We start from the raw sequence: 71,367 nt of genomic DNA on the forward strand, positions 1-71,367 counted from the left end.
AAAGAGAGAAAGAGAGACAGACCAGTACAAAGAAGATGGCAGTGGGCATGAGAAGCAGAGAAACACACAGTAACATATTGAGAGACAGTGGAGAGACAGAAACAGAATCAGTGAGAGATAGCAAGTGGCAGAGACCAGGACTGAGGGGCAGATTCAGGGGGACAGATAGAGATGGACATGGGGGTCACAAGAGAGACAGGGATGGAGAGACAGGGCCAGCATAGGGGTAGGGAGTCCAAGCAGGACAATAGGAAGCCAGGCAGGGTGGGCATTTCATTGTCTTCCAAAAATGAATTGGCTTTTGATGCCCCTTGGGGATTTCTGTATGTCGGTCTCTCCTTCATCCTATGCCCTCCTGTCACTTATGGGAGAAGTGGGTGGCTGACGCTGGGGAATGAGAATGAGACCAATCCAGTTGAACAGAGAAGGGAATCCCAGGCTGTGGAGGAACTAAGCCTGGGCAAGGAAGTGTGGCAGGGTGGATTTTAAGTTGGGCTTTAAAGGATGAATAAAAGTTTGTCAGGTGAGGAGGGTTTGAGAAGGAGAGCACATTCCAGGTTGAGGGGACTGCATGAGCAAGAGCCTGGAGGCTGACAGGCTGTGGTGTGTCCAGGAGGGAGATGTGACTGTGGGTGCTGACTCTGCCTGAAGGGCCTCCGGCTGTCCCCCAGGTGGGTGCCTGAGTCTGCACGCTGGCTTCTGACCCAGGGCCGTGTGGAGGAGGCCCACAGGTACCTACTCCGCTGTGCCAGGATCAATGGGCGGCCTGTGGGTGAGGACAGCCTGAGCCGGGAGGTGAGAGTGAATGTGTGTGTGTGAGCACATGCAAGTCCATGTGTGTGGGGACGTGCACGTGTGTGTGTGTGTGTGTGTGTGTGTGTGGCCGTCCTGTGTCAAACGTCCCCTTCCTGGGGCCCACTGTATGTGCAGGAAAAGCTCCTGACCCCCAGTGGAGAGTTTCCAAACTCATTGGGATGTCCTACCTGGCTCTGGTGGGCCACACCCTTGACTCGGAGCCCACCCGACTCAGCCTGCCCGTGCATCCCCACCCCCACTATTGGAGAAGGGAGAAGGAACAGAGACCCAGAGAGATCAGTGTGCCTAGCTAAGGCCCACAGCCAACTCTGATGTCACAAACTCTCCTCCTCTCCCACCAGGCCCTGAGTAAAGTGGCCGCCAGAGAGCAAGTGGTCCGCAGACCCTCGTACCTAGACCTATTCCGGACCCCAAGGCTCCGACATATCTCGCTATGCTGCATGGTGATGTGGTGAGGAGCAGGGGATGGGTGGACAGAGAGGCAGACTCCAGAATGATGCTGTGTGTGAGTTGGAAGGACTGTAACCGTGCAGGGCAGGAGGACCAGCCTCTGGGGAGATAGGACACTGGAAGATCACAAGATGGAGCAGGCATCAGAAGCAGGGCTCAAATTCAGGTGCTGCCACTTCCTGTGAGATCTTGGAGAGGTCACTTAACCCCAAGCCTCAGAGCCCTTCTGCAAAACAGGACGCTGTTAGTTCCTACCTCACAAGGTTGCTGTGAAGATTAGGTAAAGACGCTTTGGCCACTGGCACGTGCTGCATACTCCGTGGGGATTATGAGGACAGGGATGGTGGTGGGCAGTAGGCTCTGGAGGCGGGGGAGGTGGTCCCTCTAAAAGGCCAAGGCTCCCTAGGAAGACAGGACAAGGGGGATGAAGAGGAGGGCCCCTGAGTGCATTGCGACCCCTTTCAGGTTTGGAGTAAACTTCTCCTATTATGGCCTGAGCCTGGACGTGTCGGGGCTGGGGCTGAACGTGTACCAAACGCAGCTGCTGTTCGGGGCCGTGGAGGTGCCCTCCAAGCTGCTGGTCTACCTGTCGGTGCGCCACGCAGGACGCCGTCTCACGCAAGCAGGAACGCTGCTGGGTGCCGCCCTTGCTTTTGGTGCCAGACTGCTGGTGACCTCGGGTGAGCCTCACCCGGAGGCCCCGCCCACTCATCGGAGGCCCCGCCTCCTGGCCCAGAGCTCCTGCCCTTTCCCGGAGGCCCCCACTCAAAGCCCTCCATTTGGGCAACCTCCCACCCTGGGAGTTCTCGGTCTCGCACAAGACCCGCTCACTGCCTGAACCCCTTTTCCTCTAGAGATGGGGTCTTGGAGCACCGCCTTAGCAGTGATGGGAAAAGGTTTTTGTGAAGCTGCCTTCACCACAGCCTATCTGTTCACATCGGAGTTGTACCCTACCGTGCTCAGGTGAGGGGAGCCTGACAACCCATGCGGGGGGGGGGAGAGGGCTTGTAATCAGGTCTCTTTACCAACCCCCCCCCTTCCCCGCCACGCGCGCGCACACACACACACACACACACACACACACACACACACACACACTGCAGCCCAGTTCCTCCCACCCATTCCTTATACCACACCCAGAATACAGAGCTAATCAGAGCCGTCTGCGTTTGCTTAAGTCTGGGAGAAGGCAGAACATTTTATCTTTACTAAGTGACCCTGAGTGAGGTCACACTTCTCTGGGGCTCCTTTAAAATAAAACAGTCACAAAAGGCGCCATCTGTACCTCCCTCCCATTTACCACAGCCCAGGCAGAGCTGCCCTGTGGGGTTGTCTCTGAAAGTAATTTCTGGGGCCCTTTCAGCTAGCTATTGGCAGGTGGGGAGACTTGTTGGTATCTGGGTATGCTTAGAAAGCCTTGCTCCTCCTCTACCAACATGACAGGGTCTGTAGGAGCTGCTGTCCCTCTTCCTTCCACATCACCCTACTCTCAGAATGAGGGTCCCTGGCCTGGGGACAGGTGGGAAGACCACCTGAAAGAAGCCTTAGCTTTCTTAGCCGTCTGGGGAGAAGGGGACACCAGGGCTTGCCAGCCCAGGATGGGGGAGCCCTGTGAGGCATGACCCTAAGTAGGTGTGAACACCTACCTTCCCCTATCCTCTTTCTGAACAGACAGACAGGAATGGGGCTGACTGCACTGGTGGGCCGGCTGGGGGGCTCTTTGGCTCCACTGGCAGCCTTGCTGGATGGAGTATGGCTGTCACTACCCATGCTCACTTATGGGGGGATCGCCTTGCTGGCTGCCTGCACTGCCCTCCTGCTACCAGAGACGAAGCAAGCACAGCTGCCAGAGACCATCCAGGATGTGGAGAGGAGGTGTGTGCACAGAACTATTTGTGTCTGTGTGAGCACATGCATGTGGGAATGGGTGCCCAGGTACCTGACACCTTAGGTAGGATTCAGAGAAGACCTGTGTGCACATTGTGTACCTGGTGCATATGTGCAAGCGTGCATGGGTGTATGGCCTGAGGTATGCAAACTGCATGTGTAAAAGTACACAAGTCCATATATGTGTGTGTACACAGATGTCCAAGATTGTCCAGGAAGAGGTGGATGTGTGCACCCCTTCACGTATGCCTGCACATCAGAGATGCATACAAGCATGTGTGTGAGTCACTGGCAGAAGTATACATGTTTGTTTACCAGCAGCTGGGGAGAGGCATAGGCCAGCCATGACGAGGCAGGCTTGGGTGGTAGGCCCAGGGGCTAAATCCCACCATTGCTCATGACTCCTTCTTCCCCAGTGCCCTGTCTAGGCTTCAGGAGGAAGAGATGCCCATGAAGCAGATCCAGAACTGAGTGGTATCAGGGGCAAGCTCTCTACAGAAGTTCTGCAGCAGGGGCTGGAAGATTAGAAGGGCAAGCCCTGTGGCTGGGGCTACAGGAATCAAGTCCCCTGCCCAGGGCTGGAGTTGCCACCAGTTCCCCCTTCTCTGTGCTCATCCAGCCTTGACTGTTTGGCCTCCAGCAACTGGGCAACTTCCTAGAATGCAGTGGGCTGCTGGACAATTCTGGTACCCCTCTTATTCTGTAAATAAAGGTGTCCTGTGGGTTTGGGGCAGCAGTGAGAAGCTGTGGGATGAGCCCTGGATGGGAAGCCAGAGTCTGGCCCTGGGTTCTAATCCCAACTTTGCCACTAATTTGCTGTGTGACCTTGGGCATGTGGGTTTCCCTCTCTGGGCTTCAGTCTGTTCATCTCTCAAACGGATAATGAAGCCTCTTAGCAGACCTCACCACAGGATCTGTCTGTTGTCATGCTCAAATGAGATGTTGAATAATGTGTTTCTCCTAGAGATGGTGCTAAAGAAGGAATTGCCCTATGATAACTTCTGGCACCAACCGAGCTGGTGGGCATGCTGTCCACTCACTGCGTGGTGCTGGGAACTGTCCAGGACCAGGGTTCCAGGAGAACAGAGCTCTTTGTTCCCATGGCCGGCCCTATACCTCCCAGGTAGTTTGCAGGGTAATGCATCCCCCCCTCCCTACACTTCCCATCCTCCAACCCATTGATTAGGCCTCATGCCCAAAGAAGCGTTGAAGGCATGGGAGCCAACATTTTATTGGAGAAGCCAAAATAAACACATTTTATAAGTACCTTGAAGTTATCGAATTTGCTAGGGAAAGGGATTGGGAAGGCCAGGAGGCTACCCTTTAAAATGTGGTAGCCTAGTTCCTCTGACCAGATAGAAATGGGAAAGGCAGGAATTGGCAGAGAATGTCTAGACCCCCTGGTCTACCATAGAGCCTAGGCCCAGGCCACCTGAAGCCCACCTTCCCCCTGAGGGACTGAAGAATTCTGTAGCTTCCAGTAGGACCATGGAGGGAATGGGTGAGGTCCGAGTTAGAGTGACCTCTCCTGTGAGCATCTCATTTGGATTTTATCTCCACAGGGTCATAGATGTAGCAGCCCACATCACCAATGTTCACACCTGAGAGAGAGAGCCCCATTACCAAGGGCCCTGGTGCTGGGGGGTGTTGGGCTGAGGGATGAAAGGAATTGGGAGGGGTCTGGGGTGTGTTTGACCACAGGGAAATTTGCCCACACATCCCCACAGACCCACATGCCATACTTTAGGCCCACTGTCTGGGGTGTGGCTGCCCACCTTTGGGGCCAAACAGGTAGCCGTAGCAGGGGATGTGGCAGTAGGGGACGCCGTCATGCTGGGACATAAAGAGAAAGAGAGCCATCTCAGCTTGGCTCTCTTCCCATCTCCAGCCTCCCTCCTCCCGACACAACCACCCATCCCTACCCTGTTCACCTCAGCATGACTCCCAGCAGTAAGGGTCTTCCGGCAGCGCTGGCACCTCAGACAGGGTCGGTGCCAATTTCTGCCCAAAGACATCACCTTCTCAGCTGGTGGTGGAGACATTTGGTAGTTCTAGGGGCAGGGCAGGGAGACCTGCCTACTTTGCACCACCTCCCTACACTTTGATGCCCATCCTCTGCCCCCCTCCCCAAGCTTTCCATTATCGCTTACCAAAATAGACAGGTTCTTCGCAGCCAGGGCACAGTGAAGTCTCTCCAGTAAATGTCTTCATGTGGGGATGGCCTTTAAGGGGAAGAGGCCCTGGCTAGGGCTGAGGTGGGGGCCATGCCTAAGCAGGGCCCACCAGCACTGGCCCGTGCACATGGCTTCTTCCAAAAGCCATGCTTATCCCAGAGCCCCCCACCCAGGTGGCCATGAGTCTGCTTTCTTGGACAGAGCTCAGTTTCCTGTGGCCCCTCGTCCTGCCCCATCCCTATCTGTAGGAGGGACCACCCACTTCCTTCTCCTCCCAGGGGCTCAGGTGCCCACCATCCCAACCCTGTCAGCAACTCAATCCTCAGGAAACCTGAGCTGATACAGGAGCTGGCCAGGGCATGGGTGTCAGGTGTTGGGGAGCATGGTGTCATTGCCCACTCTAGGGGATGGGAGGGAGGAACAGGGAGAGGGGAGAAGTGGAAGAATATGAGGGGCTGGCCCTGTCTCAATGACCTCTCGCTCCTAGGTCATCCTTTCCATGGCCTTGGCCTGAGAGAGGCCCAAATTCCAGGTCAGGTTTGCCTCTGACTAGCTGTGTGACTGCACAAGCCACACACTTTGCTGTCTACACACTTTGTTTTCCTCACCTGTAAAATGGGGATGATAATGCCATCTACCCAATTTACCTCTTAACTCAGCAGCTGACATAAGGGAACCCCCCTCTCCCCCGCCAAAGTGCCATGGACAAAGGAAGACTTTGCCACAAAGTTGTAGGAATGTGAAGCAGAGGACTAGGTGGGAGACTGCCACCTGGTCCTACCCTTTGTTCCAGCCTAAGGATGAGGAGTAGCTGGGGCCCAACTTCACTTACTTTTCTTGCCCTGGGGGAGGCCAGTCCTGGGCCTGGGGGGGCTAAAGCTGCTGGGGCTGAGGGGAGTGGTGCTGGCAGGGGTGGGAGTGGGGGAGTTGTAGAGGTAGGAGCCCACACCACCAATGTTCACCCCTGCAGAGAAAACAGGGGCAGTCAGCCTTGAGTCTCCAGCTCCCAGCCACAAGGAAGGTCCTGCTGTCCCCTGGCCTCTTCTAGGCTGGTACTTACCCCTGGGTCCGAAGAGAGCCCCATAGCATGGCTTGTGGCAATACGGCCTCCCGTTGTGCTAGGCACAAGCAGAGGAAAGAGGGTTGCTCAGGGCTAAAGGGGGGGTGGGGGTTCTCCTGTGTCCTACAGGCCTTCCCTCTAGTCCGGTTGCCAGGTGTATCTGTCCACTTGCCTGGTGGGGCTGGTGAGGCTGGGAGGGTGGAGGGTAAGCTGGCATGCTAGAATTGCCACTGTGGACAGGACAAAGGGCAAGAGCAGGCCAGAAAACAGCATTGCTTCTCTCCCCTCCCCACCAAAAGGCACCGGGTCCACCAGCACAACTCAGGCGTCCCAAGTCCTGGTTGGTGTGGGGCCCTCCGGGTAGCTGGTCTTGGTAGCTGACTGCTGAGGTTGCCTTCGGTGAGCTTCCTGAGCGGAAACTGGGGACTGGTGCTTGGAGAACAGGGACAGACAGAGGGCTGTGCGCCCTGGCCAGGCCTCACCTCTGCATGCCCTCCTGGGGACAGGACGCTGTGGCAGCGCTCACATTTCAGGCAGAAGCGATGCCAGTTCTTGCCCAGGGAGCTCACCTTCTCCGCTGTGGGGGACAAGGTGGAACCGGGCTGTGGGGGAGCCAGGCCTAGCAGTGGGCGCCCCCATTCCCCTCCTCAGCCCCGCCCGCCCTGCTTCCTAGAGACTACGAGGAGTGTCCCCGGGAGGCCAGTTCCAACCCGCCCGAGTGCCCTGCTCCCGAGAGGTGGAAAGGGGGTCTGAGAACACACGGTCGCCAGTTCCTCGCGTTCTCAGAGGACGTCCCATCTCCCCCTCCCTCCTCAGCCCGGGCCTCACCGAAGAAAACGGGTTGCTGGCAACGCGGGCAGGTCCAGCTCATGGCTCCGCGCAGGGAAGCTGGCGCCGCACACAGTAGGCACCACCTAGGGGGGCTCCGTTCCCGCCCCCTTCGCTGGCCCCTCCCATGGCTCAGCTTTGAGCCTCATTGGGCTGGATCCGAGGCGCCTCGGCGCCTATTGGCCGTCAGAAATTTAGAACAACTCCACCTGGGAGACGGTTACTTGCAAAACTAAAGCCTCCGGCGGGGCGGTGGAGAAAATAGAGGGACTTGAAGCCAGACTGGAAAGGAAGATAGAAATGAAGACGCCTGGAAGGGTGGCACTAGTTTTTGGCTTGGTACAAGAGGAAAACTATCCAGAGTGTAGACGCCATGAAAACACTATTATTTCCTTAAAGTGAGGGGTCAGGCATTCTTTGAAATGTTTTAATTCAGCCTTGACAGTCTCGCAGGTGGTTGGTTAAGAGCAATGGAATCTGGGGAGCATCTCTGCTATTTACTCTCTGGCTTCAGGCAAATTACTTAAGCTCCTTCTGCATCCGTTTTATTTGTACAATGAGTATAATGACAAATCTCTACCTCATAGGATTGTTGGGGAAACTTAAGTAGGTTAATACATGGAAAGTGCCCAAACAGTGCTTAGCACATAACTGCTATAAAAGTGATAGCTATCATTATGATGGATCTCATAATGAACTCAAGATTCTTTGTTTGGAAGCCTCAAAACCGGTATGGATACAATAGCTTGCTTGTGAGGGGCGCCTGGGTGGCTAAGTCGGTTAAACGACTGACTCTTGATTTCAGCTCAGGTCATTATCCCAGGGTGGTGAGACGGAGCCCTGCATTGGGCTCTGCACTGACAGTGAGGAACCTCCTTGGGATTCTCTCTCTCCCTTTCTCTCTGCCCCTCCCCTGCTCACACTCTCTAAATAAACTTAAAAACAACAACTTTTGCTTATGACATTATAATGCTTATTTTTAAGATTTTAAAGTAATCTCTACAGCTAATGTGGGGCTCTAACTCACAATCCCAAGATCAAAAGTTGCATGCTCTTCCTACTGAGCCAGTTGGGCTTTATAATGCTTATAAATTTAAAGCTATAATTCAGACACTAATTACATATTCCTAATTTTATTTTGAGGTGTTTTAGTATTTGTTAAAAGTAGCCCAGCAGCACCTCAAAGGACACTTCAAGAAAATCCACAGAGAATGGGAGTAAATATTTGCAAACATGTATCTGATAATGATCTAATAATCAGAATATATAAAGGACTCCCACAACTCAGCAATAAAAAGACAACCTGATTTGGGGTGCCTGGGTGCCTCAGTCAGTTGAGTGTCTGACTCTTGGTTTTGGCTCAGGTCATGATCTTGTGATTTGAGTTCGAGCCCTGCATAGGGCTCTGTGCTGACAGCATGGAGCCTGCTTGGGATTTTCTCTTTCCCTCTCTCTGTGCCCCTCCCCTGCTCATACTCTCCCTCTAAATAAATTAAAAAAAAAAAAAAGAGAGAGAGAGAGAGACAGGGGCGCCTGGGTGGCTTGGTCGGTTAAGCGTCTGACTTCCGCTCAGGTCATGGTCTCGTAGTCTGTGAGTTCGAGCCCCGCGTCGGTCTCTGTGCTGACAGCTCAGAGCCTTGGAGCCTGTTTCGGATTCTGTGTCTCCCTCTCTCTCTGCCCCTCCCCTGTTCATGCTCTGTCTCTCTCTGTCTCAAAAATAAATAAACGTTTAAATAAATAAATAAATAAAAAGAGACAACCCAATTTTAAAACGGGCAAAGAATTTGAACAGATATTTTTCTAAAGAAGATACACAAATGGCCAACAAGCACACGAAAAGATGCTCAACATCATTAGTCATTAGAGAAATGAAAATCAGGATCACAATGAAATATCATTTTAGACCTATTAGAATGGCTATAATAAAAAAGAGGAGTAATAACAAGTGTTAGGGAGGATGTGTCAGAATTGGATTCCTCATATGCTGTTGATGAGAATGTAAAATAGTGCAGCCTTATGAGAAACATTCTGGCAATTCCTCAAAAGGTTAGACAATTACCATATGACTCAGCAACTGCAATCCTAGGTATATGCCCAAGAGAAATGAAAGCAAAGCACGTGTCCGCACAAAAACTTGTACATGAATGTTCATCGTACTGCTATTCACAATAGCCAAAAGTCCATCAGTTGATAAATGGATAAACAATGTGGTATATCTGTGATAGAATATGATTCAGCCATAAAAAGGAATGAAGTACTGATGCATGCTACAACATGGATGAACCATAAAAACATGCTAAAGAAGCCAGACACATAACACCACATGTTGTATGATTCTATTTGTATAAAATGTCCAGAATAGGAAAATCCATAAAGACGGAAAGTGGATTAGTGGTTGCTAGTGGTTTGGGGTGGAACAGTTGGGCATATCTGCTAATGAGATCTTCTTATGGGGAGATAAAACTGATCTGGAATTGGTGGAGGTAGGTGCACAACCTCATGAATATACTAAAAAATCAATGAATTGTATACATTAGAAGGGTGAACTTTATGGTGTGTGAGCAATTTCTCAATAACAATGCTTGAAGAGAACTTATTTTTTTAAAAAGGTAGCTCAAAGGGTCACCTGGGTGGCTCGGTTAAATGCCCGACTTCGGCTCAGGTCATGATTTCACGGTTCTTAAGTTTGAGCTCTGCATCGGGTTTTGTACTGACAGCTCGGAGCCTGGAGCCTGCTTCAGATTCTGTGTCTCCCTGTCTCTCTGCCTCTCCCCTGCTGTGCTCTCTCTCAAAAATAAATGAACATAAAATATTAAAAAAAAAAATAAAAAGGTAGCTCAGCAAGTGAGGGGCAGGAAAGAGAGCTGATTACTGTGTGCCAGTGCCCCAGCAGTGAAAAGAATACCTCGATGAAGTATTAGGTGGTAAAATTAAGACTTTTCTGGAGTAAGCGTCTTTGTTTTGTCAAGTCAGCTCAGAAACAGCTGAAGGGGACTTTGTGCTAAAGTTATCCTTCAGCTGCAGTGCTCTGCTCTGCTGGGTAAGAGGAGTCTGTTTGTGTCTCAGGAGTCAGAGAACCCTCTCTGGACTTGAGTTCCCTCAACTGGGCAATGGAATGGGACTGGTGTCTATGAACTTCCACTTAACACTCCTGTTTCTTCACTTGTCTCCATCAGTACTTTTTGCTTATAACACTTGTTTTATCCTCCTTGTTGAATTATAAAGGTGCAAGTCTGCACACCGTGAAACAAACTTTTCTATACATTTTCATTGTTTCTTGTTTTGGGAACTATTTCAAGATCCTTAGTTTTTTGTTTTTTGTGTTTTTTTTAATGTTTATTTTTAAGAGAAAGACCGAGTACACATGGGGGGAAGGGCAGAGAGAGAGGGAGAGACAGAATCCAAAGTAGACTCCAGGCTGTCAGCACAGAGCCTGATGTGGGGCTCAAAACTCACGAACCGGGAGACCATGACCTGAGCTGAAGTTGGATGGGTAGGGGAGCCACCCAGGCGCCCCTAGAGTTTTGTAACTTTCTTGATGGGCTTCCTTTTACAAATTTGCAAAATATTAGTTTTAGTCTCCACCAATGTTTACTCTTGTGTTTCTGCCTCTCTCATTCATTTCTTCTTAAAGAAGGCAGCTTGGGGCGCCTGGGTGGCGCAGTCGGTTAGGCGTCCGACTTCAGCCAGGTCACGATCTCGCGGTCCGGGAGTTCGAGCCCCGCGTCGGGCTCTGGGCTGATGGCTCAGAGCCTGGAGACTGTTTCCGATTCTGTGTCTCCCTCTCCCTCTGCCCCTCGCCTGTTCATGCTCTGTCTCTCTCTCTGTCCCAGAAATAAATAATCGTTGAAAAAAAAAATTTACAGAAAAAAAAAAAAAGGCAGCTTAAGATTCATTGCTTTTTGTTCTCTATGGTTCTCATGGAGGTCCCACTTCAGGAGGCTGGGAGGACTTCGTTGTAGTTATTCTTAGACATTGTATGTATTCTCCTTTAGGAAGGTTAGCTTCATTTGTCCAAGGATCTATCCTTTGAATTTCCAGAGCAATCCTTTCCCAAGGCCCTGTAGCTCTTTGTGCTGGATCACCTTGGACACATGCCTCAGCCTCCTAGAGAGGTCATCTTTACCCTTGCATCCAGCACAGTGTCGCAGTGTGAGCACCATGCCGCTTTCACACAACTTGCACTGAGTTGGGGGGCAAGTGCTTTGCTGCTCCTCTCTTCTGTGGCCTTCCTGTACTGTATGGCTGTAACAAACACAGTATGCCTTGTCTTTTCTATGTCAGTGCTTAGGAAAGACCAGTTGAAACTCTTCCTTTCTAAATATTGGCCATCCATTTGTACATACAGTAAATCACAGTATTCCACTCTTCTTCCTTGCCTGGCTGCTATTATTCTGTCTCTTTTAAAAGAGGCTTTATAAAGAATGTTAACAGGGAAAATGGACACTTCTTGTAGAAATGCACTTGTTTTACTGACAGTGGCTGTTTTGAATACTTTGTGTGACTAAAGCCTCTAAAGTGATATTTTAACAAATACCACGCGTGGCTAAGTCCAGTTGAGTGTAGGTATTACCCATTCAGTTGTCAGGGTAGAGTTTGTGTCATCTAAGAGGCAGGTTCCTCTTTCATAAAGATGATTGTTCCCTTGGTGCTCCACCATTACACCCTACTTTTTTTCCTGCACAGACCGGTCACAGTATCTGTATACTTGTGTTACACTTATTTACTTGTGACTGAGACTCATCTGTTTATCTATAGCACCAAGTATAGTGTGGGTGCTCAGTAAATGATAGCTACTATTATTATTTTTTAAGATTTTTAAGTAATGTCTACACACAACCTTGAGATCAAGAACTGCATGCTCCACTGACTGAGCCAGCCAGATGCCCTTTTTATTTTTATTAAAATCTATCGCTAACACTTTTTACTTCATGTTTTCAAGGTCTATTGTTAGGTACATGTATGCTTTAGGATTGCTGTCTTTCTTGATAAATTGACCCTTTAAAATTTTTTTAGTGTTTATTTATTTTTGAGAGAGAGAGAGACAGAGTGTGAGCAGGGTAGAGTCAGAGAGAGAGGGAGACACAGAACCTGAAGCAGGCTCCAGACTCTGAGCTGTCAGCACAGCAGGGCTCGAACTCACGAACCATGAGATCATGACCTGAGCCAAAGTCGGATGCTTAAATGACTGAGTCACCCAGGTGCCCCTGAATTGACCCTTTTATTGTTGTTGTGAAGCTGAAGAAATAAGCTCTTCAACTCTAGGTGGTGGCGAAGATAATGGCCTCAAACACCTGAGGGCTGTCACATGGACAAGGCATTAGGGGCACTACTGAGACCCCTGGAGAGAGGTCACAGGGAAGCAGATTTGGATTCTGTCCAAGAAAAGAACCCTTTTGCAGAACCCAAACATGAGTGGATGTTTCAGACAGTAGTAAGCTTCCTGTCCCTGGATGTTATAAATAATGCTGGACAACAAACCAACTGATTGCCAGCGTTGCAGAAGGGATGCAAGCATCATACACAGGCAGACCTTCGGGGTTTCTTCACAATTTGACAGTACAGTATATGATTTTGTGATTCTATTCCCAAAGAAGAGTGTAAAATTTGTGTTAGCAAGAGAACACTGTTAAAATAGAGACAGCTACCACCTATGGAGTACCAGTCATAGGCACTGTACCTGTTATTCCTGACCCTACAACAGCCTGATGAGGGGTTTAAATGCTACATTATCAATTGTACATAAAAGGAAAGTGTCCTGGAGAGGTTAAAAGATTTGTTCAAATCATACAGACCCAAGACTCTCAAGCTCTCAAGCTCTTTCCACCCCCTGCTTCTAAGCATGGTTTCTGCTATGCTGCCGGTGCGTTTCAGTCTGAAAAGATACTACACCTGTCTGCACACCACCTCTGTAAAGATAAGAGGACCTATCCAGGTAAATAATGGGTTACAAGAGACAGGGAAATGTCACTGAAACTTTTCCATGGCTTCTCAGTACCCTCAAGGTAAAGTTTTTAACTTGGCTCTAAGGCCTACACCTTTCCAATTCTAGCCATTTCTCCTGTTTCTCCCTCTAACCATACTAAATGAGCTTCTTAAACCTGCCAAATTGCTTCCTGCCTCACGACCTTTGCAAATGCTATTTCTTTTCTGAGAACTTGCCTCCTTAAGATCACTAATTCCTCACTAATTCCTGCCTAACTTTAGGTTCCCCTCACCTACTCAATACCAGGCTACTGGCCCCCGGCACTCTCTCCTACAATATCCTATGCTGGAGGACCCAGGGGGTACAACTGATGATAACTGTGTTTTCCTTGCTTGAGAGTTCAACCACACAAGGAAAAAAAGACAAATGGAGACTCATGATAAAGTCTACATTGGTAGCTTAGTGGGAGAGTAAAACAGGTCTGACAACTTCCTGCCCACCTTCCCCACTCCAGTCTAGGCTTTGTCTACCCATTAGTCTGTGAGCTCCATAAGGGCATGGACCAGGAATGCTTTGTCAACCACTGTGTATGTTTCCAACACCTCGCTCAATCTCTGATACACAGTGCTCAATAAATATTTATTGGTGAAAGAATGTTAAATGTTATATACAAGTCTCCCTCAAAAAATGGGTAGATGAAGGCTAGTGAAGAGATGTGGAGTTAGGAGGGGACTGGTAGGAGTTGAAAGTTTTGGTACAACAAAAGCCCTGGAGCAAGGGAAGCTTAAGTGCCGAGGAGTAAGAACTCAGGAGTTTCTCTCTTAATATTCAAGAGGATCAGCATGTATGATACAAACCAGAATATGATTTAAGCTGATCCTGATTATAAATACTAGGTAACTAATAAAATGAGAACTGAAAATTTGCTTTGGCAGCAAACCAGTTCCACTAATTACAGTCATTCACAAGAACTTACTAATTAAACTTAATTAGTATGTAGCACAATTATGTCTATCATTAAATATATGGCAAATGAGAGAATGAGGCAAAGTGTTATGTAAACTGTAAAGCACCATACAAACTTGGCTGCCATACTGCAGTGGGTTTTGATTACAACTATAAAGTCCACTTATTTTATATCTTTGTAGATTTGTTCAAGTATATGAGCACATGCTTGACTTTTAAGGCATTACCAAAAACTTTGTTCCTAGATGACTCTTGAAAGGTTTCATTCAGTTCTGGCATGTTAATGAAAAATTAGTCTTACCTCTTGATCATTGTGTTTCTTAACCTTTATTTCCCATAACCTGTGTTCTCACTCCATCTTCTGAATATCCCCTCCAACCAGTAAACTTTGTCATTTATATTACTTTAAAAAAATAGAAACATATACACAAAACAAAAACAGACTGAAATGCTTTCTTAAAAACACACCAGCAAGTGTGACCTTTTCCTTCGTTTTCCACTTGTCATTACACGAACCTGGAGAGCCCCCTGTATACAGCTACTTGTGGTTAGCTGCTTAGGGTTATTAAGTGGGCTAGATTTTGTGATTCAGTGGCATCAGCTGTGTGCTAATTCAGACTGAAGATTGTAGGAAAGGACCCTCTGATCCTTTACCACAGTTGCCTTCAATTTATGCTCATGAAGAAATCAACAACAGCTTGAAATGGTGGTTTTCCATAAAAAGATGAATTTGGTTTCTCAAATATCACTTCGAAATGTATATTTCATCTCAAAGTATATAAAAATAACTATATCCAAATAATTTGCAGCATGAAAAATGTATTTATATGCTGGAAACTGAGAAGAAAACAAAGAGTGAAACTTGGTGGTCAGCCTGCTATAGACCTGATATTCATCGGCAACTTCCTCATCTAAGGTGTGGTGGGTAATTTTTTACTATAAGAACAGTCCTTCCAGGTCATGAGACCATGTTAATGGAACTAAAATAGTTTAATCTTATGAATTCAGAAAAATGCAAATGCTTACCTTTTTATAGAGGAGTTTCTCAGTTCCTCTATGAAACTCAAAATCAGAGAATCAGGAGTCAAGTTCCAGGCTCTTCCCACTCCAAAATGATTGGCTTTTCCCCTTCTTCTCTGGGACTTTTGGAAGAGGCAGAGCTAGAACATCTTTATTCATAATCTCTTACCACCACCACCCTCCACCAAGGACAGGGCAATAATTATCATATCTTGTGGGGACAAGAACTTGAGCATCTGTATTGTGATAAAAAGCCACTAAAAGAAAGGTTACAAACGTAAAGGCAGCACTGAATCTTTGCAGCTCTACTGAGGACATTTTATTTTCTATTTAGAAGCATTTCCTTTGGGGGTGCCTAGGTGGCTCAGTCAGTTAAGCATCCAACTGTTGATTTTCACGTCAGGTCATGATCTCACGATTTGTGGGTTCGAGCCTCATATTGGGCTCTGCACTGACAGCGCGGAGCCTGCTTGGGATTCTCTCTCTCCCTCTGTCTCTGCACCCCCCCCTCAAAAATAAATGGGTAAACATTTAAAAAAAAGAAAGCTTAAAAAAAAAGAGAAGCATCTCCTTTGAGGAATCTCACCTTCCCCCATTCCACATGAATTCAACTTAGTCTAGATTGTTCTATAGGGTAGAGCCTGCCTTTCCATGGTGAGCTTATGAGCAGGGCCTGGTGTGAGTACTTCATCCACCTGGCCATAGTAACTGTTCAGGGATAGGAATGTGGACCAAGTCACACTTGTCTTCATCCCAGAGATTTTTAGTGTTATTAGGAAAAATACATTTTTCATTTTCTAGATAGAAACCTATAAGGACCATGGCAGCTTGAGACTGTAGGGACTATCCTGCCCCTGAGTGAAGAGAGAATGAGGCTAAGCAAAGCTGAGGGAAAGGGGAAGAGAGGGTCCTAATGACATCTCTGATCTCCTGGATATAACGCTGCCCCAGTTTTCCAGTTACCAAATAAATTATCCCCTATCCATTTTTTTCTTAAGCTTGTTTGAGTTAGGTTTCTGTTATAACCAAGAGTCCTAATTAATACAACATGCATCTTTACACAGGTAGAAGTGCCTCTTCTTGTACTTAAAAATTACGTCATGTTGTATAAAGTTCTGACACTGTAGATACCTTTATATACATGTTTTCTTAATACATGATTTTTAGGATAACCATGTAAGAAAAAAGACTAGATAATGATATATTAAAAAATGGATCTTAGACAAGTTATCCAATTAAAAAATGGGCAAAGGATTTGGAAAGTTTTCCAAAGAATATATACAAATGGCCAATAAGCACATGAAAAGATGCTTGACATCTTTAGTTATTAAAGAAATGCAAATAAAACCCATAAGGATATATCCTTTTACATCCACTGGGATGGCTGTAATCAAAGAACAATAACAGAAAATAACAAGCGTTGGGAAAGATGTGGAAAAAATAAAACCCTCCCACTTCTGGTGGGAGTGCAAAGTGGTGCAGCTGCTATGGAAAGCAGTTCAACAGTTCCTCAAAAAGTTAAATATATTGAGATGTCACAGAAATGGCATGGTAGAGAGTTACAAGAATCAGTCCTCCACTGAAGCTATCATTAAGCTGGCAAAAACTGAAAGAAGCAACTTTTTCAGAACTTGGGAGTCTAATAAAACTTACAATGGCGTCTAACCAGTGGGGTGCTTAATGAAGGAAGCAGCTATTAAATATCAGTAACAAAATGTGGCATTTTTGTTTACCTGTCTACCATCCCCTCTTCTCCAGTTTGGTGGTGGCTGTGGGACAGTGGCCCACATTCCTAGTGTGGCTTGTTAGTGCCAGGGGAGGATATATGCATCCTTGTTCTCAAAAGATTGTGGCTGTAAATTCTGCCCTGTCTAGTGGTTCCCCAGGGGACCCATGCTGAGTCTGACCTCTTGTTTTGCCCGCTCAGGTTGAAGCAGATTTCCAAGTAGCATCTGTTGAAAGTATTTAAAGACATATATACTACTGGTGGTTACCTAAAGCAAGAGATGGAGAATGGAATAAGCAGCAGATGGATTTAAAAGCCTGACAAGTAGGAGCATGAGGAGAAAGCTACATGGGAAAATAAGGACTCTGAAAGGTTATCATGTGATTGGGGAAACCCAGCATGAAAGTGCATGTTCAGAAAAGAACTGAGAGGACCCTAGACTTGCACCTTTGGATGATCTTTGGGCTCCATGCAATCAGGAGGTGAAGGCTGAGGCAGAGTTTCAGACAAGTTGGTTTAGCACTGAACTAGTGCCCCAGCTCAGAGCCAAACTACAAAAAGCTGGTGGTGGTGGTATTTTCACTCCAGGCATTTAAGGAAACTTCTGTCAGGTCACTGACTGACTACTGAGATAATGAAACAGTTTCAGTAGTCACACACAACAAGAAATACAGTCTTAGCAAAAAGAGTTTGGAAAAGTTAATAAACAAATGGATGACAACAGTCTTCAATAATCAACAGCAGCAAACCCTGGGAGGGCGATCTGATTCCCAGACTGACACACTGTAATATTCAAAATGTTGTTTTAAACAAAAAAATCACAAGGTATAAAAAGAATAAAGAAAGTATGATTCATTCACAGAAAAAAAGTTTATAGAAGCCATCTTACCAAGGAAGTTCAGATGTTGGACTTAACTAGGCAAATATTTTAAATCAAGGTTTTCAATATGCTCAAAGAGCTAAAGAAAAAAATAGGCAGGGCCACCGGGGTGGCTCAGTTGTTAAGCATCTGACTTCGGTTCAGGTCATATTCTTCCAGTTCAGGAGTTGGGAGTCCCACATTGGGTGATCTCGAGCCCCACATCTGGTGAACACAAGCCCCATTTCAGGTAAAACATAAGCCCTGCTTCAGGTGAGCCCTGCTTCTCTCTCTCTCTCTCCCTCTCTCTCTCTCCCCCCACCTCCCTCTACCCTTCCTGGGATTTTTCTCTCTCTCTCTCTCTGCCCCTTGCTCACACTTTCACTCTCCCCCCCAAAACAAAACAAAACAAATAACAATAGACAAAAACACTAAAGGAAACTAGGAGAATGAACAAATGAATAAAGAATATTAATAAAGAGAAATTATTTAAATTTATATTATTTTAATATACATTTATTATCATAATATTATATAAGAACTAAATAAAATTCTAGAGCTAAAATGTATAGTAGCTGAAATGGAAAACTCACTACAGGGATTCAACAGCAGATTCAAGCTAGCAGAAGAAAAAAATGAGTGAACTTGAAGATGGACTATTGAAATTATTCTGAGTAGAAGAATAAAAGACTCTCAACCAATATTCTATATCCAATAAAATTATCCTTCAAAACAAAGGGGAAATTAAGACCTTTACAGAGAAACAAAAGCTGAAGGAGTTCATCACTAGTAGACCTGCCTTACATGAAATGCTAAAGGGAGTCCTTTAGGCTGAAATGAAAGGGCACTAGGACAATAACTCAAAACCATACAAAGAAATCCAGTCAAAGAAAACACATAGGTAAATATGAAGTCCAGTATTATTCTATATGTGGTTTGTAACTCCCCTTTAGTTTCTCATATGATTTAAAAGGCCAATGCCCAGGGGTGTCTCAGTGGCTCACTTGGTTAAGTGACCAACTCTTGGTTTGAGCTCAGGTCATGATCTCACTGTTTGTGAGCTCGAGCCCCGCATCAGACTCTGTGCTGACAGTTGTGGAGCCTGCTTGGGATTCTCTGTCTCCCTTTCTCTCTGCCCCTTCCCCCCCCCCCCCCCCCCCCGCCATCTAAAATAAATAAACATTAAAAAATTTTTTAAATAAAAGGCAAATGCATAAACATTTGAACAACACTGAACTAAGTAGTCCTAACATACAGAATACTTTATCCAAAAACAGAATATACATTCTTCTCAAGTACACATGAAACACTCTCCAGAATAGATATGTTAGTCCACAACATATCTAAAAAATAAAACTCGATACATTTAAAAATACTGAAATCATACAAAGTATCTTCTCCAATCATAATACAATGAAGCTAAAAATAACTGAAGGAAAACTGGAAAATTCACAAAAAAGGAAATTAAACAACACACTCTATACAGTAACCAATAGGTCAAAGAAGAACTCACAAGAAAATAATAAAATACTTTGATGAATTCATCAAAATGCTTTGATGAATGAAAATAAAAATACAACATACCAAAACTCATGGGATGCAGTGAAAACAGTGCCAAGAGGGAAATTATAGCTGTGAAATGTTTTAAAAAAGATCTTAAATCAATAACCTAACTTTACAGCTTGGGGAAACAGGAAAAAAAAAAGAGACAACTAAAACTAAAAGACAGTAGGAAGAAAGAAATAATAACGATTAGAGCAGAGATAAATGATATAGGGAACAGAAAAACAATAGAGAATCAATGCAATCAATCAAGAGTTGGTATTTTGAAAAGACTGACAAAATTGGCAAAACTTTAGCTAAATTTACTTAGAAAAAAAGAGAGAAGATGCAGATAACTAAAATCAGAAATGAGGGACCTGGGTGGCTCAATAGGTTAAGCATCTGACTCTTGATGTTGGGTCAGGTCATGATCTCATGGTTGTGAGATCGAGCCCCACGTTGGGCTCCATGCTGGGCATAGAGCCTGCTTAAGATTCTCTCTCTCTCTCCCTCTGTTCCTCTCCCACCCCCAAAAAGAATAATGGCTTTACTAAAACTGATATGTAGTTGGACAAAAAATTAAAAAAATATAAAATCAGAAATGAAAGTGGGACATTACTGCTGACCTCCCAGAAATAAGAAGGTATTATAAGATAACCCTATGAACAACTGTGTAATTAAGTAGGATTTATCCCAGGAATGTAAGGGTGGTAAAACAAGAAAATCAATCAATGCAATACACAACATTAATATAATGAAAGAAGAAACCCCACTCATAATCATCTCAATTAAAACATAAAAAGTATTTAACACAATTCAACACCTTGTCATGATAAAAACTCTCAGAACATTAGACACAAAAAGGAATTCCTTCAATATGATAAAGGTCATTTATGAAAAACCTAGAGCTAACATCACAATGGTAAAAAGCTGAAACTTTTCCCCCTAAAATTAGGAAACAGACAAGGATGTCATTTTTACCATTGCTTTTAAACATTGTACTAGAAGTTCTAGCTAGAGTGATTAGGCAAGAAAAAGAAATAAAAGATATCCAAATTGGAAAGGAAACAGTAAAACTATCTCTATTCTCAGATAACATGATCTTATGTATATATAATATATATTATACTATATTAATAATATGTATTTATTTTTTAATATTAATACTATAAAGAGTCCACACACACATTCAGCCAAGTTTCAGGGTATAAGATCAACACATAAAAGTCATTTGTGTTTCTATACCTGCAATAAATAGTCCAAAAGGAAATTAAGAAACAATTCCACTTACAACAGCATACAAAAGAATAAAACACAGAGGAACAGGGGCGCCTTGGTGGCTAAGTTGGTTGAGCATCTGACTTCGGCTTAAGTCATGCTCTTGTGGTTTGTGGGTTCCAGCCCCACGTTGGGCTCTGTGCTGACAGCTCAGAGCCTGGAGCCTGCTTCAGATTCTGTGTGTCTCTCTCTGCCCCTCCCCCACTCACACTCTGTCTCTCTCTCTTTCTCTCTCAAAAATAAACATTAAAAAAATTTAAAAATATATATTAAATAAAAAAATACAGAGAATCAAATTTAGCCAAGGACGTGAAAGACAAACACAAAAAACTATAAAATATTGCTGAAAGATATTAAAAAAGACCTCAATAAACAAAAAGGCATCCTATCTATGTTCATGGATTGGAAAATTTAATATTGTCAAAATAGCAATGCTATCCAAAGTGATCTACAGATTTAAAACAATTCCTATCAAAATTCCAATGACCCTTTTTGCAGAAACGAAAAGCCAATCTTCAAATTCATATGAAACTGCAAGAGGGCCCGAACAGCAAAACAATCTTGAAGAACAAAGTTGGAAGACTCATACTTCTCAATTTCAAAACTTACTACAAAGCTACAGCGATCAAAATAGAGTAGCACTGGCATCAGGACAGACATGTAAACCACTGGAATAGAACTGAGAGTCCAGAAATAACCATATATCTACAGCCAATCAATTTCAACAAGAATGCCAAGACCATTCAATGTAGAAAAAAGTTTCTTCAATAAATGGTGCTGGAACAACTGTATATTCACATACAAAAGAATGCAGCTGGACCCCTACCCCACACTATATATAAAAATTAACTTAAAGTAGATCAACAACCTAAACGTAAGAGTTAAAACTAAAAAATTCATAGAAAAAATTGATGGGTAAATCTTCATGGTCTTGGATTTGGCAATGATTCTTAAATATTACACCAAACCAACAATAAAAAAAAAAATGGATATATTGGACTTAAAAAAAATTAAAATCTTTTGTGCATCAAAAGAACAAAGTGAAAAGACAGCATACAGCATGGGAGAAAATATCTGCAAATCATGTATCTGATAAAGGTCTAGTATCCAGAACATATAAAGAATCCTTAAAATTCTACAACAAAAGGGCGCCTGGGTGGCTCAGTCAGTTGAGCATCCAACTTTTGATTTCGGCTCAGGTCATGATCACAAAGTTGTGAGATGAAGCCCCGTGTTGGGCTCTGCACTGAGTGTGGAGCCTGTTTAAGATTCCCCCCCACCTCTCTCTCTCCCTTTCTCCCTCTCCCTCTCTCTCTCTCTCTCTCCCCCCTCCCCCCCCTCCCCCACTTGCGCTCCCTCTCTAAAATACATACACACATACATACATACCATTCTACAACAGAGAGACAAACAACCCAATTAAAAAATGAGCAAAGGGCTTGAGTAGACATTTCTCTAAAGAAGATATATAAATGGCCAAATAGTATATGCAAAGATGTTAAATATCATTAGTTATCAAGGAAAGGTAAATCAAAACCACAATGAAACACTAGGATGGCTATAATATATATAAAAAAGGAAATTAACAAGTGTTATGAATATGGAGAAATTGGAACCATTTTATATTGCTGAAAGGGATGTAAAATGATTCAGGTGCTGTGGAAAAGTTTGGCAGTTCCTCAAAAAGTTAAACATAAAAATAATCACCCAGCAATTCCATTTCTAGTTATATACTGAAAAATAGTGAAAACAGGTACTCAAACACATACTTATTCATGAATGTTCATAGCAGTACAATTCACAATAGCTAAAAGGTGGAAATAACTCAAATACCCATCAATGAATGAATGGACAAACTGTGGTATACACATACAATGGAATATTATTCAGCTATACAAAGTAATGAGTGACTGATACGTGCTACAAAATGGATGAACCTCAAAAACATTATGCTAAGTGAAAGAAACCAGACAGAAAAGGTCACATATCCTATGACTCCATCTATGTGAAATAACCAGAATATGCAAATCCATAGGGACAGAAAGCAGATTGGTAATTGCCAGGAGCTGAAGGGAGGTAGGAATGAGAACTAACTGCTTAATAGACACAAGGTTTTATTTTGGGGTGATGAGAATGTATTGGAACTAGACAGAGGTGATGGTTTACAACATTGTGAATGTGCTAAATGTCACTTGTTTATCTCACCTCCATAAAACAAAAACAAAACCAAACAATACCTCAGATAGCAGTCAAGAAAAGTGGTTACATTTCTAAAATGTGTGTGTGTGTGTATAATGTTTATTTATTTATTTATTTTGAGAGAGAGTGCAAGCAAGGGAGGGAGAGAATCCCAAGCAGGCTCCACATTGTCAATGCAGAGCCCAATGCGGGCTTGAATGAACAGTGGTTATACTTTTGAAAGTGTAGTAACTGGATGAGGACATGAGAGGGGCTTCAGGGGTGTTGGTTATATTCTATCTTTTGATTTGGTTGTTGGTTACCTAGGTGCGTTCATTCCATAAAAATTTTTGAGCTTAACACTTGTGATGTGTGTGCTTCTGTTTTCTATATGCACCTTATACTTTAATATAAAACTTCATTTTTAAAATGTTAGAGAGTTGGCCATAGGACCCAGGATATACTCAAGAGAACTGAAAAACTTGTGTCTACAAACACATGCATACAAATGTTCATGGTAGCATTAATCATATTAGCCAAAAAACAGAAATAACCCCAAATCCCGTCAGTTGGTGGATAAACAAAATGTGGTATATTGACGAAGTAGTGTATTTTTCGACCACAAAATACAATGAAGTACTGACACACGGGACAACGTGAATGAAGTTTGAAAACATGTTAAATGAAAGAAGCCAGACACAAAAGACCACACATTGTATGACTCCATTTATACAAACTACCCAGAATAGGTAAAGCCACTGAGATGGAAAGCAAATTGGTGACTGCCAGCAGCTTTGGGGTAGGGAATAATTGGGAGCGTCTGCTAATGGGTATTTTTTTTTGGGGGGGTGGTACAAATGTTCTGGAATTAGATAGTGGTGATAGTTGCACAACCCTGAATATATTAAAAACTACTGGACTGTATACTTTAAAATGGTGAATCTTACGTTACAAAAAATTTAACGTTATATGAAATATATTTCAACAAAAAGGCCTTAAGTATCTTATCATTATAATATGTGTGAACTCTAGCATATCAAATAAAAGTTCAGAGGGAAAATATTACTCTAAAAATGTTCCCTTTCTAGGGGTGCCTGGGTGGCTCAGTCGGTTAAGTGTCCAACTTTGGCTCAGGTCACGATCTTGTGGTCTGTGGGTTTGAGCCCCGCGTCAGGCTCTGTGCTGACAGCTCGGAGCCTGGAGCCTGCTTCGATTCTGTGTCTCCCTTTCACTCGGCCCCTCCCCTGCTCACATCTGTGTCTGTGTCTGTGTCTGTCTCTGTCTCTCTCTCTCTCTCAAACATTAACAAATTAAAAATTAAAAAAATAGTAAAATAAAATAAATAAAAATGTTCCCTTTCCCCCTGCCCATCCCCCAGATCAGCACATCTTAAAGGTGGACCTCAGATACCACTGGAGAATGCAAGCAGGAACAGTTAGGAATGAAAGCTGTGACCAAACACCTGATTGTCCCTGAACAGAGGAATGTGGTAGCTGATGAGAAACAGATTTTGGGTTGAAGCAAGGGAGAGAAAGTAGAAAGTGGTGGTGACAAAGTGTTGGCAGCCCTGGCACCAGAATGCTTTCCATTGCTTCATCCACAGGGTCATACCTTAGGAATGAGTAGTCCTTAACTGACAGAAGCTCAACAGCCAGAGGCCCTGAGATACTTATCCCCTTACTTCTTATTCCTTTGGTGGCTTTGGTTGTATATTATGCAGTTCTTTGTACTTGTAGTGTTACAAGTATTCCCAAAACTTACCCAAACCACAGATTTATTTGGGTAGTAAATTAGACCTCTGGGACTCTAAAAATGCCTGGATTTACAAATCATGAACAAAAGTAGGCTAAGAGTTTTAAGGGCAAATCTGGATCAGGGGGAGCTCAGATTTAAATGAATCTCAGAGTTTAAAGGACTTAAAGGTCAGCTAAAATTTTATTTGATTTTGGTTTTCTTCCTCCACAGTCCCAAAGTGCAAAAAGGAGTAAATAAAGTACCTACTAGCACTTTAGATAGAGAGTAAGGGGTTTCCCTGGTAGTTTGAAATGATGCTTGCCCGCTTCTGTGTACTGGATGTTTCAGTGAGTGTAGGAGAGGTAGTAAGTCTGAATGAAAAGTGGTAGACAGTGGTCCTGAAGTCAGAAATCCTGAAGTCAGGATTTTTCAAACACTACCTTTTGTGATTGTCTCCCCATCCCTCTGCCTCGTTTGTCCATTCATACCCCACTCCTCTAAGGACATGCCAAATTTTTACCTTGATTCTTAAATGGACAAGAATGAAACTGAGACAGTAGATGTTCTACTTGCTGGGAACACTGGGGCCCCTGGATCCAGGACGGATGAGAAGATCTGAACTCCACAGCTTTAACGTAAGTGTGGCACAAAATGAGAGATGGAAGTTAGGAGATAATTGGAGATGAGGAGTGGCAAGTTTAAAATATACATCTATATGCCTATCCTTATCTCGTCCCTATTCTACTGCTACAAAAATACAGACATACATACTTGCTCACCCAATTCACCACTTCCTGGCAGTTAAAAACACAGGGTCTTCACAACCCATTCCTGCCCCAGCAGTCATACCCACCTTCTGAAAGTCAGACCTTAGAGGTGACTACCTACTGGCCCCAAGGGCGCTCATCATTTCTTTGGTCTCTGTGGCTTCTATCCCTGCCTCCCTGAGGCAGAGATGTCTTCTGCAGTCCTTCCTTCTGGAAATCTGAAGACTTCTGCAATTGCTCCTGAAAAGAAAGGAAGAGAGGTGGGCAAAAGTCAGTAAACATCTTCATAATCATCCTTATGTAGGTAGGCTGTTGGAGAGCTGGGTGAAACTTTAGCAGGGGCAGAGAGTATCAGAGGAGATGAAAGAAAATACCTCAATATGCTTGACTTTACCTCTTTGCCATCTTTCTCCATATCCTCTATCATGTAACTCTGCCTCTACTTTCACCCTGCTTATTCACTTCCCTTAAACATTCTCATTTCCATTGTTTTCTACAAAACACCTTTCTCTCCTGATCTTCCACCAGTGGAATGGGCAAAAGCCTATAAAGCTTTTAATCAATACATCTAGATATGAATTAACTTTTATCCTCTTGAATGCAGCAAAGACTTTGTGGTATCTTTTGTGTATCTGCATTAAAGTAAGCTTTGTGAAGACAAGTAGCTCAATTTATAGTATTTTATGGCCAAATGCTTGTATACTTGGAAATACATAAACAGCTAAACAGAGGCGGGGGCAAGAGAAAGGGAAGAGGAAAAGAGAAACAAGAAAAGAATAATATTCTTCAAGAATGGAGGCTGAAGAATGTACATTGCCCAGCCTTGATGGGAATACAGGAATTTAGGGAGTCTTGAAGGAAAAGCAGCAGGACCTATTTATAATGATAGAGAACTGGTAAGAAGAATGAAGACAGGGATCCACTGAGTGAAAGAGACACATATTTAAAAATACACACACAAAGGAAAAAAAAAAAACCTGGTCTACAATTCCACAGCACCAGATAACCCTTACTGACATAAAGTTACATATTTTACGTGTGTGTGTGTGTGTGTACTTATTTTATATGTGCGTGAAATATTTATATTTTATATAAAATGGTCAGGATGTTGAAACAAAAATAGAGAGTAAGAAGTGAAAGCATCCCTCCTCCTTCTACCAACAGCAAACTTTTTGCTTTTTTTTTTGTTTCCTTCCGGAAATCAAATGGCAGGTTGGCTTAGTTTTTATGAGGTGACAAAGAGGATGTTGCGCCAAATCAGAGATGTGGGTTTGACTGACTGACTTCAACGCGCCTATAAAATCTGGCTGGAAGGAGAAAGGTAGCCATCTGAAAATTAGAGTCCAAAAGTCTTTTATTGGTAACTCTAAGGTCAGTTTATCCCCATTCCTACCCTCAATTTTTCTTCTAGGAGCTTCAGGGGCAGTGTGTCCCCCTCCTGGCCAGAATGCTGTTCAAATGAAGAGGCCACTGGCAGCCTTGATATGCATTTGCTGTTATAGACAGTGCTTTGTATACAAAGATCCAGGACAGAAGCAGTCTTTTGGAGTGCTAAGTACCCAACAAATACAATCAGCAGTTTGCAGCTTTTACCCACTTATAAATTGCCGAGTATTCAAAATCAGTTAACAAAAAATAGCTACTATTACCACATTGATTCTTTTAACGAATTTTTATTGAGCACTCTTATGTGGGTCAGGCAACTGTGCACTGGGAATACAATCATGAAAAAACTGTAAGCAAAGACAAACTTCTTGCTTTGGAGAGTTTATAATCTGTGTTGTGGGGGAAGGCATATATTGATCAAATAAACACATAAATGTAAAATTAAAACATTAATTGCTACAATGAAAACATACAGAGTCCTCTGAAAGTGTATAAGCATTGAGGGCAAACCAGGATGGGAGTGATTTTTTTTTAAATGATAGATTTTCATTATCAGTTCCAGTGCTTGGCTTATCAATGAACAGTTACCATATACAGAACTTTTTTGGTTAAAAATTCCATAAACGTTATTACAAAATTAAACTCTAAAGAAATGTGTTCACAATCCCAAACTATTTTCATTTGTCCATGTTCTCACAAAATTATTAATAAATGAAGACCTTGCTTAGGTTCTCTCTTATCCCAAGCTTGGCAGGTATGTTTTGTTAAGGTGAAAACCAAGGTTTAGGGATATTTATTTTTTTATTTTTTTTTATTTGTTTTAATGTTTATTTATATTTGAGACAGAGAGAGACAGAGCATGAACGGGGGAGGGTCAGAGAGAGAGGGAGACACAGAATCTGAAGCAGGCTCCGGGCTCTGAGCTGTCAGCACAGAGCCCAATGCGGGGCTCGAACTCACGAACCATGAGATCATGACCTGAGCTGAAGTCGGACGCCCAACCGACCGAGCAACCCAGGCGCCCCGGGATATTTATTTTCTACATAAGCTCTAGATCCAACATAGGGCTTGAACTCATGGCCCCAATATCAAGAGATGCATACTCTACTGACTGAGCCAGCCAGGTGCCTCGGGTATATTTTTTAAAAACCCATCTCACAGGGTGCTTCGATGGCTCAGTTGGTTGAGCATCCAATTTTGGTTTAGGTCATGATCTCATGAGTTCAAGTACCATATCAGGCTTGCTGCTGTCAGCACAGAGCCTGCTTCAGATCCTCTGTCCCTCTCTCTTTGCCCCTCTCCTGCTTATGCTCTCTCTCTTAAAACTAATCATTAAAAAAAAAAAATACCTATCTCACTTCTTTATAGGCTGTCTCCTCTCTGAACATGCCTCTGACTTTTTATTTTTTAAACACATACTTAATGTCCCTATAGGATGCCTGTTTTTGTATGTCCAACCATCCCTGTTGCCCAACGCCTCACCATTCTTCCGCAGTCCCTGAATCTGGCAGTTGATAAATGGACATATGTCCTGGCATGCTTTGGTACCAAAGCATTAGCTAGCTTTTTGATTTTAATTTTTTTAGAGATGAAGCTGTATTAGGTAAAATGGGAATACTTACCACAAAGATTAAGAGTATTATTTGCCCTGTGAATAGGAGGAAGATGGCTTACGAAGCAAAAGGTCTCCATTCACAAAGCCAAGTGGAATTTGGGGGGGTTATTTACACAAATTAGGTAAAATTAGGTTTGCCCAAATTTAAACCTAACTACTGATAATTTGTTTTCACAGTTGAGAGATTCCAATGAAAACTTTCTGATGTTTGCAGAATATTAAAATAGTTATCTCTGACACCATAAGCGACATATAAAGATTAGGGCCCACTCCTTGCATGTGCCTGTCTCCTAAGGTGAACATTTATTCAGTGCTGTGATAGTGCTGAATAAAAATAGGCCCTACTTTTAGATGCTGGCAACTGGGTTAGAGTTCTGCCTTTCCTATCACAAGGCTTCTGTGGATGGGCTCAAAGCTAGATCCTACTGATCAAAGAGAAAGCCAGCAACACTTCCTGCCCAGACTACAGAATCCTAAAGGCTCTCCTTCTGCTAGTTCAAGGCAGATATGAAGAATACTATTGTTTCTTACAAGTAGGAATCCACTCACTATTCTAGAAAAAGCCTGAAGTTATCAAGTACAAGAAAATAATTCAAAGTACTCCAGCCACAGCTACTTGAATTAGTTCTGTACTGCCTAGATTTTGCCTCTTTTCTCTTCCCTACCGTTCTCCAGTGTCCCTCTCCTAACCTAAAGAGGAAGATTCTGACTCCCTCAGATATAGAATAAGGGTAGGAGATCTGGACAAGATTAACCCCTCTCCACTCTAAACACAACCATCTGTCCCCAAAGGGAGATGAACTCATTAAGTAATATCTGGCATTTTAAACTCTTAGGTTCTCTGATTCCTGTAGATAGGCTGCCAGAATAGGGAAGGAGTAGTTCTCCAGAAAAACAAATACATCTCCGAAGCTCACCTGGGTTTACGTTCATCTAAAGGGCACCTTCTGAGTCAGTCTATTGTTTCTGGGCCAGAAAAGTGCATTAAACTCAAGCTTCAGCCTAAAAAGCAGGCCTAGGAAGACTACTAGGGATGGCATGACCCTGGATACATTTGGTGCTGCAATGGAGATAATGATCCTCATCTTAAAGGAGGGAAAAAAAAATCCCTGTGGCACAGTGAGGTGTGGTAACTTGTCCAATATCACAGCAAGGCAAATGGCTGAGGAACATTCAAGGACTTAACTCTCCCAAATATGTGCCCTTTCCACAACATGAACAACAACAAAGGCCAGGACATCTTCTAAGTAGACATTAGTCAAGGCTTTAGAAAAAGTAAATAGCCTCCCCAAACTCAACCTAGGATTCTGCAGCTCTGCACACAAGTTAACAGGGAAAAAAATTCCTAGGAAAAAAGATCAGCAACTTTGCATTATTTTTGAGGGAGTGGGTAGAAAACAAGACTCTGAAGCCTCTGTTGAGCCAGGTTATAAATTTCTGACAACAAGAAAGTAAAGAGGAAACTGGGACAGAGATCAGAAAATCTGAGGACTGGGGGGATGGTTAAGCACCCGACTTTGGCTCAGGTCATGATCTCACGGCTCGTGAGTTCGAGCCCTGTGTTGGACTCTGTGCTGACAGCTCGGAGCCTGGAGCCTGCTTCAGATTCTGTGTCTCCCTCTCTCTCTCTCTGCCCCTCCCTTGCTCATGCGCTGTCTCTCTCAAAAATAAACATTAAAAAAAAGAAAAGAAAAGAAAAAAATCTGAGGACTAAGCTTTCTGGTCCCCAAGAGCACCTTCAGCAAGAACATGAATGTTCTATGGGGAGCTCAGCTTCCAGAGCACAGGGAGAGCCAATATAAGAGTTTATGAAAAGCTTCACAATAGGAATATACCAAAACCAGACCACTATTGCCTACTCACTACCCACCCAGGCAGCACTGGGCACAGACTACATAATTTAACAATCTGACATGATGGAAGCAGCCCTAACAAATGGGGGGAAAAAACGACTGGGAGGGAGGAGATAGACAACAGGACGGCAGGAGTTCATTGTTCTAGTTTTCCTGTGGAGTTCAAATGTGTGTGGTTTTCAAAACAAAATCCAGAAAGAAACATGAGGTTAATGCATTTATTCCAAGTAATTAACACATTAAAAATAAAATTAAACTTGTCCAAGCCAACTTATAAATTCTTTAATCTTTTGAACAAAATGTACAACCCCAAACATCACACTATGGTGGAAATAACTTGGGAAAGGGAGAGGTAGAGGAAAGAACACATATGGATTGTGGAACAGAGAATGAGTCCAATCCCAAAACAAGTTTCAGCTCTTCTACCTCTTCAGAACAGAAATGGCTGCTACACAATTTAACACAAAATATTACTGGATCACAATACAATGAACACAAAGGCTGTTTCAAAAATAAAAGTGACCCAAAAAGCATATCTGCTCCTGGCATTGAGCCATGAATAAGCCTTACCGATTTGTCGTCTTCCAAAAGTGAACCTGCTAGATTTTCTTCATTTATTGAGGCTATTTCCAAACAGGTTTGTGGGTTAGCAGGACCATTTCAAGCAAAGGCAACAGGATAAAGGAAGTGTGGGGTTGACATGGCACAAGGAAGTAAACAGTAAACAAAAGAGCTACTCACGCTGCATTTCAAACAATGTTAAGGCAGGCCCATCCAAATGGAAGCCTAAGAGATGAACAATCCTTCCTTCATTAGTAGTTTTCCATTTCAGCAGGCTTTCTGGTGTCTCTCCCAGAGATCCATCAGCTGCCCAGGAAATTGGGTAGGAATACAACATAGCAATCGAAGTCAGCTCTCTGTCTCCCTCCTCCCCCACATTCCAGAAATGGCAAAGTCAAAGCCAAAATACAATCAATCAAAGCACACTATGTGGTGAGCCAGACAGACATTTGATTTTAATGACAAAGTAGGAGAAAGCAAATTGGCAAAAAATAAAAATAATAATAACAGAAAAATACTTTTTTACAGATATGTATAGAAGTTATGACTGATTTGTCTGGTATCTTAAGAAAAAAGGAAAAAAAAGGAAAGAGGTAAACTTTTGGCTTCCATGAACATTTACTGTAAGATGCTTACTGCATCTCTTGGTGTAGGTTCCAGATGAGATAGCCAACTAGTCCTGGATCATCTGGGCACCTGATTTCTAGAAGCCAATTTGATTCATCCACAAGTAGCTCTGGATGTGTACTTTTAGTCATGAACACTGGATTCTGTGTGGTCCTGGGTGGCAGCAACTGAAGCTTCTTGTGCAGTTATTTCCTGAGGGACCATATTGCCTCCAACTATTTGCTCCCTTGTAGGAGACCCCGAAGCCAGAGATTTTGCCAAATTCAAAGGGTGGTCAGTGTCCTCATCTACTTGAGGAATTGCTAGATGTGTGATGGATACTTTCGGTATTTCTAGCTGTAGTGGTCCCGTCTCCGGGGAACTACACTTAGGAGGGTCACCTGGCTCAGAAAGAGGAGAACATATCTTCTCTTTTTGAACTCCAGATGTCCGTGTGACAAATTCAACAAGGTCTGGAAGGCAAGGAGATGGCCCAAGGCCTGCAGGATTAATTGTTTCCGATTCCAATCTGAGTGAATCTTGTTTCTCTAATTGAGAAGTTTCTTCCACTTCTTCAGGCATCATTCCTCCTGCTAATAGGTCAAGTGCTTGGTGTGTTCCCTCTAAGCTCCCCAAACCAAGGTTAACATTTTCTATAGGAAGTCCAGTTTTCAAAATGTTAGGGGTGATCCTTCCACTTCTGGGATTAGATGAGTTTTGTTCACCTTCTGCTCCAAAGTTAAGCACCAGGGTTTTGGGAGAATCTAATGGAAACTCAGAAAAGGATGGGATTGGTTCCAAGTCAGGGAGAGTGGAGGGATTACATCCTATAGGTGACATAGAATTTTCTTCACACGCTTTCTGAGACAGGGCATTTGGGGATCTATGTGCTTGGTCTACCCGAGTATTGCAGAAATCAACACCCATATCCCCCAGGTTCCCCAGGGCAGCAAGCTCTTCTACTTTTAAGTCTGTAACTGCAAAGTCTTCTAAGGCCTTGCTTTCTATTGTCACTGTTAATTCTGGATGGACATCTTGTAGCTCCAGGGTTTCTGTTTCTGGTTTCTCTGGGCTCTTCCAGGTCTCTGACTTATTATTTTCATCCCAAACAGTCAGTTCATAAATCATTTTACCCTGCAAGTCTTTTGATCTTTCTCTCTGGAGTTTGAGGCTTCTGTAACTTGTCCTGGAAGAAGATTCTGGAGCTGAATTTTCTAGCCACTCTTCATTACCAGTTGAACCTCCTTGTTCCTGTGCACTATCTGTTAAACACATATCTGATCTGGCTGGGGACTGGAGAAGCAATTCCGGAGCAGAAACTTTCACAGGTATATCTTGTGGGTTCTGGAGTAAAGACCTTGCTTCTGGTGGAAATGAGTCTATTTTTGCCTTTGTGGAAGAGAGAGCCTGTGCACTCAAGTCACTCACTACTTTACTTTGAGTTTCACTTACTGTCATCAATTTCCTGGACTGTTCAGCCTTTTTGTCAGTCATCTGCAACTCAGACTGTTCTATTTCTCCCTCCCATGTACATCTGTCCCCACGGTTCAAATTAGAATCCTCTATGCTATTGGGCCCAGCACTGATACCTGTTTCCTCTCCTACCATCCCTTCAGAAAGCTTTGGTCTCTTTTCTCTTAGTTTATTGTTTACCTCTACCTCACTTTCCTCACAATCCTTAGATTTGTGGAGCTCTTGAATTTCCTCATCCTGGTTACCAGAGTCTATAAGGTGGGTTTCTACCAACTTCTGAGATTCCATGATATGACAGTGCATATCTGACAGCTGAGGGGCTGGCTCTACACCTGGTGGTCCTGGTTCTCTGAGATCAAGCTCGATTTTTCCTCCTGGAGATATATCCCTATTAGTATCGCTCTGGAAGGAGCTAGAAGTCCACATGGCCAAAGTATCCGTCTTTGGGGTAATAGTTTCGTAAGGCCTGCTTTGGCACAACCTTGTCAGAGGCTGTAGGAATCCATAGCCACTGCCTCTGTTTTCTGAGTCTGTGTGTTCTACAACTGACCATTTCCCTAGGGACACCAGAGTTTTTGCAGTGGGCTTTTCAGGAGCAGAGATCAAACTTCTATCTGGAGGCAATCCCTCTTGGGATGTACTGTTGTTCAAAGTGGAAGTGGAAGAGGTGTCTGAACTTTCGACTCTAGAAAGATTGCTATTTTCCCCATTGGCCAATAGACCGCCACTCAGCTTAGTCTCAGGGGCCCCCTTTCCACCACTACTGTAGAATATATCATATAGGTCCTTAGCATTGGCTGTGGCTAAGCATGAATTTCGCTTTTCCAATTTTTTGGCTTGTTCACTGAACACACTTGAGAGGGGAGGTGGAGGACGCACTAACACAGAGAAGAGGGTCTGGTCTCGGTCACTCTCACTCACCCCAGGAGCTGTCTCATCGGAAGGAATGGCAGCTGGCTGTGCCGACGCCATGATGGCTACTGGCAACACAGGATTCAAAATGTTAGGACCCAGGAAGCCAGGGCTGAGACTGTGAGATACAGCTGGGTTTGATTTGACTGGAGCCAAGACAGCATTTGTCTGAGCAGGAGATGGAGAAGCTAGATGAGGTATAACTGGGGGTGGCGGAGGTGGTGGCGGAGGGGGTGGTGGAGGAGGTGGTAGCACTTGTTCAGGTATATGGGATGGTTCATTCTTTTCAGCCAGTACCATTTTTTCCTCTGGAGACCCTTTTAGAATCACCTCTTCCCCACCAAATGCTTTGGAGATGATATCAGGAGGCAAGAGAAGATCAGCTGAAGACTCTTTAACCACTGGCAGAGGCTTAGCAGTAGTTCCAGAGGATTTGATGGACAGAAAGGTGTTAAGAGGAGCTGGCTTGCTCACTGTGGCTGAACCTGACTTGCGGAGTACTGTGGATGGGATAGGCAGGTTGGGTCGGATCTTAGTCTGGGTTGAAGTTGTCACAACGGGCATCCAAGGGCTCGTATGTGCAACAACTGTTTTCCCAGAGAGCTTGATTTTGATGGGCTTTGCCTTCCCAGCCTCAGCTTTCCCATCCTCTTTGTCCTTACTGTTTTCCACAACCTCTTCCTTAGGAATACTTGGGACCATTGAACTTTTTTCCTCCTCTTTTTCTGGCTTCTTCCAGCTGAATTTCCCAAAAGATGTTGGTGATTCTTTCTTTACCTCTTCCTTTAATTGCAGTTTGATGCTACCCTTCCTTTTATTTTCAGCCTTTTCAGGGGAGTTCCCACCCTCAGAGAGTTGGTCCTCTAATTCCTCAGAGACTCTGTCATCCTCTTTTACTTCCTTCAAGACCTTTGCCTTTTTTTCTTTCTTCTCCTCCTTTGGTTTCTCACTAAGTTTGCGCTTTAGCTCGTTCTGCCGTCGCCGTTCTGTCTCTAGGACCACAGCCAAGCCAGCTTGGCGGTCTAGATTCCGCCGCTCCTCATACAATGGGTTTTCAACCACATATTTCTGGGAAGAGAAAACATAAAGGCTCAACAACTGGTCAAAATACAATAAGAAAGAAAATCTTGGCCCTGCTACTACTGGAATTCAATTGGTAGAAACCCCTAGAGTCATCTTCTTCGAGGATATAGATGGTTCTACCAGGTCAGCATCTCTTATTAAGACTGACAAGAACTTCCTAGAGATTACACGGAATTTGAAGTATTAACAACTTTTTCTGGCTCTGAAGTGGTTTGACAAAGTCAAAAGGATTACTGGAGAAAGTAGGAAACTCCACAACTACTACAAAGACCAACCTTGTATTTCTCATTGTGTTGGTGACCCTTCACATGTTGCTCTCCGGAAATTGGATCCCCCAAAAATTCCTCACAGAGCTGGCAGTAATATCCAGTGATGGGAATCAGAAACTCAGACCCTGGAAGAAGTAGAAGTCAAGAAAATAAGTCATTCCCACCCAGGACGTCAGTAAAGGAAATCCCACTTCCCTTTGCAGTAAAAAAGTTAATGGTATATAGGACCTTACCCACTTTCCAGTCAGAAGTGGCATTTAGATGAATCCAAATGGCACAGTTTTCCCAATTTAAAGCTTCAACTCAGGACCTCTAGCCCTTCTACCTCTTGGGAACACTAACTGGTTAATTCAGGAGTTTTCTGTGCCAGACTCATTTCTGTTGTTGACTCTCCTCAAACTTCAACTACCACTAAGCATTGTAGGATGCTAGCTCAGTACCATTTGTATGAGGATCTCTCATGTTGGTATTAATGACTCAGGAATCTACCTTCTATAGATCTAAAGGATGGAGCAGCGTTGACTACTTACAAAGGTAAGAAATTGAGAAGTAAAAAGACAAAAGAAACTTTCTACTTCTCAACTTATCCCCAATAACAACTATTCAAAAATATTTTCTAGTTCTTAATTGAAAAGGCAGTTAAATTACCATACCTTTTACTGTTCTTTATTTACGTGGACTCTAAATAAATGAGATTTTAGTGCATAAATCAGTGACGAAAAAAAGTATACATATATTAAAAAAAAATTTTTTAAAGTAGGCTCCATGCCCAACATGGGGACTGAACGCATAACCCTGAGATCAAGAGCTGCATGCTCTACCGACTGAGCTAGTAGTATGTGGTATGTATATGTAACATGTGTTAGAATTTTGGCCATATGAGTAGAGAGCATTCTTGTCTTACAGATCTCTATTTCTTTAGACTCTAGTACACTGTTTTGCACATAGAAGGCATTCTTACACCATTGTTAACAAAACAGTTATGTCTCATCCTATGCTGCTTCCTAGTACCTAGTTCAGGGACACCTCTTCTTTGGCTAAATGTAAGGAAACTACAAGTGGAGCCAGGGGGGAACATACCTTTTGCAGGAACAGTTATCTTGTCAGTACGTTTTACAGCATCTTGCTTGGCCTCACTCTGGGTCTTTGAAGCCCAAGGTCTGTTGTAGGGATCCAGTGTCTATTTGCAAGAGGCAGAGGTGCTCACATAACAGCACTAAAACTCAATGACCCCTTTTCTTTCCTTTTTCTCCCCCACACCAGGGGGGACCAGAAGCCCCCAGGTACCCACCCCCACCCTCTCTGCGAACTGTTTAAACGGAAATCACCTGTGGAAAAGGTAAACACATGTTAGAGCAAGTACTAGCAATAGATAAAATGAAACAAATAATCAGGTACTCAAGGAATCAAAAGAGGCAGAAGCCTCACTTACACTTGTCATGGTGTTTAGTTACAGGCAGGTCCCCTGGACTGAGCCCTGGGGATGGTGTCTCCTTTGTTGGTATCTCTTGGCTCTTCAGATTGGGGCTCCTGCCCATATGAGAATGTTTCATTTTCCAGCTTTGTAATGCAGATGGGGGTATAGACGTTTGAGGGGAAGGAGGGCGAGAATGGAAAGAACAGTGGGCATGATACCTACCTGTGTGTGCTTCTTATTGTGCATATGAGTGAAGAAGTCAAACATGGTCCCACAGATGGTGTTGCAGTCTTTGCACCAGTGATTGCCAGCATCATAATACTCATAGGCAGCAATGGGCTGATCAGAATGCTTAGTAGCTGGCTGGAGGCTCTCAGCAGGCTTGGGGCTCTTAGTATGGGAATTCTCACTGTTTATTTTGGATTCCTAGAGGGAAAACACCTGTACTCAGAAGGAATTCAAGGTAGTCTAGACCTGTCTTCTCTCAGAAAAAGCAAGCAGCTTACCACTATAATAGATACAGGGCCATATGACCGTATTTCCAGGGCCTAAATCTATATAAACCAGGGAAAACCCGAGAAATCTGTCTGCAAGGCTCAAACAGAACTAGACTCCATAGTGCTGCCTTACCAGGGAGAATACATCATAGTGGCAATATATTTACTTATGTATCCCAAAATATTTAGAAAAATAATATTATGGAAACACTGGCTGCCTCTGGAGAAGGAAGTAGAGAACAAAGATGGACAGGAGTCTTTTTATTATATACCCTTTGGTAAATGTTGAATGTGTTCTCTATGCAATTAAATATGTTAAATTTAAAAATCATAATGACAACTACGAAGAAAAGAAAAAACAATATGGAAAAGGTAACTGACAGGTTAAGCAAATGCAGAAAACAAGTCAAAGTCACATCCAGGGACACAAAACTGGAGAGCAGGGTGGGCACTGTGCACAGATAAAGCAGACAGTCATCTACATGGAATGACTTAAAAGAATCTGGGTAAAATATTTCAAACTGCCTAAAATACCATCTTTAGAATTTAACACCTTTGAGTTAATGTGAATCCTCTTTTAAAACATATCAACTCCCCAGATTAAGTTATCAGTAATAAATACTTTAATATGAATTCATGTGTCAGCAAGCTGGGAATAAGGTACTTAGGAAGTGAGAATCTTGGTTAATGTTGAGGAGTGAGGCACAGAAAAAAATAATTTGGAACACAGGGAGGGTAAGTATGAATGAGGAGACAAGGTCAGAGAACTAGGCACATGGGTTAATAGGGAGAGGAAGACAGGCTGGAGAAAGAGAAACAATTAGGACTTCAAAGAGAATCTTGCCTTATTAGAGTCTTATTCAAGAGTCACTAAAGAGGGGTGCCTGGGTGACTCAGCTGGTTAAGCATCTGACTTTGACTTAGGTCATGATCTCCTGGTTTGTGGGTTCAAGCCCCTCATTGGGCTCACTGCTGTCAGCGCAGAGCCCACTTCAGATCTTCTGTCCCCTTCTCTCTATACCTCCCCTGCTTGTGTTTCTCTTTCTCTCTCTCAAAAATAAATGAACATTTAAAAAAATTTTTAAAAAAAGAGTCACTAAAGAAATCACACCCAGCAGGTAAGAGATGGGTTCGTGTATACACTGCTGGCAAGTACTGACTGGCGCTTTCTGAAAAATAATCTAGGAATACATATTACATATCTCAAAATTCTTCATACCCTTTGACCTAGCAATTCTACTCCTTGACATTTATCCAAAGTAAATGATTTTGTCAAACAGGAGGTGATTTGACTGGTTAAATAAATTTTGGTATCCATACAAGAATTTCAAATTAAGGTCATTTAAAATATTATAAGGGCACCTGGGTGGCTCAGTCACTTAGGAGTCCAACTCTTGATTTCAGCTTGGGTCATGATCTCATGGTTCATGAGATCGAGCCCCGTGCAGGGCTCTGCATTGACAGCACGGAGTCTGCTTAGGATTCTCTCTCTTCCTTTCTCTCTGCCCCCCTCTCCACAATTAAATAAACTGTAAGAAAATATTTTAAAAATAAATTATAGAAATCTATTTATTAACATGGCAAGATGTTCATGATATACTGAAAAAGCAAGTAACTAAATACATTTGAATAATCAAAACGGCTATGCAAATAGGACACAATGTCAAATATCATCTTATCCAAACAACTTTCTGTAACTACTCATATTCCTTTATCCTGTTTTCTTTTCTTTTTTTTTTTTTTTTAAGGCATTTATCATCACCTAACCTGTACTTGCTTTTGTATTATCTTTTTCTATTTCATGAGAGTTAGGACCTTGTCTATATAGTTCATTGCTATACTTCCCTCTATCTAAAATAGTGCCTGTCACTTTCTTGGGAGATCAATAAATATTTGTTTAACGAATTATAAATAGAAAATGAATAGCTGGAATAATATACACCAAGGTATTAATGACAGTTGTCTCTAGCTAGATGAATTGTGGACTTGTGTGTGTGTTTATTTTTATGAAATGAATAGAAAGAAAACCTCAAGCCAGCTATGCATTTTAAAGTGAGGCAAAAACAGAAAAAATACCAACCAGAGGAACAACATTCCTTACTATTGAAATGAATACTGACTTGTAACATATCCATATTAGCTTCAGTGAAAATGAAGCCAAATTCAAATCAAGATGACAGGCCATCATGGGGCTGGTGCATAAATGGACCCCAAACGATGTATAAGTCAACTATAAAGGGTCAGAACTTTTAAGTTCTTCTCCCATCAAAGGCCCTGAACTCAATGACCCTGGTATAAAAAAGAGCATAGTCCTACCTGGTTGAAAAGAGGACTCTCCCAGGAAGGCATAGAAAAATTAGAGCTTGGACGATAGAGAATACAGAATATCCTCTTCTCTACCTCCCCAACATTAACTGAGCACCTACTATGCCCTAGACAAAGTGGATACCATGGGAAACACAAAGATAAATGAGTTTTACTCTTTTATTCTCAGGAAGTTCTTACTTAGTGGAAGAGACAGGCGTGAGAACAGACATGATCTTAATTAAGTTTTAAATAAGATAGAATGAAATAAATCTTATACGGTAACCATAATACATTATGAGAGAGCTCACTACATATTTAATATATTAAAGAAGGGGTGGGGTGAGGCACCTGGGTGGCTCACTTGGTTAAACGTCCGATTTCGGCTCAGGTCATGATTTCATGGTTCATGGGTTCAAGCCCTATGTCAGGCTCTGTCTTGACAGCTTAGAGCCTGGAGCCTACTTCAGATTCTGTATCTCCCTTTCTTTCTGCCCCTCCCCTGCTCACGCTCTGTCTCCTCCTCTCTCTGCCCCTCCCTTGCTCACTCTCTCTTGCTCTCAAAATGATTAAACATTTTAAAAAATAATTTTTAAAAGTTTATTTTATTTATTTTGAGAGAGAACATGAGTGTGCACACAGGGAAGGGGCAGAGAGAGAGAGAGGGAGGGAGACAGAGAATCCCAAGCAGGCTCTGCCCTGTCAGTATGGAGCCTGATGCATGGCTCAAACTCACAAACCATGAGATCATGACCTGAGCTGAAACCAAGATACAGCCGCTTAACCAACTGAGCCATCCAGGCGCCCCAAAAATTTATTTACTTTGAGAGAGCGTGCATGTGAGCAGGGAAAGGGCAGAGAGAGAGAATCCCAAGCAGGCTCTGTGCTGTCAGCATAGGGCCTAATACAGGGCTCTATCCCACAACCCTAGGATCATGACCTGATCTAAAACCAAGAGTCAGACACTCAACCAAATGAGCCACACAGGTGCCCCAGCCAGTATGAAATTATAATGAGCAAGGGGAAAAAGAAGCATGAAATGAGGCTGAAGAGGTAGGTAAGGGAATATTACTATCACTGGCTTATACTTGGAGAAAGGATTAAGAGTATAGCCATATAAGCAAAAATTGAAGGTGGCTTGAACTTGGATGAGATGGTGAGATGGATGAAACTGAGATTTACTTTGCAGGGAGAACTGAAAGAATCTGGCATTGATTTTGTATGGAGCAGTTAAGGAAAAGCAGCACTAAGAAAGCTTTTCAGGTTGTTGGCATGAAAACTCTTGGACACTGGGGCCCTTGAGATGGGTTAACAATGAAGGCAGAAAAGAGGGAGGTCGAGCACATCATTAGTTTGTTTAGTTTAGTTTAGGGTATGTTGACTTTGAAGTGTCTATGAGACAATGAAGTAGAAATGGTGAGTAAACCATTGGACCTCAGGTTTGGATCTCACCAGACTCCTTTGAGTTAGAATATAAAACTAGAAGTTGTCAGCATGGTATTTCAGCATAGACCTGGATGAAATGACCTAGGGAAAAAGCAGAATTCTGGAGAACTGGGCTATGACTGATTCCTGAAGAACTAAAATATTTAAATATCAGGCAAAACACAATAGGCAGCAAAGGAGACTAAGCAGCAGCAGCCAGCATACTAGGAAGAAAAGAAATGTGAGAGAAGCCAAGGGAAGAAAGCATTTTTAGAGAGAGTGTTTCCCTGTATTAAATACTGCTTTGAGAACTAAAATGTATTCACTGGCTATGCAGCATGGTGGTGACCCTGTTGCTAACTATGAACCCACAAAATGGTATACATAAGTTACAAGAAGATTAGAAGCCAGGCTGGAGTGGGTTAAGCAATAAAGGCTAGAGCAAGAACATGGGGGGCCCTGAATGCTGAGGATTTGGGATTCTATTCTGTGGGCAATGAGAGCTGCTAAAATTCTGAAGTAGAGTCCCGTTGTCTGACCTATGCTTTACAAAAATAACTTCAACAAGAGTGAGAACAGGTTGGAAAAGGAATCTAAGAAAATGGTTAGAAGGCTTCTTTAGGAGCCCATGGAAATGAAAGATATAACAGAAACAGAAAGGGACACCTGGCTGGCTCAGTCAGTAGATCATGCAACTCTTGATCTCATTGTTATGAGACTGAGCCCCACACTGGGCATGGAGCCTACTTAAAATTTTTAAAAAATTTTTTTAAAGAAATGGAAAAGTTGAATTGTTACCTTGCTATTTGAAGAGGAGCTTGAGGTTGATGACACTTTTTCTGGGCTCTTAGATTTTTCTGCTTTCCCAGCCTTCTCTGTAGTCTCTTTACTGTCATTTGAAGACTTTTGGGATTTATCCAAAATGTTTATTCCCAAGATCTGAGCCACTTTGTCCAGTTCAGACTGCTTCTTTTCTGCCTCTTCCGCTTCTTGTCGAAGTTCTGCAATGTCCTTCATGATGTTATCCTGAAGCCGACTCACCTCCACCAGGAGTGGGTCTTTGTGGCCATCCTTCTCCCTTCGTTTCTTGCGCAGCATTTCTCCTGAGCAGACGAATGTCAAAAGAAAGAAACACAAGGAAAGTAAGACAGGTCATTTTTCTGTCACAAGTAGTAATCTCCCAAGAGTCTATGGTGAGAAAATCTTTTCCCTTACAACTTTCCTTTATAAAGGCAAGAAAGACTCTCCTACCACATGGGCTAGTTTAGGTGAAGCTTCTATGGAGGTAAAGGATGAGTGATTACATTATCTCTTATGTAGGAGTTATTAGCTAAGGATCTACAAGCAGGCTTCAGGAGATCCATGAATCCCCAAAATGGTATATATAAGTTTATGTGCATTTGTCTTTATGTTGTTAACTATGAATCCAGTGACGGTCTTCTTCAGAGAACCAAGGAATTATTCAGAGGGCGAAAAGAATTCAGTTACATATTTGACTTTATCTGATTTAAGGACCCTTTACCAGTACCTACACTGAGTGTTAGGTTTTGCCTCAGGTTCACCTAATGTTATCTCCTATTCCAAACAGAAGGTCCTCATGAAATAATCTTCACAGGATTAATAACTAAATTTCTTATCCATAAACAGTCCAAATCCAAACAGAAGAAAGTGTATCTTCTCTCACTATTATTCCAAGCTGTCATCAAGCTGTAATATTTAGAAGACTTATTATGTTCTTTCCTCAGTGTGCCTGTGAATTCCTAAAGGCACAGATGAAGAGATGGAATCAAGAGGCATCATGGAACATCTTTTTGTGCAAAAAATAAGGAAGTACTTAAAAAATGATGGAGACATATCAAAGGACACAGGAGACCCTTTAAGGGCTCCCACTGGTCAAATCTGGGGCAATTTGGGCATGAAAATAAATGACAGTATATAATTATAACTTGTTAAATGAAGAATCCATGACTTCACACCAATATAAATGACCAAGAGATGGGAGAGGAGGGATGGGTAGGAAGCTCTTCATCCTAGTAGAAAGCCAACTAATAAAGGTAGAAGGAATAATGAGATTAGAAAATCACTATTTAACAACCATCATAACAAATGATTTAGGCAAGAATCACCAATGAATGCTCAACTAGTGAGAGGAAATTTGAGGACTGACTAAACATTTACACAGTCTAGAAGTATCTCTCCTATAAGTTACTAATTATAAAGGGTAAAATAATAACTTTGCAGCAAAGAAATTCCTGAAGACACCATCTTAACCAAGTGATCAGAGTTAATATCACCAGTAATGGGACAAATTAATACATGATACAAACTCAGCATCACTTCTGTGATGCTCTTGTCAAAAATGCATAACCTAAATTTAATCATAAGGAAACAGACAAACCAAAATTAAAGGACACTCTATAAATATGTGACTTCTTTTCTACAATGTCAATGTCATGAACTATAAAGATCCAGGAAATGTTATAGGAAAAAAAAAAAAAAAGAGTGAAAGAAATGACAACTGAATGCAACGTATAATTTTCCATTTTCTTTTGCTTTAGGGCATTATTAGGACAGCTAGTGAAATATAAAGATCAGTAGACTAGTAGTACACTATGGTTAATTTCCTAATTTTGATAAGTGTACTATGGTTATACAAATGAATGCTTTATTGTTAGGAGATACACAATGAAGTTATTTAGGAGTTAAAGGAGTATCATATATAAAACTTAAAGAATTCAGGAAAAATCACACACATACACAGATTGAGAGGAAAAAAAGGATATAGAAAATATGGTAAAATGCTAATAATCATGGAGAATATCTGAGAATTTTTACACTATTACTGCAACTTTTTATGAGTCTAATTAAGCCAAATTTTTTAAAAAGTGAGGCTTCAGATCACTGAACTTATCTGAGAGTCCCCACAGTTCTCCATTTGGGTCTCCTACTCAAGTTACTACAAAAAGGCACTTATGCACAGGAATGTCTGATACCTTGTTGTTTATGAAGCCGCTCCAATTCAGTCCTGAGGTAGTACATCTTTTTTTGGCGAGCTTCCCGGTCACTCTTTAGCTTTTCCCTCTCTTCAATAACCTGCAAAGTACATAATAGTGTCCTTCAGCCTCCATCATTCTCCTTTTTCTACTACTCTCTTCTGTAAGTCCTCATGCCAGATGATACCTGAATCCAAGGACCCAAATGTCTACACAGAGAAGTTCTGACTTTATAGCAAAGTTGGTATTTCATTCTGATCCAAATTCCAGAGTAGAATTATCCTTTTCAGAACTACATTGCCCAGAAAGCATTATTTTTATGCAGGAAGCACTGTACTATTAATGTTAACCTAAAGGCACTGACAGCAACTATTAGACAGTGGTTCTGAGCTCAAAGGGAACCATCAAGAAGTGAACTAATGAGTGTTACAGGTGACACATTGTGTTAGTTGCATTACATACATCAATTTATTTAATCCTCGTGACATTATCCTTGTTTTACAGTAAGAAAACTGAGGTTGTGAAAGATAAAGTAACATATCCAAGGTCATACAGTAAGAAGATTTAAAATCCAGGTATATTAGATAGATAGATAGATAGATAGATAGTTAAAATCCAGGTATATATAGCCTAAAGCACACATTTCAACTGTATTACTACTAGTTGATGGAAAAAACAAATATAGTTTGTATATAATGGACTAGTGTGGAAAACCTGTATATTATCAGCCCTGACTTAAGTGCTAGATTCTTGAAGGGGAAGTAAAAGGAAAGCACTCAATCTCCAAACAGTGTCTGTACAGTCTCAGGTTTTGTCTATATTGAACCTTTCCCTCCTCTTTTCCAAAAGACTTCAACAGAACAAAAGACTGAAGCTCAGAGTATCTAAATGCAATAAAAAATTAAGAGGTCATTTTTGTTTTCTCAAGAATCAGCTATGCTCTGTCTCTCTCTGTCTCAAAAATAAACATTAAAAAAAAATTGAAAAAAAAAAAAAAGAAAAAATGTTTCAGATTCTGTGTCTCCCTCTCTCTGTGACCCTCCCCCGTTCATGCTCTGTCTCTCTCTGTCTCAAAAATAAACATTAAAAAAAAATTAAAAAAAAAAAAAAAAAGAATCAGCTAAATTTCTTTTAAACTGGAAAAAAATTGACCCTCTAATTTTTCCTTTCCTTCTTTTTCTTTAGGTTTTAATTACTTTATTAGCAAACCAAATTTAATATATTACATTTTTACGCTCCTAAACAAAGTGAGTCATTAGTTACTAAGGACCTTTACATTAAGAATATGCATTAATTTTTCCATTTGAAATTCTGCTATTCTGTACTCCTCATCCCTAATTTTTACCTGCTGTTTTAAAATATCTAGAATTATTACATCATTACCCCAGCCAGTTCCCTTCTTATACCTGAGAACCCAATGAATTTTGTAGTATAAAAACTACTGTTTTTTTTAAGTGTCAAAAAATATGTTGTATTCTTGGACTCTAAAACAAACCAGAAAAAGCAAAGCTGATTTTTTAATTACCAAGCAACAACCAGGTATTAGCTTTTAACCCACATAATCACTACAGGAAATGGATCCAAAATTCACTAAGATGAAAACACATTTACTGATCGTCCTTCACCCAATCCAATTTTGGTTCCTCACTCCCTGACGAGGTCATATTGAAAACTTCAAGGCTCTCAACTCCTACCCATAGTATTCTAAGGCCAATAATTCTGATAGAGAAATAAACTTAAAAAAGAAGTCAAGAAATCACAGTGGGACCTACGGCTAGAATTTAGTTTAGTCCTAATGAGAAAATGTGAGAAAAACAGAGGGAGTATATACATTACTTAGAGGACAGCAGCCTCCAAAAACTTAAAAGGGCCAATTTTAACTTAAATACCAATTTAACTTAAAATACTTAAAATACCAATTTATGTTAAAATAGAAGACTCAGGCACAGGATGCCCAAAGCTAATATTCACCTTCTGCTTCTGGGAAGCACGGTTCTTCTCATCAGAGATCTTCTCCGGATTATATCTTATGAGTGATGGGATGGACACCTGGACAGGCACTTGAGCAGTAGGAATTGAGCCTAGCACTGACTCCTCCTGCTTGGGCTCATCAGGAGTCACAGTGGGGATCACACGGAGATTGGGACGGCTACGAGTAGGCTGTTTGGTAACTGGCATTACCCTGTGTGGTTCAGGTAGAGAGTGGTTTGATGGTTGAGAGGCAGGGTACATGGGCCACCTGGAGGCTGCATATGCCATGTAGTGCCTATAGGCATCAAAGGAAGCAGGGGGAATGGCAGGTCCCTGATAGTTAGGAGGTATCCGAGCTGCAGCAAACTGAGAGGCCCTTGGCATATGAAACTGTGATAAAGAAGCAGGATGTGGAAGTCTAATTGGGGCAGATGGGGCTGATGGTAACATGCATCTGACTGCCACAGATGACTGAAACCCACTGCCAACCACCTCTGGTCCTGCAATATGACCCACTGAATGGTCAGACTTTAGGAATGGGGGGCTGTTTTTTGTGAGCAGGTAAGGGTCTACAGGGGAGACTGGATGTGGATGGGACACCTCTGGGGAGTGGGTATTGCTATGGTGTGCCTCTCTGCTCTCCAGTCTGTGAGGCTCTGAGGAGTGCCGATCAGCTGAGAAATGGTGGTCAACTGAGGAACAGCGTTCTGCTGAAAAGTGCCGGTCAACTGATGGACGGCGGTCAGCAGAGGAACGTGATGGTTTCTTGCCATGAAGTCGTTCCTGAGTGCGTGCGGCCAGTTTACTAATCTCTGCTACCCCAATATCCAGCCCTATGGTCTTGAGCAAGTCATGAATCTTGGCATATTCTGGATTGGTGTCTTCTATTGATTCTAGTTTTACAGCTGGAGCTGAAGAGGGCAGGGAGCTTGCCTTCTGTCTCATGACTTCATTCTCAGAGCTCCCAAGGGGCTTTGGTGGAGATTCTGCCTTTAAATCCTCTTCTTCGTCCCCATAGAGAAATTTCTCCTCATCCTCAATGTCAGGGAAACTACGGCGCCTTTTTTCCTGTGTACTGGTAGAATCTGCCAACATGCTCAAAATGCGGGAAAAACCACTGCCATCCTGGCTAGCTCTCTCATGGGGCAGCAAGAAGTCTGTGTGTCGTTCAGGCCCCTCAGGTTTCATATTCAATTTTTCCTTGTGGCACAGAAAACTTCCAAACTTCTCTCTGAGAGGACTGTTGTCTTTGGGCATCCCAGGGAGGGGACCCCATTGATAGAGGTTGCCCTGAGGTTCTTTCAAGGTAGTCTCTACCATAGTCCCCTTGTTTTCAATTTCTGAGGCAAAAGCAGCAATAGCACCACTTAGTGGAAGAGATGGGTGACCAGAGTAGACAGGGTGATCCTGGCTGGGGCTGGTATTGCTGGAAAAATTCTCAAGCTGTAAAGACAGACACAACTGATTTAGCCTCTATGTAGAATCTCAGAAAACTAGTAACTGAGACAAATACTTAAATAGTTGGTTCTTCTTGAATAAATAGGGGGATGCTAAGTATGAATGAAAGGGAGGTACAGTATCCTTAGGCAGGTTCAAGATTTGGGTCTCCATCTCTCCAGATGCTTCTGCTGTAGCAAGGGGAAACAGGAAATAAAGTAGATTGGCATGAATCTTTACTTTTGCCCATTTCTTGTACTCCTTACCAAGCAATACAAATTCAAAAGGATTTTAGAGATATACTCTAGCTTACTTGTTTTTTTTCTATGGGTCCCTCAAAGGGGGGGAAAACATATAAAAGTGGAGCCACTTTGAAGTGAGATAAGGAAACTCTGAAACCTAACTGATCAACCTCCCCTTGCTTCCTTACATGCCCTTAGGTACTTCTTCAGAAACTTTTAGCTCCTAGGAGAATAGCTAAAAACTAGCGTTCATGCTTGACCATCTTTTCAAAGATGAGGAAAAAACATCAGGGCACAGTAACTTGTCTAAAAATCATACAGCATGTAGTGGCAGTGGGATCAGAATCAGAATCACCTGGTTTCTGGTCTAGTGCCTAGTGTCTACTCATAAATCTTTTCTCTAAAGAGAAATGAGGAAAATTCAGATCATCTACTCTCTTTGCCCTTCAAGCTTCACTTCCAAGAAACCCATATTCAAAGATTCCTTGAGGGCTATCCAATTTAGAGAAAAAAACTTTCAATAAATCCTCTCCAAAATGTTTACTTAGCCTAATATATGACAATAGAAGCCCTCCACTGATGCATTATGAGGCCTACAGTTTACTCTGGAAAATCTTGGAAGATACTATATTACAAAGATACCATTAGGGACACAACCCTCAGGAAAGTAACCGAGTTTTAAGATATTAGAGGGACTAGCAAGAGATTCTAGAAGAAATGCAGCAGAGACCTGAATGGAAGGCTCCATGTCCACCTCAATCCGTTTCTTCAGAATTGACTTCTTGGGCATGGCGGATACTTCCTCAGGGCGATGTAAAGAATACCCTGGCTCTGATGTTGTTAGGACACCTGATAGTCCAGGAATAGAACAGCTAGTGTCACCACCATCAACTCCCACTAGCTCCTGACTCAAGCTCCTACTTCGTTCTTCCTCTTCTTCTCGTTTTCGCCTGGCAAGGTCCAGCTCTCGAAACTCAGGATCTAGAAACCTAGGGCTTGGGCTTCGTCTACGCTGTCGATAGTTGCGGGTCCCTGATGAAAAACCTGAGTGATCACCGCCCATGCCATGTATCTTCTCTGTGTCATCATAACGGGGCCGTTTGGCCTCCCGGCTCCTTTCCTCAGGTCGTACAGAGTAGGAGCCTTTGAGTTTATCTCTATTCCGCTCTGTTCCCCGCAACAGCTCATCATGACAACTGATATGGGGACTATAATCAGAACGATGCAAGAAAGTTTCTCTTGTCCGGTAGTCCTCATCAAGTTGTCCCAAGAAGGGACTGAGAGGTCCCTCCTCCCGAGAAATATATCGTTCAAGACCTCGAGAGCACTGGGAACTTCGAGTGAAGACTGAATCATCAGTCAGGTCATCCCTGAAGAAAGAGACAAGCATCAGTGAATACAATGGACTTGGAAAGAGCAAGAGCAAACAAGCCTCTAAGAGGCTGACATTCAGCAAGGGGGCTACAGAATGCTTAGGACAAAAGACAAAAATCATGAAATCCAAGAACAAATCTATGGAACATTTCTTCTCCCTTTCCCCTGGGCACAAGCAGCTTCAATCTCTGACCAAAGGGAACTATTACTATCTATCTAGACAGAACTTTTAGGCTAATCTCTTTGACTAGACTTTGGGGATGCAGAATATCACGAGAGGGTCTGGGAGATGTGAAAACATCACTACCAGACTACAAAAAGTGTGGGTTACACAATTCCACGCTAGTTTAAATTCTAGCTCTTTGCTATCAAAAGTGTGGTCTCAATTAGCAGCATGAGTATTACCTAGGAACTTTTTAGAAATGTGGATCTCAAGCTCCATCCAGGCCTACTGATTCAGAAACTGCATTATTTTAATAAGAGCTTCAGATGATTTGTATGCACTTTTAAATGTGAGAAATGGGAGCACCTGGCTGGGTGGCTAGGTCAGTTAAGCATCCAACTCTTGATTTTGGCTCAGGTCATGATCTCATGGTTCGTGAGATCAAGCCCTGCACTGGCTCTGGTGCTGGGTGGGGTGCCTGCTTAAGATTCTCTCTCTTCCTCTCCCTCTGCAACCCCCTCTCAAAAAAATTAATCCATAAATGAAATGTGAGAAATATCAGGCCAAGTCAATAATTTTCAAGCTGTGTTCTACAGAGACTCTTAAGAGTGCTTAGGAGATGCCTAAAGGAAAGACATGCTAAGAAAGCAGAGCCTGCATGGCTCTGGGCCTTCCACCTCACTGAAATCATACTGGCCCCAACTTTTACTGTTTGTAATGTAAAGTTCTGTATAATATACCATTTGGAAAAGAAGTATTTCACTGTGGGGAAGATTTTTTTTTTAAACTACTGAGCTACCTAATTGGCACGATTTTCTCACAAGTTTTAGAAGATTCTCCAATGCTCTGTTTTGCTAGGTCACGTATTAAAAACCATAAAATCCCTTTACAGCCTGTTTTGTTCTCTCTTTTCTACTTTGCTTGGATATCCACAAGCACTCTGCTGATCCTGGGTCTACGAAAGAGTATGGAATGATTTGGCTCACTATATATTTTTATTTTCATAGAAATAAAATGGTCTTTAAAAAAAAAAAGAAATAAAATGGTCTTGGACCTTTGTGGCACAAAGATAAAAATACAGGATGGGACACCTGTCCTTTCAGCTCAGAGCTCTTTATCACACAAAATCGTCCTAATCTTTTTGGGTACTATGGTCACAGAGTTTCTACTGTCCAAAAAAGAAAATTTCTGATTCAATCATAGATAGAAATAAAGATCCTCCAGCACTCTAACTTTTAAGTAATCTGAATGAAACATTTACATGTCATGGCACCTGGGTAGCTCAGTTGGTTAAGCATCCAACTCTTGATTTCGGCTCAGGTCATGATCTCACAGTTCATGAGCTCAAGCCCTGCATTGGGCACTGTGCTGACAGTGCAGAGCCTGCTTGGGATTCTCTGTCTTGCTTTCTCTCACCATCCACCCCCCGCCAACTCCTGCTTGCACGTGTGCTCTCAAAAATAAACATTTTTTAAAAATGTATGTGTCATTCACACTCCACTCACATTGGTGTTTTCTAGTTTCTAGTATGTACTTTTGTGTTTTGTAGAGTTTCTGAGAAATAACTTTTCTTTGATTTTGTTTTTTTTTTAGTTGCTTTCTCTGGGACTGAGCAGAACATCAAAGAGTTGCCTTTTCTAGAACTTTGTTCAAAGTTTTAGACCTGGGTAACAGCTATAAATAATTTTACGAAAGACTATCATAGATAAACTTTATCACTTCCTCTAAAAGAATGCCACCCATGAGAATCCAGGTTCCGGTTACCCACCTCCTCCCCAAGAATCTGGGGAATTTTGAGGTCTCGATATAGTATAAAATAGGAAAAATGGGAATGAACCAAGGATGATCTCTGAAATCAAACATAACTAGAGTAATATATTTTACTCTATGGGTTTGTCAGCCATGAACACGCCTATTTCCAGGGAGGAAATGTCCATGAGCCACTCTATTACTACAACACCATCTACCATGAAAAAGTCTCTGATTGTATTAGTGTAGAGGAAAAAACACAGGCTCCGTGGGGAGTGGCAAATTCATCCATACTTCCATGTTCAGCTCCCCACTAGAACTATTACATATCACCACCAAATGGCATACTAGCTCAAGATCTAATCTAGCACTAAATATCAAGAAGCTAGAAATAATGAGATGACTCCCAGACAGTATCAATCCAGACTTGTAACCTTCAGCAAAAGAAGGCAAAAACAACACAATGAAAAAAGGTATGTTAACAGTTAAAAGAATAAACTATCATATGTATATCATGCATATATATCATGCAATACAGAAATCATTGATTTCTATACAGGCAGAAATCAAGATGCTTATTAGAAGCTCATGTCTTCCTTCCCCAGGTCTCCCAAAGGATAAGAGAAAGAACTGGCTACGGTAAAAGTGAGCCCTAAAAAGGGTCCCATCCTCTGTAGCTTAGAATAGTCCAGGGACAGACTCTCTCTGAAAGTTTTAGTTAAGTCCAACTCTTTTCTAAGGTTTTAAATAGTGTATAAGGTCTATCTATTTAAAAAACTGACAGGGTGCCTAGGTGGCTCAGCCAGTTAAGGATCCGACTTTGGCTCAGGTCATGATCTCATGGTTTGTGAGTTCAAGCCCCTCATCAGGCTCTCTACTGACAGTGCATAGCCTGCCTGGGATTCTCACTTTCTCTCTCACTCAAAAATGAATAAATAAACTTTAAAAATAAATAAATAAGTAATTGATTGTTGGATTGCTGGATGGGTACATGGGGGCTCACTGTATTATTCTACTTTTTTTTTTTTTTTAAGCTACTCATGAATTGGTCAGCATCTCATCTAGCAAGTAGATGGGAGCTCCCTCTCTGTACTTTTGTATTTATGAATTGCATTAAACAAGTAAAAAAACATATAACATATACCCACATAAAACTTTGTACACCAATGTTCACAGCAGCATTATTCACAACAGCCAAATAGTGGAAACAACCCAAATTTATCCATCCAATCATCTCTGAGGAATGCATAAACAAAACACATACAATGAAATATTATTAGTAACAAAAAGAAATGAAGTACTATTATATGCTACAACATGAATGAATCTTGAAAACATTATGCTAAGTGAAAGAGGCTAGTCACAAAGGACCATATATTGTATGATTCTATTTATATGAAATGTCCAGAACAGGCAAATCTATAGACAGAAAATAGATTAGCGATAAGCTATTGTATGTGTGTGTGTGGGGGGGGGCGGGTAACTAATAGCTAAGAGTGCAGGTAATAAAACTTTTCTAAAATTAATCGTAGTAGTGGATGCACAACTCTGTGAACTCAGTGACTAAAAGTCACTGAACTGCACACATTTTTTTTTCTTTAAATAGGTTCCATGCCCAGCATGGAGCCCAGTGCAGGGCCTAAACTCACAACCCTGAGCTCAAGACCTGAGCTGAGATCAACAGTTGGGTGCTTAACAGACTGAGCCATCCAGGCACCCCTGAACCATACACTTTAAATGGGTGAATTTTACGGTATGTGAATTATGGCTCAATAAAGCTGTTAAAAAATGTATATGATTAAGAAAAAGAAGAAGAAAAAAGACCCTGTAGAGTCCAAACTTCCCATTCTTCTGCTCTGATTCCCTAAAATGCCTGAAGAAGCTCTTTGCTTCCGTCTTTTCCCTAAGGCAAATCAGAAAGAAAAAATTCTGCTCCTTCAACCTAAGTCAGGGCAAGCAAGAGTTAAGATAAGAATTTTGTGAATGGAACGTGCAGACTACTTTGTTAACAGGGTAAACTGAACTCACATACACAAGTCTTTAGAAGCTTAAATTAGAGCACGTGCTCTCTCTCTCAAAATAAATAAACTTTACAAAAAAAATAAATAAATAAGGGAAGAGAAAGATTATCAGGGTCCCAGGAAAAGTTTATTTTTAAAAATTTTAAGTAATCTCTACACCCACAACCTGGGATTCGAACTTAACACCCCCAGGAACAAGAGTCCCTGGGAATGAAAGTGGCATGCACTAGTGACTTAGCTAACCACGTATCGCCAGGAAAAAAATGTAAAGCACCTACATACAAAGGATGGAAATGGCCTGTTTCATTAGCTGAACTGGATACACTGTCAGGAGACATCATGAGAATGCCAGTGGTCCTATGGCCTGGTACTACTGGACAGTAATTATCCACACAAACCATATAGAGAAAAAATACAGGGGACAAAACAATATAAAGAATGGGTTGCTACCTCCTTTTATTATTTTTTTCCTTAAGTAATCTCTATGCCCAATGTGGGGCTTGAACTCACGACCCCAAGATCAAGAGTTGCATGCTCTACCAACTGAGGCGCCCCCGACAGCTCCTTTTAGAACCTTAGTCTCATTTTCTCTAAAACAGACTTGTCTCTCTGAAACACATGATTCTGGGAAGACAATTACTATCCCAAACTCCCTAAAAGGCAATTTTTAATTTTTACAACTTAAAAAAGGACAATTCACTATGTGAAGCACACGTGCATAACGAAGCTTATAGAAAGGGGAGGTGACAAGAGGAAATGCTATAGTTATCTCAAAACCTTAACAAGGAAGGAAGAGAGTCACACCTGGCACCACCTACTCAATCATTTCCCAAAATAGAAGTAGCCAGAAGGGCAAGGGCTTTTGCCTCAATTAAGGGATACAGTCACATAACTTAAAGCCCTATGTTCAGAAGTTTCTTTTAATATATTTTTTAATGTTTTTAGTTTTTTTTTGAGAGAGAGATAGAGCATGAGTGGGGGAGGGACATAGAGAGAGGAGACAGAATCTGAAGCAGGCTCCAGGCTCTGAGCTGTCAGCACAGAGCCAGACGGGGGACTCAAACTTGTGAATCACAAAATCACGACCTGAGCCCAAGTCGGACGCTTAACCTACTGAGCCACCCAGGCGCCTCATGAAATTTCTGTCATATGACACAGAACTCTCCTGCCTTGGTCTGCCACATCAAATTGCCACTGGAGCTTTGAAGTAAATATCACCAAAGAGTAACACTGGTCTTCAGACTTCCTGCCCAGCCGTCCCCCACCTGTCTGCCTATGCTCAGTGTACCACTACATGGACAGTCTCAGTTTGAAAGAATATTACATTGACTTGTTGCTACTGCTAATCATTTGTGAAAACTCCCAATATGCTGGGCAGAGACCACAACAGACATGGTTCCTAGCTCTCAGAAAGCACTTTCCCTGTACTCCCATTCTTATTTATTTACTTTTGTGAGGTGAAAAACACCTAATGTGATTAGTTAACTTCCCACGTGGTGATGTTCCTAATACCTAAGATCTACATTTAATACTCTGTGGAGTGTATTTGTCTGCCCTCAGCATTCAATAGTTGTAAAAACTGAAATTAAACATTTTTAAAGAGCTTTAACTTTTCTACTAATGCTTAATACACTTAATATACTGAATTTAGATACATGTTAGATATGAATTTATCTAAAACCTTTCTGAATCTATATTTCAGCCTGACCAAGCTGAAAACGCCATTTAAAAAAGATTTCCTATTTTGTCCAGAACTTTCTTTTGTAGAAAGGATCCTAGTTCCAGTATTTTAGAATCCTTACCATCTCAATTGTTTATGTTTATGTCCTGTTTATGTCCCCTCAGCCTTCCCCTTTCTAGACGGACCAGGATGACATTCTAAAGTCTTTTCTTCTATGTAATTCTTTCAGCAACAGAGTCTACGTCAATACACTCTTCCCACTTAGAAAGCCTTTTCCAATGCTATACTTTGTACTGGACACAGGGTGTAACTTCAGTGCTGGCACCACTCTTCCAAATACATTATTCAGAAAAAAGCAACTTTTCTAGCTTCAAGCACTATTATAGTGTGCCCTACCTCAAATGAAGCCTACCTGTCCACGTCCTCCAGATTATCCACTGGTGACCCCAGTCGATCACTAAGCCGCCGCCGTTCTGGTATGCCAACACAGAAATGGTCATTGCCAACAGTGATTCTTAAGCTCTGTTCCAAAGAAGAGTCAGAACGCAGACCAGGAGAGCGTCTCTACAAAAGTAAAAGATAATGTAATATTCTATAGGATCAAGACATCCCTACACCCAAAAATGTACTCCTCGGAGGTCATAAAATTGTCACCCAAAAAGGAGAGAAATGACTATGGTAAGATACTACTCAAAAAATAAAGCATGTTTTTAAAAATTATCATTTTCTTAGATGAAAGACCACACTTCCAAGCCTCCCAATCAGAGACCTCTCATTCTTTCATTTACTAGTACTGGGCATGGGACTAAAAGAGTAAATTGAGTCTGTTCTCAGAATCTATACATTTCTGGTGAAGTAAGCAAATAACAGGTTTTGTGTGTTTTTTAAAGTACTTCTGGGGCGCCTGGGTGGCGCAGTCGGTTAAGCGTCGGACTTCAGCCAGGTCACGATCTCGCGGTCCGTGAGTTCGAGCCCCGCGTCGGGCTCTGGGCTGATGGCTCAGAGCCTGGAGCCTGTTTCCGATTCTGTGTCTCCCTCTCTCTCTGCCCCTCCCCCGTTCATGCTCTGTCTCTCTCTGTCCCAAAAATAAATAAACGTTGAAAAAAAAAAAATTTAAAGTACTTCTGATAGCAGTAAGTGCTATAAAGTCATTAAAAAGTTGTAATATGAAAGAGATTAGAGAAAAGGAACTACTTCAGATAGGATGGTTAAAGACGGCTTTTTCTGAGGTGATATCATTTAACCTGACCCTTGACTGATGAGATGTCAGCCTTGCAAACAGATGGAAGTATGTTTCTGGCAAAAAGAACAAGCTGTGGAATGAGCTTAGCATGTTCTGAGTAACAGAAAGACAGCCAGTGTGACTGTAGCAAAGTGACAGAAGACAGGAAATTTGGATTTTATTCTTAGTGTAGTAATAAACCACAGAAGGAGTTCAAGCATTAGAGTGATATGATCTGACTACATTCTTCCTCCAGATGCTTGCATTGCTCCTACTCTCATCTCATTGAAGTCTTTATTGAAGTCACCTTCCCAAGCCTTCCTTGGCTACCCTATTAAAAATGATGAATTCCTTTCTGTTTTTGTTTTTACTTAGTACTTAATCCCATTTAATATGCCAAAATATTTTACTTCTCTTATATTGCCTGACTCCCCCTGGTAGAATATAAGCTCTACAAGGGCAGGGGTTTTTGACCGTTCACTGTTGTATCCCCAGTGCCCAGAACAGTGCCTAATATGGTAGATGTTGAATAAATACTTCTCAATTGTATAAAATGAAGATTAACAAAAATTATCTTGATTGCTAGGTACAGAATAAACTAGGTGGTAACAAGAATGGAATGTAAAGGAAACTAAGGCAATAATCCACTCAAAAGGCAATAGAGCTTAGACTAATGGCAGGTGGACAGTTTGGGGGATGTATCTTGGAGGCAGAGCTGACATGTTGACACATGGAGTGAATCTGACAGCTTAGACTTGGGAGAAGGGAAACCATCACTATTTCTGGCTGAGCAATGGGTGATGTCACTGACTTGAGAAGAAAAGCTTGGAGCATTGAAGAAAAGGGAGGCTGTGGGAACTAGTATTCAATTTTCTTTGCTTCCTCTGTAGAACTTCTTGCTTCCTCAGACTATAGCTGCTCAGCTGTGAAAATCTTAACATAGTGACAAGTCAATTCACCTAAGACCAGAGTACCTAGAGCACGTCAATACTCTTAGAGAGCCAGCAGAGAAAACAGAAACTTTGTCATGGGTTTTTTTTAAAAAAAATTGATGAACTGAAAATAAAAACAAATTCCAAAACACCAGTCCCAGGCCAGAGGCAGTTACAGTGAGAGGTCAATATTATGTCTAAACTTCTATCTTTTTTAAAAAAGATTTTATTTTTAAAGTAGTCTCTCCACCCAATGTGGGACTTGAACTCATGACCCTGAGATCAAGAGCCCTATGCTCTACAAACCCAGCCAGCCAAGTGCTCCTAAACTGAACTTCTTAACCTCATGTCCCATCCCTTTAGCAGGAAAACATAACCATTAAAATTATGGATGGTGGGAACCGGGTACGCATGGACTGAATCACAGCTACACCGCTTCTTAGTTGTATGACATTTTTTAAAGTTGCTCAAACCTCTCTGGATACCTCAGCTATTCAATAAGGCAAAATTTTAACTTCCTCGCCTCAAAGGGTTGTGAGTGTTCAAAGGAAATGTGTAAATGAAGGTCGAAGCATAATCCTGCCACATAACTCAATAAGTGGTGGTACTTATTAATGACTGTGGGTATGCACAGTTCATTTCGGAGTAGCGCCAATTTGCTAACAGTTTACACTCTAGGCGTCTTCGCTGATGAGGTTTAGGCAACCCTAACTGGCCACAAAGACATTTCAGCTTCTTTTCTAAGATCCACGGGGCAGCTCAGGTCTTAAGGGGATACCAAACCACGCAACTCTGAGGGAAACATCGACTACTGAACAAGTACCAGGCACACAGTTTGGAGGACATTCCCCTCGCCCTGGCAAACTTTTCCGCATCTCACCCAGAGTGAGACAAACAGCCTATTCCTGAAATGATGCACTGCCTCCCGAACCAGGCGCCCGTCTGGGTCCCGAGTCCGTTATTGTGTAAAGCGGCTCCCAGGGCTGACGGGGAACCTCCAGGTTGGGACGTCGCCGAGGGAGCCCGAGGGGGGGGTGGAGGGCCTTCGATCCTGGGACTCTGGCCTGGAGGCCTTGGGGCGCCTGTGCTGCGGGCGTTTCTGAAAGCGGGAAGCCCGGGCGAGGGGGCTAGGGTATAGAGGGAGTCCCGGTCGAGGGGTGGGATTACCCGGCTGCCGCTGTCGCCTGGATGGTCTCCACGGCCGTCCCGGGCGAAGTCCGCGCGGGACTCCCCGCGGCTGCTGCCTCGGAAACCGGCCGGGCCCGGCGGGAAGAGTCGTCGGCCCCGCGGCGGCGACGGGGAGCCGCGACGCGCCCGCGGCGGGGAGGGGGAAACGCGACGACCCCGCGGCGGGGACGGCGAGGCCCGGCGGCCGCGGGGCGGGGACGGGGAGCCACGGCGACCCCGCGGCGGGGACGGCGAGGCCCGGCGGCCGCGGTGCCCTGAGGGCGAGCGGGGACGGCGAGCCGGGTTCCGAGACGAGGAGGAGCTGGAGGGCAGCGGCGAGGTGCGGCGAGCCGGGCCTGAGGAGGAGCCGGAGCTGCGGCCGGTGCGCGGGCCGCCCCCGCCGCTCTCTTTAGGCCGGTGCGAAGAGACGGAGGAGCGGGCGCCGCTGCGGTACATGGCTCCGGCAGCAGCAGCCACGGCGGCAGCTCCGACCGGGGGGCGCCCTGGACGCGGGGCCCCAGCGCGCCGCCGCAGCTGCAGCCACGGCCGCCACGCGCCGCCCCCGCAGCCGGAGCCGCCCCCTCCCCTCGGCCCCGCGCCGCCGCTGGGGCCGGCCGAGCGCGCGGCCGCTGCTGGCGGTTGGAAGCGCGAGCACGCGTCCGACACACCCCCCCGCCCTCCGGGGCTCCCCGCTCCTCCACTCAGGGAGCGGCCACAAGAGCCTGAAGTGGGGAGGAGCGCAGAAGCCCGAGCGAGGCAGGGCGAGGGGAGGGGAAGCGGACGCGCGACCTGCGCCCCGTACGCTCCGCCTCCGAACCTGCAAGATGGCGGCGGCTGAGCCGCCCACTTCCCCGTCCCCCGGCGACCACGTGACTTCGGGAGCCTCCGCGCAGTTAGGCCTGGGCGGAAGAGGGGATTAGCGGGAGCTGAACTCGATTTTCTGGGGTTGCTCGAGGCGTGGGGTGACATCTGGTAGCATCTTTGCCCTTCTCCTGTTCCCCAACCCTGTTACTTTATGTGGGGACGATAAGTGGTTATAAGTGATGGGAATGTAAATAAACCCAAAACGTTAGGTATGGGGAAGGTTATGGCACGTAGTGACCACCAACGCCCCGGACCCCACAGAAGACGCATCATTTTACTTTCCATTTTATCTGATCTCTGTCGATTGAAGTTGGGGACGGAGAAATGCGGAATGGGGACGGGTTTGGGGGGCGAGAGTCAAATCCAAAGCAGACATCAGAGTAAATTGTTCTTTCAACCAGAATACTTACGGTCATGGGGAAGGTCTCATTGCGAAGGGGTCCATATCATGACAGGAAGACTGGAGAGTTTTTTGAACGATTCAGATCCTCCAATCTATGACCAGAATTTTCCTGGACACCTGACTGTAGTAGTCCCCAGTCTCAGGGCCTGCATACTTCATACAAAAGTCAAGAAGTCAACACATGAAAGAAGAAAAACCATGGTCAAAACGGAAAAAAAAGTTGACCTTAACCAAACTCTTCCAAACAAAACAATGCTTTGACAGTTTTCATCTATCAGCTAGAAACACAAAATGTGAAATTGGTATGAGAATTAGACTTCTGATTCCCAAGCAAAGGCAGAACAAAAAATTTTAAACATTATAAAAGATTTCTATCTTCTAATTTATATATTACAACATTAAATTTAAAATATATCCAATTTCATGACATTTGCTTATATCATAACTCTGTAAGAATAAATTTTTTACTAGTTAATTTCTCTTGCACTCAGCTTAGTTCCCTTCTTAACATTACAAGCTTGCTCCCAATAGGCATTTGAATTTTTGATTCCTGACTTTTGGGTTTCATGGCTTAAGGTCTTCATCATGTCAAGGTTATTAATGTATTCCATATATTTTTTAACACTTGATTTTGTTTTCCATATTTAGTTTATCTGGGATTTTACGTGTGAATTCCCCCATAATCAATTCATTAAGTTAAAATTTAAAATTACTTTTCACAGATAACCAATTTTGTTCAAAACATGAGTTGGGATTACCTGTATAGTGGGAAGTCAGAGTGAGGGAGTGAGTTACCCAGCTAATGAATGAAACTTGCCAAGTGTTCACCATCCACGACTCCGCCCATTTTCTTTTCTTTTAGTTGTGTAATTTAACAGTAAAGAGATTTTGTTGATGGGATTTCCTTGTGAAAAGAAAACAAAATATCAGTATTGATGATGGAAGTAAAAGAAAGTAAAGCAGTCTGAGAAAGCAATGGCTCTTAACCAGAATATATGAGTTATTCATATATTATTATTCATATTTCACGTATTATTCATTATTATTCATGAATTCATATTATTCATTATTCTTATATTATATTATAACCATAATATATGAATGTAAGGTTTTTGTACAGTTTAGAACATATTTCATAATGTGTGCTGTGCAGTAGAGACCTCTACTCAGAGATTTGATTATACCAGCTAAGTAGCATAAAAGACTTGTCAGATTGAAAATGGGGAAAATTCCTGCTCAAACTATAACCTAAGGTCTGTTTTTTTTTCAATATATGAAATTTATTGTCAAATTGGTTTCCATACAACACCCAGGGCTCATCCCAAAAGGTGCCCTCCTCAATACCCATCACCCACCGCCCCCCTCCCTCCCACCCCCCATCAACCCTCAGTTTGTTCTCAGTTTTTAAGAGTCTCTTATGCTTTGGCTCTCTCCCACTCTAACCTCTTTTTTTTTTTTCCCCTTCCCCTCCCCCATGGGTTTCTGTTAAGTTTCTCAGGATTCACATAAGAGTGAAAACATATGGTATCTGTCTTTCTCTGTATGGCTTATTTGACTTAGCATCACACTCTCCAGTTCCATCCACGTTGCTACAAAGGGCCATATTTCATTCTTTCTCATTGCTAAGGCCCATTTTTTAAAACAATAAACTTTAAAACTGCCTCTGAACAGCAGACAGCCCAGGTAAAATATCATAAGAATGTATAACTGCTTCTATGTATGAAATGTCTCTGAGGTACAAGTCACAAGACACTTAAGCTTAAGTTGTCTTCCAGGAACTAAGAGGCCCACTTTCATCCAGTTCAGACGGGTCAAAACCTTCCTACTGGGCCCGCACAAATCTCCATAGGTGACAGTTTGATGTCAAGGAGCCTGAAATCTCCACCCCCAATCTTGTCAATACCCCATCTTTGAGCATGTGATATATGAAGAAGCAAGATGATGGACTGTGCCTGCATAGATCAACAATTCCCTGACCTTTATCTCACCCTCTCTAGCTTCCAGTCATATCCCCCCACACTGTCCCTAAAATCCCATAAATACTCAAGAGACCTTTTTTTCAGGAAAGGTGATATGAGACCTGTTCTCCGTCTCCACGCTTGGCTGCCTTGTGAATAAATTCCTTTCTCCGCCACATATCTGCAGGTCTCAGTGATTGGCTTCTGTGCATAGGGCAAACTGAACTGGTTAGGTAACAACTGAAGGGTGACAGTCTATGTAAGTTAAATTGCCATATAAAATAGTCCAGAGAAGGGGTGCCTTGCTGGCTCAGTCAGTAGAGCACGTGACTCTCAATCTCAGACTTGTGAGTTCAAGCCCCCATATTGGGCATGGAGCCTACTTTAAAAAAATAAAATAGTCCAGGGAAGATGATTTTAGTCATCCCTGGGTTGGTGAGATTCAGAGATCTGGAAGACTTTAGCAGGGCTTATTGATAATCTGTGTTTCCTCTCATTTAGGGCACAAAGAAAAGGACATTTCCTTCCTTCTTTCAGAAAGGGGGTCACATGACTATTTCTATCCACTATAGACTGAATGGAAGCACTTCCAGGCTCTATCAGGAAGGAATGGTTATAAGATTTCCATGCTCTTTCCTCCTTTGCTGTGGCAAATGAGGAAGCCACATGTTACAGATGGTACAACCTGTCAGCCTAGGTCCCTGAGTGACTGTGTAAAACAGAGTACCACCCCCAACCCTGAGTTGAACATACACTATGAGCATGAAATGAAGCTTTGTTGTGTAAAACACTGAGATTTTGAAGGATAATTTGCTACCACAGTACAACCTTGACGAATGTGACCATTATGAAAATGTTTTTTTGGTTGTTTTGTTTTGCATCTGTATTTTCTGACTCTAAAAATTAAAAATCTATAAATTAAAAATTAAAAATTTATAAAAATTAAAAATCTATAAAATTGTTTGAAAAAATAATTAAAAATCTGCCAGAGGGGTGTGCCCTGTCTTTGTATTAGCCCAAACATGAATTTCAGTTACTCATGTTTTTGGTGGGATCTAAACAAACATGAAGAAAAGTTAAAAGATGTTCACAGACACTTGGAGTCAATACATTTTATTTATTTTTTTACACTTGATCTTAGCCAAAAGACTGAGAAGCAATTATTATTATACTTTTTTAAGATTTTATTTTAGGGACGCTTAGGTGGCTCAGTCGGTGAAGTGTCCAATTTCGGCTCAGGTCACGATCTTGTGGTTTGTGAGTTCAAGCCCTGCATCAGATCAGGCTCTGCCCTGATGGTGCTGAGCCTGCTTGGGATTCTCTCTCTCTCTCTCTCTCTCTCTCTCTCTCCCTCTATCTCTGTGACCCTCCCCCATTCATGCATGTGGTCTTTCTCAAAATAAATAAACTTAAAAAAATAATAAAGATTTTATTTTATTTTTATTTATTTATTTTTGAGTGAGAGAGAGAGAGAGAGCGAGCAGATGAGGGGCAGAAAGACAGGGAGAGAAAGAATCCTGAACAGGTTCCACCCTGTCATTGTGGAGGCCAAGACAGGGCTCGAACTCACAAATATGGAGAACATGACCTTAGTCGTAATCAAGAGTCAACACTTAACCGACTGAGCCACCCAGGTGCCCCTAAAGATTTTATTTTATTTACTTATTTTTTTAATGTTTATTTTTGAGAGAAACAGAGTGTGAGCGGGGGAAGGGCAGACAGAGAGGGAGACAGAATCCAAAGCAGGCTCTAAGCTCTGAGCAGTCAGCACAGAGCCCGACAGGGGCCCAAACTCACTAACTGCGAGATCATGACATGAGCTGAACTCAGTCGCTTAACTGACTGAGCCCCCCAGACGCCCCTAAAGATTTTATTTTTAAGCGATCTCTACACTTAGCGTGGGGTTCGAACTCACATCCCAAGATTAAGAGTCACACACCCCACCAACTGAGCCAGCCAGACGCCCCTGGAGTCAATACATTTTAAATCAGGATTAGTTAGGGGCACCTTGCGTGGCTCAGTTGGTTGGGCATCAGACACTTGATTTCAGCCCAGGTCATGACTTCTTGGTTCATGGGATCCAGTGGGCGAAGTCAGGCTCTGTGCTGACAGTTTGGGATTCTCTCTCTGCCCCTCCCGCTTCCCCACTCACGCCCACACACTCTCTTTCTCAAAATAAATCAATAAACTTTAAAAAATTGATAAATTAAAACAAAATAAATCAGGGTTAGTTATACTCTATATCAAATTCTCCTCTTCAATCCTTCTCCCATACTGAATAGCTATTTTTACCAAGGGATTTGGCCTCCATGGTGTAGAATTGCAAAACTCTTCTGCTTCTCCTTCACATCTGCCTTACGCATAGTTCTTTCCATGTCCCGCATGAAACCTCTTGCAGATTCCTTCACTTTTTAAGTATTTTTCAGTCACAAGAATAGTCTCATTGCAGTAGTGAAAATGTTTTGTCCAGGGTAACAAGTACCACTCTAAACCTCAGTTTATGAGGTTCTCCCATTCCCCAGCTCTTGCCTGCTACAGATGGGAAATTTGCTGTGATGAAGGGAGGAATGCCAGGCTTCTCCACATCCCTGCCTTTACTCCTCAGTGTATATTGCTCCTCTCCCACTGGCCAGCTGCTGTTTCTGAACTGCCCTCCTCCAGCATTTGGTGCAGGAAAAGAATGGATTAGGGGGAAAGGGCCGTCTTCCCTGGGTGGTGCAGAATACTGTTATCTTTGAAAGTTGGTTTCCCATGCACGTGGAGGATTCACAAATGTTGGCTCTTTCTCTTGTATGTCACCTTTGTGGGCTTTTTTATGGCTCTCCTGTTGGGACCTCAGTGATGCCTCTTCTCTGGTTGACTGCCTGTTACTTTTCTCCCCACAGTCCCTGGCCTTGTAGAGATTCATCCCACATAAAACTCACTCTCCTGGGGTCCCTTTCCTCTTTGGGCACACATCATGGGAAACATCCTTTCATTTATTTGCTTGTTTGTTTTAAGTTTTTATTTAAATTCCAGTTAGTTGTCATACAGTGTAATATTAATTACAGGTGTACAATCTAGAGATTCAACACTTACATACAATACCCGGTGCTCATCACAACAAGTGCACTCTTTAATCCCCATCACCTATTTACCCTGTCGCCCCATCTGCCTCCTTTCTGATAACCATCAGTCTGCTCTCTATAGTTAAGTGTCTGTTTCTTGGTTTGCCTCTCTCTCTCTTTTTTCCCTATGCTCCTTTGTTTTATTTCTTAAATTCCACATGAGTGAAATCATGTGGTATTTGTCTTTCTCTGATTTATTTTGGTTAGCATAATACTCTAGCTCCATCCATGTTATTGCAAATGGCATGATTTCATTCTTTTTTTATCACTAATATTCCATTGTATATATACACCATATCTTCTTTATCCATTTATCAGTTGATGGACATTTGGGCTGTTTCCAAAATTTGGATGTGATAGATAATATTGCTATAAACATTGGGGTGCATGTGTCCCTTTGAATTAGTATTTTTGTATTCCTTGGGCAAATACCAAGCAGTGCAATTGCTAGATCATAGGGTAGTTCTATTTTTAACTTTTTGAGGAACTTCCATACTGTTTTCCAGAGTGGCTGCATCAGTCTGCATTCCCACCAACAGTGCAAAAGGGTTCCCCTTTCTCCACATCCTCACCAACACCTGTTTTTTCTTGTATACTTGATTTTAGCTATTCTGACTAGTGTGAGGTGACATCTTATTGTAGTTTTGATTTGTATTTCCCTGGTAATGAGTCTGTTGGACATCTGGATGTCTTCTTTGAAGAAATGCCTGTTCATGTCTTCTGCCCATTTTTTAATTGGATTGGGAAGGATCCTTTTAAAATGATTCCATGTTGGTTTCTTTGTGGGGACACTTGGCCCACCGGACCACTTATGCATCTTTGCCCTGCTAACAAGGGGAGTGCAGTTCACTCTCTATCCCACACACCTTACTTGCCATGTCAGTCAGCTGGCATTTGCTTTTGAACTTCCTCAGGTGGGAGTTAGGATATCATTCCCTATGGACTTCCAGACCCCAGGAGATATATGCCAAACATTCTGAGAGGTGCTAGTGGAAGCCTCTAAGTCACTTGGCCTTAGGCGAAGGGAACAACCCTTCTCCCCTCCCAGAGTGGCAAAGAGGAAATTCAGAGCCCACAGGTAACTCCCAACACAATCCTCATTCTCATATACAAACTGTAGAACATTAGTAAAGCTGGCCGACTGGATCACAATCTCTTCCCATCTCCCTTTGAGGTGGATGGTGGGGGAAGGGGGTGCCTGGCATCTATTGTATTCCTTTCTGCTTTTGAGGCCTTTGCTGAAACTCCAAAGACAACAGGGAGAATCTAATTAACATCCTGTCACAACTGCTGTCTGTCACCAGTTCAAGAAACTCTTACTAGACCCTCAATGAAAATGGTGAAATGGGTACACACACACACACACACACACACACACACACACACTGCAGCAGACATATAGCAATGACAGATAAAACCTGAAAAGGGAAAAGAGACCTAGACTTTAAGACACAATACACCTTCCCTGTGAATATGTGCAAATCCACAAACTTCTGAGGCTTTGAAATAAGTCTAGATAGAAGTAAGGGTAGCCATCAGAGATTTCACTCCTGTGTGTGGAGATATAAGTGCCTCCCAGGAAGTGGAGGACCTGGGCCAGGTTTTCAGCTTGAAGCCAAGGACACTCCAACCCTATGTGCAACCTGAACACAACTATTGCCAAACCTCTGCTTGGGGCTATAGCTTTATGGGAAGCTGTGTGCCAAGTAAGCAGGAGAACAAAGTTGTTGAGTCTTTAGATGAGAACTGAGCTTAGGCACTGCCTGTTCAGTGAGTGGAATGGCCGTACCTTTGTATCACCAGCTCCTATATGCTAGCAATAACCAATTAGAAAATATGATTTTATGTTAAGCATGGTGGATTCAATCCATGCATTATCACTATTAAGTCCCTAAACCCCTCTAAAATGACAGTAAATGTGGGGCGCCTGGGTGGCTCAGTCGGTTAAGCGGCCGATTTCGGCTCAGGTCATGATCTCGAGTTCGAGCCCCGCATCAGGCTCTGTGCTGACAGCTCAGAGCCTGGAGCCTGTTTCAGATTTGTGTCTCCCTCTCTTTGACCCTCCCCCATTCATGCTCTGTCTCTCTCTGTCTCAAAAATAAATAAACGTTAAAAAAAATTTTTTTAAAAATGACGGTAAATGTTTCATTTGTCTGTTTTTTAAGGTGTATGCTCCTACATGCAACCTGTAAATGTGAGGGATATAATGCTCCATGGTGTGGAATTTTGACCAGTGGGAGACAAGAGCCTGTGAATAATTTATCTCCATTTCTTCCATTATCTCACCTCTCCCAGGATGGTTTTGAGAAGCAGTTTGTTTATTGAGGACACGGTGTCCAGATCCAGCAATCACTTTCATTTAGTGGCCGCCAGGTATCTGATGAAACATCCTCCTGTTGTTTCTCCTTTCTTTCCTGCATCACTCTCCTTGTCCCTCACACCTGCACCCTGGACTCCCTAATAATACAATGAGGCTCTGGTTTAGGGGGAACCAGGCTAACACAAATGACAACAAAAAGAATGATATACTTGACTTCACCACAATGAAGAATTCCTGCTCATCAAATGGCACCATTAAGAGAATGGAGTTGGATGGGAATGCAAGCTGGTGCAGCCACTCCAGAAAACAGTATGGAGGTTCCTCAAAAAACTAAAAATAGAACTACCCTATGACCCAGCAATTGCACTACTAGGCATTTATCCACAGGATACAGGTGTGTTGTTTCGAAGGGACACATGTACCCCCATGTTTATAGTAGCACTATCAACAATAGTCAAAGTATGGAAAGAGCCAAATGCCCATCGATGGATGAATGGATAAAGAAGATGTGGTATATATATATATACAATGGAGTATTACTTGGCAATCAAAAAGAATGAAATCTTGCCATTTGCAACTACGTGGATGGAACTGGAAGGTATGATGCTAAGTGAAATTAGAGAAAGACAAAAATCATATGACTTCACTCATATGAGGACTTTAAGGGACAAAACAGAGGAACATAAGGGAAGGGAAACAAAAATAATATAAAAACAGGGAGGAGGACAAAACAGAAGAGACTCATAAATATGGAGAACAAACTGAGGGTTACAGGAGGGGTTATGGGAGGGGGGATGGGCTAAATGGGTAAGGGGCACTAAGGAATCTACTCCTGAAATCATTGTTGCACTAGATGCTAACTAATTTGGATGTGAATTTTAAAAAAATAAATAAAACAAGTTAAAAAAAAAAGAAGACATACAGATTGCAAGTATGTGCATAAAACAATGTGCAAACATCAGGAAAGGTAAAGTAACAGTACAATGAGATAGCACTAGAAAACTATTAGAAAGGAGAAAAAACTGAAATTTCAATTACTGGTGAGAACACAGAGTAACAGGGGCACTCATACATTACTGGTGGGAATATAAAATGATATATCAAATTTAGAAAACATATATACTTTCAAAAAATAGGTGTGTACATGTTTAAAATTGTTATATCATCTTGGAAAATTGACCCTTTCTGTCATTTTTTAATATCCTTTTTATTCATGATAATTTTCCTTGTTCTAATGACTATATTGTCCTTATACCCATTGTAGTTTTTTTTTTTTGGCTGTTTGAATAGTATATCACTTTTACTTTTTTTACTTAATATAATTTTCCTTCCTAAAATATTAATCATATTCACATAACATGGTTGAATACAATTTTCTTAATCCACCCTGAAAATCTCAGGCTTTTAACTTGTATATTTAGATCATTTTCATTAAAATCATTGCTAATGTGAAAAATAAATAAATAAAAATAAATAAAAAGTCAGTATGGCTCTAAATCATACACTGATATATACAGAAACTTAATACAAGGAAAGAAGCATTTAATATCACTTCTGCTGAGATGCCCTCACTGACCATCTGTAATAAATTAGATTCCCTTTGCTGACATCCTTATAATATCTCCAGTATAATTATAATTGCTTGTTTAATATCTGTCAGCTCTGTGAGACTGATGGCCATGTCCATTTTGTTCAAACTTGTAAAATCTACATGTAGCACAATACCTGGTTTATAGTAAAAAATACATATTTATAGTCAATAATTTTGTAATATATTTACTGTGGTGAGAATTTGGAAATATGTGAGCTGCTAAATCATTATGTTGTACACCTGAAACTAATTTAATATTGTATGTCAACTATACTTCAATTAAAAACAAAAAATAAAAATAAGTTTAAAAAAAGAGAATGGAGTTGGAAAAGATATGGTACACGTAAAAAGGACTCGTACATACAATATATAAACAACAGTTAAAATACAAGAAAAAGACAGACACCTCGATCAAAACATGGACAAAATATTTAAGTGCTCAAAAGTGGAAATCCAAATGGCTAGGAAACATGTAAAACCTCACAAATAATCATGAAAATGAAAAGTAAAACCATAATGAAATAACACTTTACACTTACTAACAGGGCTAAAATTCCAGATGTTGGTGAGGAGGTAGAACAAAGGACATGCACATACACTTCAGATGGGAGTGTAAGTTGGCACAGCCCCTTTGAGAACAGTTTGGCATTATCTGCTAAAGTTGAAAATGACTATTTAATTCTATTCCTAAGTATATATCCTAAGAAAATCATGTGCAGGTATACTGGGAGATGTGTGTAAGAATGCTCACAGAGGGGCGCCTGGGTGACTCAGTTGGTTAAGGGTCCAACTCTTGATTTAGGCTCAGGTCTTAAACTTCTGGTTGTGAGCTGTCTCCTAACAGTGCAGAGCCTGCTTGGGATTCTCTCTCTCCCCCTCTCTCTCTGCCCCTGCCCCACTCACATTCGTTCGCTCTCTCTCTCCCTCCCTCTCTCTCAAAATAAATAAGTAAACTTTTTTTTAAAAAAGAACCCTCGGGGCGCCTGGGTGGCGCAGTCGGTTAAGCGTCCGACTTCAGCCAGGTCACGATCTCGCGGTCCGTGAGTTCGAGCCCCGCGTCAGGCTCTCGGCTGATGGCTCAGAGCCTGGAGCCTGTTTCCGATTCTGTGTCTCCCTCTCTCTCTGCCCCTCCCCCGTTCATGCTCTGTCTCTCTCTGTCCCAAAAATAAATAAAAACGTTGAAAAAAAATTTATAAAAAAGAACCCTCACAGAAGCTTTATTTGTAATAGACAAACAGTCCACATATTCTTCAACAGCAAAATGGATTCACTTTGTATGTTTATAGAATGGCATACTATACTGAGTTGAAAATGAACGAACTGCTTAATTCAATAACAGAAATAAATCTTAAGAACAATATTGAGCCAAAGAAAATAGATACAAAAGTACTACATACTGCATGATTCCATTTGTAAAAAATTTTTTAAACTGGCAAATTAAACTATAGTGAATAGGAGTGCATTCTTAGGTGGTACATTATAAAGATAAGTAAACTGAAAACCCTAAGAATCAGCATGGTGGTCATCAAAAGTGTGGAAGGCGCTGTGATTCAGGAGAATGGAGAGGGGTCTTTTGGGGTGTGGCATTGTTCCAGATCTTTACTTGGGTGATTGTTTTTCCATAGATATCAGCTTTTTCATAACTTAGTAAACTGCACATTTATGTTTTACGCACCTTTTATGTACAGTATGAAAATTTTTACAATATAAAAGGGTTAAAGAGAGAAGACAAAACTGTAGCCTATGAAATTTGAAGTCCAGATGGTATTATTTTTGTGCTAGCAAGCAATTTATATTCCTCAGATGTGGTAGCCAGCCTCCAAGATGGCCTCCCATGATCTCTGTCTCCTGGTATTCACATCCTTGTACAGTCCCCTCCTATATGGCAGTAGGTTTGGTCTGTGTGACCAATAGAATATGACAACTTATAAAATAATTTAAAAACTAACATTAATAGGGGCACCTGGCTGGCTCAGTCTGTGGAGCATATGACTCTTGATCTCAGGGTTGTGAGTTTGAGTCCCACATTGGGTGTAGACATTATATATAAATAAAATCTTTTTAAAAAATGAACACTAGCAACAATATGAACAGCTAACACAAATGTTTATGAAACAGCTAACATTTACAGCAATGTATCCCAAAGTGTAATATATACACCTGAAGTAATTCTAGAGATTTATGTAAAACAAACTTTTATATGTTAATAGACAAGTGTTTGCTTAATTGATTACAAAATGGCTTGCTGGGGTGCCTGGGTGACTCAGTCAGTTGGGCATCCAACTTTGGCTCATGTCACGATCTCACAGCTTGTGAGTTTGCACTTTGGATTCTATGTCTCCCTCTTTCTCTGTCCTTCCCCCCCCCCAAAAAAAATAAATAATAAAACATTAAAAAAATATTTTTAATGACTTGCTGAAGCATCTGAGTGGCTCAGTCAGGTGAGTGTCAGACTCTTGATTTCAGCTCAGGTCATGATCCCAGGGTTGTAGGATTGAGCCCCACATTGGGCTATGCACTGAGAGTGGACCCTGCTTAAAATTCTCCCTCTCTCTCTCTCTCTCTCCCTCTGCCCCTCTGCCCTGCTTGTGCACTTTCTCTTTCAAATAAATAAATAATGAATTTAAAATGGCTTGCATATAAAATTTATATCTTCATAGATATTGCTAAATTGGAGGCAAAGTAAAAAGAAGTTAAGGTGATTTTTTAAAAGTTTATTTATTTATTTATTTATTTAATTTAATTAATTTATTTATTTACATAATCTCTATTCTCAACCTGGGACTCAAACTCATAACCCCAAGATCAAGAATTGCATGCGGGGGACCCCTGTGTGACTCAGTTGGTTAAGCATCAGACTCTTGATTTTTGGCTCAAGTCATGATCTCATGGTTTGTGGGCTCCAGTCCCATGTTGGGTTCCATGCTGTCAGCTTGGAGCCTGCTTGAGATTCTCTTTCTCCCTCACTCTCTGCCCCTCCCCCACTCACATGTGTGCTCTCTAAATAAATAAATGAATGAATAAACATGGGGCACCTGGGTAGCTCAGTCAGTTGAGTTTCCAACTCTCGGTTTCGGCTCAGGTCATGATCTCATGGTTCATGGGATAGAGCCCTGCATCAGGCTCTTCTCAGGTGGAGACTGCTTGGGATTCTCTCTCCCTCTCTCTCTGCCCCTTTCCCTCTTGCACTTTCTGTCTCTCTCTCAAAATAACTAAATTAACATTTAAAAAATGAGTAAACATTTTTTTAAAACCTACTACCAAAAAAAAAAAACACAAAAAAAAGAGTTGCATGTTCTTCAAGTGAGTCAGCTGGGCACCCCTAAGGTTGACTTATAATGTTAAGGAAACTGTAATACTATGGTATTCTTCTTCTTTTTTTTTTTTTTTTTTTTTTGGTTAAAGTTTTTTTTTTTTATTTTGGGGGGGGAGGGAGGGAGAGAGAGAGAGAGAGAGAGAGAGAGAGAGAGAGAGAATCCCAAGCAGGCTCCAAGCTGACAATGCAGAGTGAGACATGGGGCTCAATCTCATGAATCATAAGATCATGGCCTGATCCTAAA

The 71,367-nt window shown here is 42.4% G+C and overlaps 3 protein-coding genes across 5 annotated transcripts in view; 1 reads left to right on the forward strand and 2 right to left on the reverse strand.

Moving 5' to 3' along the window:
• The window catches only part of SLC22A7 (solute carrier family 22 member 7), a 6,193-nt gene extending 1,858 nt beyond the window's left edge, over window positions 1–4,335 (forward strand). For both annotated transcript variants that reach the window (XM_030315566.1, XM_030315567.1), the window contains exons 5-10: window positions 672–795; window positions 1,158–1,267; window positions 1,732–1,946; window positions 2,121–2,229; window positions 2,938–3,141; window positions 3,570–4,335. In XM_030315566.1, the coding sequence (XP_030171426.1) occupies window positions 672–795; window positions 1,158–1,267; window positions 1,732–1,946; window positions 2,121–2,229; window positions 2,938–3,141; window positions 3,570–3,624 (817 nt within the window). In that variant the 3' untranslated portion in view covers window positions 3,625–4,335. The remainder of the gene's footprint in view (window positions 1–671; window positions 796–1,157; window positions 1,268–1,731; window positions 1,947–2,120; window positions 2,230–2,937; window positions 3,142–3,569) is intronic.
• Window positions 4,336–4,358: 23 nt separating this feature from the next.
• CRIP3 (cysteine rich protein 3) lies at window positions 4,359–8,041 on the reverse strand. 2 transcript variants are annotated; one of them, XM_030315569.1, is made up of 8 exons: window positions 7,216–8,041; window positions 6,870–6,964; window positions 6,388–6,445; window positions 6,160–6,291; window positions 5,304–5,375; window positions 5,085–5,179; window positions 4,929–4,986; window positions 4,359–4,754 (listed from the first exon to the last, which is right to left on the reverse strand). In XM_030315569.1, exons 1-8 carry the CDS (start codon window positions 7,256–7,258, stop codon window positions 4,693–4,695), a joined length of 615 nt encoding a protein of 204 aa, XP_030171429.1. In that variant the 5' UTR covers window positions 7,259–8,041; the 3' UTR covers window positions 4,359–4,692. The 2 variants fall into 2 exon arrangements, with proteins under 2 accessions (XP_030171429.1, XP_030171428.1); XM_030315568.1 differs by having other exon boundaries at window positions 5,076–5,179.
• A 22,228-nt stretch (window positions 8,042–30,269) lies between these two features.
• On the reverse strand, window positions 30,270–58,035 carry ZNF318 (zinc finger protein 318). The gene is made up of 10 exons (XM_030315565.1): window positions 57,565–58,035; window positions 54,656–54,807; window positions 47,986–48,625; window positions 45,577–47,019; window positions 43,606–43,705; window positions 41,411–41,715; window positions 36,609–36,812; window positions 36,050–36,149; window positions 34,976–35,094; window positions 30,270–34,685 (listed from the first exon to the last, which is right to left on the reverse strand). The coding sequence occupies exons 1-10, from the start codon at window positions 58,018–58,020 to the stop codon at window positions 31,377–31,379; spliced, it is 6,828 nt and encodes a 2,275-aa protein (XP_030171425.1). The 5' UTR covers window positions 58,021–58,035; the 3' UTR covers window positions 30,270–31,376.
• Window positions 58,036–71,367: the final 13,332 nt, after the last annotated feature.

The sequence above is a fragment of the Lynx canadensis genome, chromosome B2 (assembly GCF_007474595.2).
Source record: "Lynx canadensis isolate LIC74 chromosome B2, mLynCan4.pri.v2, whole genome shotgun sequence".
NCBI lineage: Eukaryota > Metazoa > Chordata > Mammalia > Carnivora > Felidae > Lynx > Lynx canadensis.

Excerpts from the sequence above, each read along its gene's own strand:
- ZNF318 (XM_030315565.1), bottom strand. The coding sequence starts at position 58,020 with ATGTACCGCAGCGGCGCCCGCTCCTCCGTCTCTTCGCACCGGCCTAAA. Across the intron at positions 48,626-54,655 it reads AATCTGGAGGACGTGGACAG|GGATGACCTGACTGATGATT; the intron begins GTAGGCTTCATT and ends CTCTTTCTTCAG. Across the intron at positions 41,716-43,605 it reads GCGGCTTCATAAACAACAAG|GAGAAATGCTGCGCAAGAAA; the intron begins GTATCAGACATT and ends TCGTCTGCTCAG.
- CRIP3 (XM_030315568.1), bottom strand. The coding sequence starts at position 7,258 with ATGAGCTGGACCTGCCCGCGTTGCCAGCAACCCGTTTTCTTCG. Across the intron at positions 6,292-6,387 it reads GGCTCTCTTCGGACCCAGGG|GGGTGAACATTGGTGGTGTG; the intron begins GTAAGTACCAGC and ends TTTTCTCTGCAG. Across the intron at positions 4,987-5,075 it reads GTCATGCTGAGGTGAACAGG|CATGACGGCGTCCCCTACTG; the intron begins GTAGGGATGGGT and ends TTTATGTCCCAG.